Source organism: Polyodon spathula, chromosome 23 (genome assembly GCF_017654505.1).
Source record: "Polyodon spathula isolate WHYD16114869_AA chromosome 23, ASM1765450v1, whole genome shotgun sequence".
NCBI classification, from domain to species: domain Eukaryota; kingdom Metazoa; phylum Chordata; class Actinopteri; order Acipenseriformes; family Polyodontidae; genus Polyodon; species Polyodon spathula.
The window spans coordinates 16,674,420-16,746,508 of NC_054556.1; the positions used below are offsets into that span (position 1 = coordinate 16,674,420).

The 72,089-nt window shown below is 40.8% G+C and overlaps 1 protein-coding gene and 1 pseudogene across 1 annotated transcript; one reads left to right on the forward strand and one right to left on the reverse strand.

Moving 5' to 3' along the window:
* Positions 1-12,075: 12,075 nt before the first annotated feature.
* LOC121298425 lies at positions 12,076-22,616 on the reverse strand (annotated as a pseudogene).
* Positions 22,617-25,061: 2,445 nt separating this feature from the next.
* On the forward strand, positions 25,062-48,606 carry LOC121297915 (gastrula zinc finger protein XlCGF7.1-like). The gene is made up of 2 exons (XM_041224551.1): positions 25,062-25,109; positions 47,285-48,606. Exon 2 carries the CDS (start codon positions 47,320-47,322, stop codon positions 48,220-48,222), a length of 903 nt encoding a protein of 300 aa, XP_041080485.1. The 5' UTR covers positions 25,062-25,109; positions 47,285-47,319; the 3' UTR covers positions 48,223-48,606.
* The last annotated feature ends 23,483 nt before the right edge of the window (positions 48,607-72,089 follow it).

Below are 72,089 nucleotides of genomic sequence, written 5' to 3' on the forward strand. Positions count from 1 at the left end.
CCCCGCTCCGGCGCGGGTCAAGTCGAGCCGCTGGCACTCTACTCAGACATGAACAGTCACCCTACAGGCCTCATCTCAGGCGAGAGGCAGGAACCTCGCTCAGCGTGGTGGACGTGGCCGTAACCAGCCCAAGCAGCAACAACCTCGAAGGCGGTTCCAGGGTTTCCGCCCTAGACAACCGCTACCACTAGCCCCGCCTCAGCCCCAGCCGCCCCAGCAGGGACCCTGAAGGCTGGTGGCCTCAGACCCAATTCATGGCACAACAGCTGCACTACTGGCACGCTTGCACCTCTGATGTGTGGGTGCTTGCAACCATACAATACGGTTACGTGCTTCAGTTTGGCTTGGGACCCCCTCCTTTTCGAGGCATCACGACTATGTACGTGACGGATCCGCTTCAGGTCTTGGTGCTCCAGACCGAAGTGGCAGCCTTGTTGGACAAGCACGCCATTCGTCTCGTAGATCCCAACTCTCTCAGAGAGGGGTTCTACTCAAGACTTTTTGTTACCGAAGAGGGACAGTGGCTTTCGTCCCATCCTGCACCTGCGGTTTCTCAACCGGTTTCCGAAACAGAAAAGGTTCCACATGCTGACTCATTGTTACATACTCCAGTCTGTGCGGCCGGGTGACTGGTTCACCACGGTGAACCTAACGGGACACATATTTTCACGTTCCCATTCGTCCACAGCACAGGAAATATCTCTGCTTCGCCTTTCAGGGCAACGCGTATGAGTTTTCCGTGCTGCCGATCGGCCTCTCCCTAGCTCCCCATATGTTTTTTAAGTGCGTAGACGATGCAAGGAGTCAGAGTGATGAATTACCTCGATGACTGATTGATCTGTTCCGAATGGGAGTGGTTTACACCTGCAGGGTAGTGACGATGGACACCTACGACTCGGGTTGGGCCGCGGTCTGCGAAGGCAGAGGAGTCAGCGGACCCTGGTCAGGTCGTTGGACATACCTGCAAATCAACATGCTGGAGCTGCAGGCAATGTTCCTTGCCCTCCAGCATTTCCTACACATGGTGCTGAACAGACATGTGCTGAATCACACAGACAATACATCAAGGGTGGCGTATGTCAACCACCAGGATGGACTTCGGTTCCCGGGGTTGCATCGTCTAGCCTACAGGCTTCTGATTTGGGCCCAACAGAACCTACTGTCCCTTCAGGCGATGCATGTTCCTGGTGTGGAGAATTCCGTCGGAGTTGCGGCTCCACCCTTAGGTGGTGGAACACATTTGGGAAAGTTTTGGGAAGGCGCAGGTTGATCTCTTCACCTCGGCGGAGATGACACACTGCCCCCTATGGTGCTCCCTCCACCACTGCGGCAGTCCATTCGGCGTTAACGCCCTAGCCTACGTATGGCCCAGAGCACTCCTTTATGCATCCTGCCTCTGCCATTACTCCCTGCCTTTCTCGAAAATGTCCGGTCAGAGAAGATGTCAGTTCTCCTAGTGGCCCCCAGGTTGCCCAGGGGAATCTGGTTTTCATCCCTGTGCCAGCTATTGAATGGCCCACCCTGGGAAATCTTCTCAGTCAGGCAAGAGGCACACTTTGGCACCCGGAGCCAGGCAGGCTCCAGTTGTGGTTCTGGCCCCTGAAAGGGACCCCTGGTCAGTCTTAGGGCTACCAGACGTGTGGTACGCTGCAGAATGCTAGGGCGCATTCCACTAGGTCACTGTATGCCTATAAGTGGAAATATTTTCAAGATTGGTGCCGTACTAACGGTCATGATCCAATCTTCTGTCCCATGCCTGTCATCTTGCAGTTTCTGTAAGATCTGCTTCTACACTTTAGGTTTACCTAGTGGCTATTTCTGCTTGCCATGCCACCGTTGACTCTGTGTCCCCAGGTGTTCATTTTCTAGCTACTCGGTTTCTCCGAGGCACTCGGCTATTGCACCCTCTAGGAGGGCTACTCCCCTGAATGGAGCCTTGAGATTGTACTGGAGGCTCTCATGAAGGCTCCGTTTGAGCCTATATACTCCATTGAGTTGAAGTATCTGTCTATGAAGACAGCCTTCCTCTTGGCTATCACCTCCCCAAATTAGTGAGCTGCAGGCGTTGTCTGTGCATAGCTGCTGCATGTGTATTTGGAATGATGGTAGCAGAGTGTCACAGCATGCAAACCCTGCACCAGGTTCTACAGCTTGAATGTGGTAGATCCCTCATTGCCCTCTGTGGGCACTAGGGTGCTCGAGGTTGCACACTCACGCCTCTGACCTTGGTCAGGCAGGACTTAGCGTCCCTCATATGCTGCTGTTATTTCTTCCATTGCGACAGCTCTGGTACACGTTTCCCATAACAATGTTTGGTGGTCATCTTCGAATTGAAAGGGAACATTAGTTTACCTACTGTAAACCTGGTTCCCTGAAAGAAAATATGGCCACCAACGCGAGGTCGCTTCTAGAACATAAGAACATAAGAAAGTTTACAAACGAGAGGAGGCCATTCGGCCCATCTTGCTCGTTTGGTTGTTAGTAGCTTATTGATCCCAAAATCTCATCAAGCAGCTTCTTGAAGGATCCCAGGGTGTCAGCTTCAACAACATTACTGGGGAGTTGATTCCAGACCCTCACAATTCTCTGTGTAAAAAAGTGTCTCCTATTTTCTGTTCTGAATGCCCCTTTGTCTAAACTCCATTTGTGACCCCTGGTCCTTGTTTCTTTTTTCAGGCTGAAAAAGTCCCTTGGGTCGACACTGTCAATACCTTTTAGAATTTTGAATGCTTGAATTAGGTCGCCACGTAGTCTTCTTTGTTCAAGACTGAACAGATTCAATTCTTTTAGCCTGTCTGCATATGACATGCCTTTTAAGCCCGGAATAATTCTGGTCGCTCTTCTTTGCACTCTTTCTAGAGCAGCAATATCTTTTTTATAGCGAGGTGACCAGAACTGCACACAATATTCAAGATGAGGTCTTACTAGTGCATTGTACAGTTTTAACATTACTTCCCTTGATTTAAATTCAACACTTTTCACAAATGTATCCGAGCATATTGTTAGCCTTTTTTATAGCTTCCCCACATTGTCTAGATGAAGACATTTCTGAGTCAACAAAAACTACTAGGTCTTTTTCATAGATTCTTTCTCCAATTTCAGTATCTCCCATATGATATTTATAATGTACATTTTTATTTCCTGCTTGCAGTACCTTACACTTTTCTCTATTAAATGTCATTTGCCATGTGTCTGCCCAGTTCTGAATCTTGTCTAGATCATTTTGAATGACCTTTGCTGCTGCAACAGTGTTTGCCACTCCTCCTACTTTTGTGTCGTCTGCAAATTTAACAAGTTTGCTTACTATACCAGAATCTAAATCATTAATGTAGATTAGGAATAGCAGAGGACCTAATACTGATCCCTGTGGTACACCACTGGTTACCACATTCCATTCTGAGGTTTTTCCTCTAATCAGTACTTTCTGTTTTCTACATGTTAACCACTCCCTAATCCATGTACATGTGTTTCCTTGAATCCCAACTGCGTTCAGTTTGAGAATTAATCTTTTGTGCGGGACTTTGTCAAAAGCTTTCTGGAAATCTAAATAAACCATGTCATATGCTTTGCAATTATCCATTATCGATGTTGCATCCTCAAAAAAATCAAGCAAGTTAGTTAGACACGATCTCCCTTTCCTAAAACCATGTTGACTGTCTCCCAGGACCCTGTTACCATATAGGTAATTTTCCATTTTGGATCTTATTATAGTTTCCATAAGTTTGCATATAATAGAAGTCAGGCTTACTGGTCTGTAGTTACCTGGTTCAGTTTTGTTTCCCTTTTTGTGGATCGGTATTACGTTTGCAATTTTCCAGTCTGTCGGTACCACCCCTGTGTCAAGAGACTGCTGCATGATCTTGGTTAGCGGTTTGTAAATTACTTCTTTCATTTCTTTGAGTACTACTGGGAGGATCTTCATCCGGCCCAGGGGATTTGTTTATTTTAAGAGCTCCTAGTCCCTTTAACACTTCTGCCTCAGTTATGCTAAAGTTATTTAAAACTGGATAGGAACTGGATGACATGTGGGGCATGTTGTCAGTATCTTCCTTTGTAAAAACTTGTGAAAAGTAATCATTTAATATATTTGCTATTTTTTTCTTCATCTACGATTTTGCCATTTGTATCTCTTAAACATTTAATCTCCTCTTTGAATGTTCTCTTGCTGTTGTAATATTGGAAAAACATTTTGGAATTGGTTTTAGCTCCCTTAGCAATGTTCATTTCTATTTCTCTCTTGGCCTTTCTAACTTCCTTTTTGACTTGCGTTTGCAGTTCCGTGTACTCTTTCTGCATACTTTCTTTTTGGTCCTTTTTTAATGCTCTGTAAAGTGCCTTTTTTCGCTGAATATTTTTTTTAATTGATCTATTAAACCATTTTGGCAATTTAGTTTTACATTTAGATTTGTCTACTTTAGGGATGTAATTGTTTTGCGCCTCTAGTACTACATTTTTGAAGAACAACCATCCTTCTTCTGTGGGTGTTTTCTCTATTTTACTCCAATCTACTTCTGTTAGTCTCTGTTTCATACCTTCATAGTTTGCTTTTCTAAAATTGTAAACCTTAGCTTTAGTCATTACTTTTGGGGTTTTAAAAAACACTTCAAATGAGACCATGTTGTGGTCTGAGTTTGCCAGTGGTTCTCTGACCTCTGTTTTAGTTATTCTGTCTTCGTTATTTGAAAAGACTAAATCAAGGCATGCCTCCCCTCTAGTCGGTGCCTTGACAAATTGTGTTAGGAAGCAGTCATTTGTCATTTCCACCATTTCTATTTCATCCTTCGTGCTACCCACCGGGTTTTCCCATTTTATTTGGGGGAAGTTGAAATCCCCCATTAGTATGGCTTCTCCTTTGCTACACACATTTCTAATGTCATTGTATAACAGATTATTGTGCTCACCGTCTGAATCTGGTGGTCTATAGCATGCTCCTATTATTATGCCCTTTGAATTTTTGTCTGTTATTCTGACCCATATTGATTCAGTTTTATTTTCTTTGTCCAGGTTTAACACCTGGGCTTCAAGACTGTTTCTTATGTATAGCGCTACCCCTCCTCCTCTTCTGTCCTGCCTGTCTTTCCTATAAGTGTATACCCACAAATATTATATTCGTCCCCATCACTCTCAGATAACCAAGTTTCTGTAACACCTATCACATCATAGTTACCTGTTAGTGCAGTAGCTTCAAGTTCTAGAATTTTGTTTCTGATACTTCTAGCATTTAGATAAATACATTTAATGGTTGTCTTACCTGAGTTGTTGTTCTTGTTTTGATGTGGTCTCCCTTCTGTTTTTTTGTTGATTTCTACCCCCTTCCTTTCTAGTTTAAATGCTTCTGAACCTGCTCGAGGATCTTTTCTCCAGTTAGACTGGTTCCCTTGTTATTTAAGTGCAGTCCGTCCCATCTATACAGATAGTCCTCGTTGTAAAATGTGGTCCAATGATCAAGATAGGTGAAGCCTTCCCGTGTGCACCACGTCTTCAGCCATTCGTTTTGATTAATTATTTCCAGCTGTCCATATGGTCCTTTGCAAGGTGCCGGTAGTATACCAGAAAATACCACAGTTTTGGTTTTCTCTTTGTTAATTTCCTTCCTACCTCTCTGAATTTGTTTTGCAGGGATTTTTGGTCTGTCTCTTCCAATATTGTTTGTACTGATGTGGACGACAACTACTGGGTCGTCTCCTGTTCGTTCCAGGAGCCTGTCCACGTTCTCAGTGATGTGCTTGACCGAGGCTCCCGGAAGGCAGCACACTGTTGTAGTAAGGGGGTCCAAACTGCGAATTGAACTTGCTGTGTTTCTCAATATGGAGTCCCCAACAATCATGACCTCCCTTCTTTTTGCTGTCTGGTCACCACTGTCAATGGGGTCCTGGATGTTGTTCCTTTCGTTCTCTTGTTGTTGGTGATGCTCATCAAAATTCTGAAATGACTTAAATTTGTTGGTTGTTTTGATTTCTGGTGGTTGTGTTTGACGAAGTTTCTTTTTTTCCCTGCTTCTGCCTACCTGAACCCAGCTGTTCTGACCTTCTATCTCCCTGGTGACTTTCAGTCTGTTAGGGGTGATGCAGACTTCCATGAATTGTGGGTGTGCCAGTTCCTCAAGATCCTGTTGCTGTCTCACTTCTTCCAGCTCCATTTCTAGCATACTTACTAGTTTATGCAAATCCTGGATCACGCGGCACTTTACGCACACTTGGTTTAGCTCCGCTGGGTTTTCTCGGATTTCCCACATCAAGCAGGTGTCGCAGATTACTGGCTTGAAGACCATGTTGAGGGTTTTTTTTAAGTTTAGTTTCTTCTGCAGCCATCAACCTGCATTCAAACTGCTTCTAAACAGCTCTGTACTTTTCCACGCCTGTCTTCTCCCACTCGCTGTTGCTTCCACTCGTTGTCCCTGGGAAGACTGCCTCGTTTAACATCAACATCCAGGACCCTATTGACAGCGGTGACCAGACAGCAAAAAGAAGGGAGGTCATGATTGTTGGGGACTCCATATTGAGAAACACAGCAAGTTCAATTCGCAGTTTGGACCCCCTTACTACAACAGTGTGCTGCCTTCCGGGAGCCTCGGTCAAGCACATCACTGAGAACGTGGACAGGCTCCTAGAACGAACAGGAGATGACCCGGTAGTAGTCGTCCACATCGGTACAAACAACATTGGAAGAGACAGACCAAAATCCCTGCAAAACAAATTCAGAGAGCTAGGAAGGAAATTAAAAGAGAAAACCAAAACTGTGGTATTTTCTGGTATACTACCCGCACCTTGCAAAGGACCATATGGACAGCTGGAAATAATTAATCAAAACGCATGGCTGAAGACGTGATGCACACGGGAAGGCTTCACCTATCTTGATCATTGGACCACATTCTACAACGAGGACTATCTGTATAGACGGGATGGACTGCATTTAAATAACAAGGGAACTAGTCTACTCGGAGAAAAGATCCTCGAGCAGGTTCGGAAGCATTTAAACTAGAAAGGAAGGGGGGAGAAATCAACAAAAAAACAGAAGGGAGACCGCATCAAAACAAGAACAACAACTCTGGTAAGACAACCATTAAATGTATTTATCTAAATGCTAGAAGTATCAGAAACAAAATTCTAGAACTTGAAGCTACTGCACTAACAGGTAACTATGATGTGATAGGTGTTACAGAAACTTGGTTGTCTGAGAGTGATGGGGACGAATATAATATTTGTGGGTATACACTGTATAGGAAAGACAGGCAGGACAGAAGAGGAGGAGGGGTAGCGCTATACATAAGAAACAGTCTTGAAGCCCAGGTGTTAAACCTGGACAAAGAAAATAAAACTGAATCAATATGGGTCAGAATAACAGACAAAAATTCAAAGGGCATAATAATAGGAGCATGCTATAGACCGCCAGATTCAGACGGTGAGCAAAATAATCTGTTATACAATGACATTAGAAATGTGTGTAGCAAAGGAGAAGCCATACTAATGGGGGATTTCAACTTCCCCCATATAAAATGGGAAAACCCGGTGGGTAGCACGAAGGATGAAATAGAAATGGTGGAAATGACAAATGACTGCTTCCTAACACAATTTGTGAAGGCACCCACTAGAGGGGAGGCATGCCTTGATTTAGTCTTTTCAAATAACGAAGATAGAATAACTAAAACAGAGGTCAGAGAACCACTGGCAAACTCAGACCACAACATGGTCTCATTTGAAGTGTTTTTTAAATCCCCAAAAGTAAAGACTAAAGCTAAGGTTTACAATTTTAGAAAAGCAAACTATGAAGGTATGAAACAGAGACTAACAGAAGTAGATTGGAGTAAAATAGAGAAAACACCCACAGAAGAAGGATGGTTGTTCTTCAAAAATGTAGTACTAGAGGCGCAAAACAATTATATCCCTAAAGTAGACAAATCTAAATGTAAAACTAAATTGCCAAAATGGTTTAATAGATCAATTAAAAAAAAATATTCAGCGAAAAAAGGCACTTTACAGAGCATTAAAAAAGGACCAAAAAGAAAGTACGCAGAAAGAGAACACAGAACTGCAAACGCAAGTCAAAAAGGAAGTTAGAAAGGCCAAGAGAGAAATAGAAATGAACATTGCTAAGGGAGCTAAAACCAATTCCAAAATGTTTTTCCAATATTACAACAGCAAGAGAACATTCAAAGAGGAGATTAAATGTTTAAGAGATACAAATGGCAAAATCGTAGAGGAAGAAAAAAAAATAGCAAATATGTTAAATGATTACTTTTCACAAGTTTTTTACAAAGGAAGATACTGACAACATGCCCCACATGTCATCCAGTTCCTATCCAGTTTTAAATAACTTTAGCATAACTGAGGCAGAAGTGTTAAAGGGACTAGGAGCACTTAAAATAAACAAATCCCCTGGGCCGGATGAGATCCTCCCAGTAGTACTCAAAGAAATGAAAGAAGTAATTTACAAACCGCTAACCAAGATCATGCAGCAGTCTCTTGACACAGGGGTGGTACCGACAGACTGGAAAATTGCAAACGTAATACCGATCCACAAAAAGGGAAACAAAACTGAACCAGGTAACTACAGACCAGTAAGCCTGACTTCTATTATATGCAAACTTATGGAAACTATAATAAGATCCAAAATGGAAAATTACCTATATGGTAACAGGGTCCTGGGAGACAGTCAACATGGTTTTAGGAAAGGGAGATCGTGTCTAACTAACTTGCTTGATTTTTTTGAGGATGCAACATCGATAATGGATAATTGCAAAGCATATGACATGGTTTATTTAGATTTCCAGAAAGCTTTTGACAAAGTCCCGCACAAAAGATTAATTCTCAAACTGAACGCAGTTGGGATTCAAGGAAACACATGTACATGGATTAGGGAGTGGTTAACATGTAGAAAACAGAAAGTACTGATTAGAGGAAAAACCTCAGAATGGAGCGTGGTAACCAGTGGTGTACCACAGGGATCAGTATTAGGTCCTCTGCTATTCCTAATCTACATTAATGATTTAGATTCTGGTATAGTAAGCAAACTTGTTAAATTTGCAGACGACACAAAAGTAGGAGGAGTGGCAAACACTGTTGTAGCAGCAAAGGTCATTCAAAATGATCTAGACAAGATTCAGAACTGGGCAGACACATGGCAAATAGAGAAAAGTGTAAGGTACTGCACGCAGGAAATAAAAATGTACATTATAAATATCATATGGGAGATACTGAAATTGGAGAAGGAATCTATGAAAAAGACCTAGGAGTTTTTGTTGACTCAGAAATGTCTTCATCTAGACAATGTGGGGAAGCTATAAAAAAGGCTAACAAGATGCTCGGATACATTGTGAAAAGTGTTGAATTTAAATCAAGGGAAGTAATGTTAAAACTGTACAATGCACTTGTAAGACCTCATCTTGAATATTGTGTGCAGTTCTGGTCACCTCGCTATAAAAAAGATATTGCTGCTCTAGAAAGAGTGCAAAGAAGAGCGACCAGAATTATTCCGGGCTTAAAAGGCATGTCATATGCAGACAGGCTAAAAGAATTGAATCTGTTCAGTCTTGAACAAAGAAGACTACGTGGCGACCTAATTCAAGCATTCAAAATTCTAAAAGGTATTGACAGTGTCGACCCAAGGGACTTTTTCAACCTGAAAAAAGAAACAAGGACCAGGGGTCACAAATGGAGATTAGACAAAGGGGCATTCAGAACAGAAAATAGGAGGCACCTTTTTACACAGAGAATTGTGAGGGTCTGGAATCAACTCCCCAGTAATGTTGTTGAAGCTGACACCCTGGGATCCTTCAAGAAGCTGCTTGATGAGATTTTGGGATCAATAAGCTACTAACAACCAAACGAGCAAGATGGGCCGAATGGCCTCCTCTCGTTTGTAAACTTTCTTATGTTCTTATGTTCTTATGTTTAACTGCGTTGTTCTGCTGTGCTGTTGGCTCCTCCCCTCGCCCGTGTCTCATAACGGCGCTGAATTTGAATCAGCTGCTCCGAGTTTCAGCTTGTTTGTTATCAGAAAAACACACATAAGAACATAAGAACATAAGAAAGTTTACAAACGAGAGGAGGCCATTCGGCCCATCTTGCTCGTTTGGTTGTTAGTAGCTTATTGATCCCAAAATCTCATCAAGCAGCTTCTTGAAGGATCCCAGGGTGTCAGCTTCAACAACATTACTGGGGAGTTGATTCCAGACCCTCACAATTCTCTGTGTAAAAAAGTGTCTCCTATTTTCTGTTCTGAATGCCCCTTTTTCTAAACTCCATTTGTGACCCCTGGTCCTTGTTTCTTTTTTCAGGCTGAAAAAGTCCCTTGCGTCCACACTGTCAATACCTTTTAGAATTTTGAATGCTTGAATTAGGTCGCCACGTAGTCTTCTTTGTTCAAGACTGAACAGATTCAATTCTTTTAGCCTGTCTGCATATGACATGCCTTTTAAGCCCGGAATAATTCTGGTCGCTCTTCTTTGCACTCTTTCTAGAGCAGCAATATCTTTTTTATAGCGAGGTGACCAGAACTGCACACAATATTCAAGATGAGGTCTTACTAGTGCATTGTACAGTTTTAACATTACTTCCCTTGATTTAAATTCAACACTTTTCACAATGTATCCGAGCATCTTGTTAGCCTTTTTTATAGCTTCCCCACATTGCCTAGATGAAGACATTTCTGAGTCAACAAAAACTCCTAGGTCTTTTTCATAGATTCCTTCTCCAATTTCAGTATCTCCCATATGATATTTATAATGTACATTTTTATTTCCTGCGTGCAGTACCTTACACTTTTCTCTATTAAATGTCATTTGCCATGTGTCTGCCCAGTTCTGAATCTTGTCTAGATCATTTTGAATGACCTTTGCTGCTGCAACAGTGTTTGCCACTCCTCCTACTTTTGTGTCGTCTGCAAATTTAACAAGTTTGCTTACTATACCAGAATCTAAATCATTAATGTAGATTAGGAATAGCAGAGGACCTAATACTGATCCCTGTGGTACACCGCTGGTTACCACACTCCATTCTGAGGTTTTTCCTCTAATCAGTACTTTCTGTTTTCTACATGTTAACCACTCCCTAATCCATGTACATGTGTTTCCTTGAATCCCAACTGCGTTCAGTTTGAGAATTAATCTTTTGTGCGGGACTTTGTCAAAAGCTTTCTGGAAATCTAAATAAACCATGTCATATGCTTTGCAATTATCCATTATCGATGTTGCATCCTCAAAAAAATCAAGCAAGTTAGTTAGGCACGATCTCCCTTTCCTAAAACCATGTTGACTGTCTCCCAGTACTCTGTTACCATATAGGTAATTTTCCATTTTGGCTCTTATTATAGTTTCCATAAGTTTGCATATAATAGAAGTCAGGCTTACTGGTCTGTAGTTACCTGGTTCAGTTTTGTTTCCCTTTTTGTGGATCGGTATTACGTTTGCAATTTTCCAGTCTGTCGGTACCACCCCTGTGTCAAGAGACTGCTGCATGATCTTGGTTAGCGGTTTGTAAATTACTTCTTTCATTTCTTTGAGTACTACTGGGAGGATCTCATCCGGCCCAGGGGATTTGTTTATTTTAAGAGCTCCTAGTCCCTTTAACACTTCTGCCTCAGTTATGCTAAAGTTATTTAAAACTGGATAGGAACTGGATGACATGTGGGGCATGTTGTCAGTATCTTCCTTTGTAAAAACTTGTGAAAAGTAATCATTTAACATATTTGCTATTTTTTTTTCTTCCTCTACGATTTTGCCATTTGTATCTCTTAAACATTTAATCTCCTCTTTGAATGTTCTCTTGCTGTTGTAATATTGGAAAAACATTTTGGAATTGGTTTTAGCTCCCTTAGCAATGTTCATTTCTATTTCTCTCTTGGCCTTTCTAACTTCCTTTTTGACTTGCATTTGCAGTTCTGTGTACTCTTTCTGTGTACTTTCTTTTTGGTCCTTTTTTAATGCTCTGTAAAGCGGCTGTTTGACTTTGAGCTGCTGCTGTGTTTCCCCAATGTCCTCTGTTTTCTGATTAAAGCAATTCAAGATGCAATTTCTTTATTGCTTCTAAACTGCTCTGTACTTTTCCACGCCTGTACTTCTCCCACTCGCTTTCACTTCTACTCGCTGTCGCTGGGAAGACATGAGGCTGTCAAATTAACAGTTAAACATTCATTCAGAAATCAGTAAAGCAAGGCTCTGGTTTGTTTCTTCTTAAGCCTGGTTCATGCCAATACATTACATATTTTATACTGAAGTGTAATTTATAGATAACAATTGTTACCTAAAATGTAGTAAAAGGGAGGGGGGGGGGGGGGGTCTTCATTTAAATTTTAGCGACAGCTTAAATAACTGAAGGAATAGTAACTGCTCTGTTATTGTTCAATATAAAAATAAGGTTACAGCTCGATGGAGGAGGAAGGTCTTTGCCCCTGGGTTCACACAGTGAATCAGTGAAGGGTCCTTGAATAACACACCATATTGAGCATGGCCTGATCAGGAATTGCCAATTGAAGTAAGCAAAACATTCAATGCAGCAGAGAGAATCCCATTAGCAAGGCATTTTGACAAACACTAATATATACATAATAATGTACAATTAGTGAGCATCCACACAAAAAAAAAAATCAAAAACAGCTTTTAAAGAAAGATTTATTATTTATCAATACACACTTTTTGGCATTTTCCAAAAAGATACAACTCCCGCTACAAAAACAGCCACTGAACACACACCCATTGTAACTCCCTGAAGGGACCACACATTGACTCGGGCTGAAAGAGAAGAAAGAAATGTTAGTGGAATACAATACGATTACACCAATGTGAAAACACACCAAGTAGAAAGTTAATTTTACTTGAAATGAAATTATGTTCACATTATGCATATTACCGCTTCTAGGCATAAAGTGAAGGAATCCCTCTCTCTTCAGCTGAATTGGACCGGAAGACACAAATGCTTTCACTGTACCACCCTTCAGCTCTGCAACATACAGGAGGAGTCTAGTGAACAAACTGGACAGAGCTCTTACCAAGTCTCTGTTTTCCTGGAATGCACCGTCTGCTACAGAGGCTGTCTGATGGCCTGTTTGAATCACATATCACAACACTGCAGTGGAAGTAAATCTGAAAGAGTACACCTCGTCAAGCAAAACTTGCATCAGTAGCTCAGGCAGTATTGTTTGTCAATGGGGAACATTTGAGGATTATGAATTGAAAAACACAGTATATCATAGTAAATGTTTCTTGCATTAAAAAGTGCTGTTAGTTGGAATGAAAACATATTTCACTAAAGATTTGGGAAAGGTGAATATTTGCTGCTTGCAAAGCAATCCAAACCATGCATTGTGGTACAAGATCCCCAAACCAACGCTTCACTTTACCTGTCCTTTCAGTGCATCCTGGCCGCTTAAAGGAAAACAGATGGGAAGGGAACAGCACTCTTGCATTGCTGGAGACTGGGTGAAAGATGGTCAAGTAGTCATCTGCAGAGTTCTCACAGCTACAAAAGAGAAAGTAGTCAGGAGCACATCAGCCACAATTCCAGTTCCTGTGTTTTGTAGCAGCAATCTCATATTCCAGCATCTTACCTGTCCACAACAACATCCCACTTTGGAAAGCTAGTCCTGTCAGCAGAATAGGTTGCCCAGCAGTTCTCCAAAAACAATTCAGCCTGTGGATCCCTGCTGTACAGGAGTTCTACCTCAAAATACAAGGGTCTTCGTAAGTACTGCACAACAGGGTAATCCTCCGCTCCATAGAGGTCATTGTAGGTTGAATCTGCAGAGATGCAAGGGAGAATTTATAGAAGGAAACACACTGCTACAGCATCTACACTATTTTAAATTTCCAAGTCATACCCAATGCAAGCCGCATGATGACCGCAAGGTCCTCCAAGCCAGGATGGACTCCAGGTGCAGGATCATTCTGGTACAAGAACTCTACTACCTTGGTGTCATTGACCAGATAGTGACAGGCAACTCTCAGCCTGGAAAGAGGAGATGGGTTAGTAGAGCTTCAGCCTCAATCATAAAGATGCTCAATTTGTGATGCAATCCTTACCGGTAAAATGTGAACAGCACTTCATTCTCATAAGTCAGGAGGTTGTTGTCAAACTGGAAGAGAAATCACAAAGGCTCAGTTGCCATGAACATGCAGATTTAGTATGGAGCTGCATACCAAGTTGCAGGCTACCTAATATGGTACTTAGGATCATCCCCAGCTGCATACTGACTTAATACCAATTTCAAAATACATGTTTTGGTTATGAATATTCAGTTTCATAATTGTTAAAACATTTTGGGATTTTTCATGTTTGTTCCAGTTCGTACGTTTCTGTCTACAGAAACTACTAGACTAACTTAATATTGTTTTAGTAACCTCTAGAGGGGAACAAAGTTTTGGGTATGTTGCAAATAGACAATTTAAATACATAACTGGTGATTTGAGCTGCTTAATCAGTACTAGTTTAGTACCTCTGTACTATCCACGAGATCATCCCCAGTTAGTATGCTCCTTTCAGTTCATTGCAATTGACCAGAAAGGTCTAAGGCAGCACATACAATGCCCTATCATGCGTCACAGCACCTTTGTCAACTGGACATGCAGTTCAATACAATGATGGCATCTTTCAGGTGACAAGTGCCCTCAATTCATACAAGTAATTCAGCCAATGAAAATACAGGTCACCATACCCCCCCCCTTCCCCTCCCCCCTATCCCTTGATTCAGGGTGTTATGGTGAACCTCCTCAAATATGATTTTAAATGTGTCAATACTAACCCTTCTATTTGTTCCACAGGAGTTGACATTGAAGTAGAAAATCGCATTAATAGCATCAGACTGGAGAGGCCCGCAACTAGGATCCCATAGTGTTAGTTAACTTGAAGACAAGCTGGGGATGGATTCAACCTTCACAGCAAGAGCTGCATGATTCCATTGGCAAAGCAATCTGAAACATAGCATTTGGAAACAGGTTAAAGAAACAGATTATACATCTCCAATCTCAAAAGCAGCTATTATACAGAATGATTGGTGTGTAGGAGAGTTACCAATCATCTTTGTAGGGAAATTGCAGCACAGAGATGTTAGCCACCACAACCATAGTCTCAATATCCTTCAAGGTCATGTCAAGCCTGCTTTTGATGCCTGAAGAACTGATCACCTACAGAGACAATATATCAGGTCAGATGTTGAACCCAAAACAGCTAAATTACACATTTTAAAGTTCCATCACTTAATTTATATGTGGCATCAACTGAACTGGATGGCACAGTCATCCAGTTGGATGGCATTATGCTTGTGCAGGGCAAGCAGACTTCCACAAAAGGAATCCAGTTGCGACCCATGTTGCCATATGTTACCATGGTATGAATGCAGCACCATCACAGTAGCCAGTTACTGTAGGTGGAACTGCAAGAGGAAGAACAGTTATCGTTGCAATGGACTGGATTGGTTAGAAAAGGGTAGTTGTAGACTACAAATAGTCACTTACTGATGTCTTGGAGAATGGCTTTGACTACAGCAGGATGAGTAAAGAATGTATTTTCTGGCACTATATTCAGCAAGTAGGTCAGGGGCAGAACTTAGGTTCTGGTGTCTGGATGAGTTACCTGAAAGAAAAGCAAGGGTTTGTAGATTAAACCCAAAGTCTGTCAGCAACCAACACATCCAAAGAAGGCAAGTGTTTTCAAAGGACAACCAGATGGTTGAACAGGTTGGATGGTACCTTTTGCTTCACATTGGGGCCTTCAAATGGCACCTGGAGAGTATAGGTCTTGGAGCCATTGGGAAAGACATGCTCCTGGACATTATAACCTTTTAGGTTGACTTCTGGCACAGTTAAAGTCTCTGGTCCAACTAGAATTTTGACAAGCTCCACATCAGGCAGGAATGTCCCCAGGGTCACATTGAACACTTGGTCTTTAGAAACAGTGTCTGAAAAAACAAAGCATGCAGTTAAATGAAGGATATGAAGTGCAGCACTGCAACAAATCCCTTTGATTTACTGCAGGAGGACAAGTTCTACTGTTTGTAACAACTGGTGGCCGAGGCATGAAAGGAGTGGTTATTGGATGAAATATTGTGTACTTGGTATTCTTAGGCCCATCTTGACAGGTATGCTCCAGCATTGGTTGAATAGAGTAAGAAGCTGACATAGGTGTTGTCCAGTACATGGCTCTGAAAGCACAGAAGCATTTTGGAGGCAAGCTTTAAAAATGAGAAGGATTTAGAAGATGAACTTCTACATACCTTGCAATATCCACCATCAGCTCCCATAGGAATTTTTACACTGATTAGCTGGGGACCAACATCCAGTTTATAATCTCTATTATGAACTGCTGCAGGGTCAAGCTTGCGGCCATCAACTCCCATTTGAACATCAAGGGTAGTAATTTGTGGTGTAGGAACAGAGGTAGAACACAGGGAACATTCCATGTAATCATCTCTTCTGTGAAGGCTGTTCCATCTGACAAAGAAAGGGACACCATAGACTTGGTATAGAAAATATATACTTAGGCTAGAAGAGTTCTTGAGCACCGTTCCCTTCACAGTTTGGATATACTGTACTAAAGAACAATGAAGCCTAGACTACTTACCACCTGAGGCTGGCTTTCTGTGGAGTTGAATGCAGCTCTAACCAGAATTTGAGTTGGTGTAGTGTTTATGCCATAGCCATTTGTCATGGCCTGAGCAACAGTCATAGCCTTCTTTCTATTTGTTGGGAGTTGGAACACAATTTTCCAGATGCTATTGTCAGCAGCAGTTGCCTAGTAGGAGAAAATCTCATTAGAACAGGCAGTTTGAACACAAAGCATCCCCCAGTCTAAAGGATTTATCATAGCAAATGTATTGTTTAATAAACATGAACTAAAACTGAAGACTGAAAGTTTAACAAGGTAGCACTGAAACAGTTATATGTTCACCAGGCATCTCTAATGTAACAGAGTAAATCCTCAAATGTAACTGTGTACAAAAGAGCCCACATGAAAGCATGTGATCTGTATCTGATACAGGCAGAGTTTACAGCCATTCATTTTTACTGGACAGTAGTAAAACTGAATACATCACTGTACCAGACTGTAGGACAACAGCTGAAATTGTACCTATGAAGCAGTCTGCAAAAGGTAAATATCAGAACCCATTTAACATGAAGAGTTTCTAACCCTGCACATATGAAGTCACTACCTCAATGGTTGAAATACAAAGCTTACACACTGGCAGCATTGCAAAAAAAAAAAAAAATGTAAAAAAGCAAGAAAGGATTGACCTCCATGTGACAGGATGGTTGCAGTGCACAGGTGTGTGGTGATGCACGGACCAGGAAGAAGTGAGACAACACACCGAGACGTGGAGTTTTGGTGAAGCTGAGCAGGTGCTCAGCATTTAATAAATGAACAAACAGAAAATAAGAAGGGTGGACTAAACAAACAGAACACAGGACACGGCACTGGCAGCCAAAACAAACAGCCAAACAAAATTGAATTAACACTAAACGAAACAGACCCTAGTGGACGAACAGACAAACACGGTGAGTTTAATTCATTATTTACTTTTACTTCGCTTTTTATTTTCTCCGTCTCTACACCCATTCTCCACTCACCGAACACACAACCCTGAGTGAGTGAAAACATGCTGCTTTTATGCAGCTGTACTGAGACTCGATTGCTAATCAATCATTCAATTGGAGTCTCGGTACAACTGCACGTGAATTAATTAGTGCACTCCCGTGACACACATTATTACATTTTATCTGCACGTGAAGTGTTGTGCAACCCTCCTGCCTAAATACAAATCTACATTTTACATTACTTGTGTTCATGACCCACATTATATCCCTTGCATCTGTACATAGACACCCATATTACACACACAACATATAAACATAAAGACGCACAGGGGCAGGCACACTGCCACACTCCACAATCAAATTTCAAAGGAATCACAGAACACAGCCAATGCCTCAAATGTCACACAATTCTAATAAGGCAGCCATCTTGGGAGACAGGTTAAAGTTAAGGGGACGTTAGATTTTGCTTCCACTAGATGAGACAGTAGAGTAGACCTCAATAGGCAAGACCAAGGGGATGTGAATGAATCAAATACAAAGTCACATTATTTTACCTCAGGGTATGCAAGGGACCAATCAGGATCATCTTGAACAAAGTCTGGCTCAAAAAGTGGCACACCTCTTCTCGCAGAAACCTTGCAGATAATTGAGGTTAGTCAGGAATGAAGCACTTCTGTAGTGAATTTAAAAAAATGTACAAGTTATACTGAAGACCATTAGTCGTGTCCTGACAGCCCTTACCTCCATGTAGTTTGTTTCACACAGAATCTCCCTCTCTGCCCATGGAGAATAGGGGCACATCATGCTCTGAACATAGGAGGAAGCTGAAGTCATAGCACTGTTTGAGAAGACATTAATTTGTACTGTCAGCTTGTATGTCTCATTATTCTGGAAACAATGGCTAAAGTTAGTCTTAGCATGTCGCCATTAGAAACAAGTTTACAAGAAATAAAATGAAGACTTACTGTATTCTGAGCAAAGCAGCTCAGCACAGAAGCAAGTAACTTGGCATTTCCCAAGAAGTCAACGGTTAAGCTATATCCACACTGTGTGGCCAGTCTTGGAGAGAGGGACACAAGCTCCCCCTTATTGTCTATGGAAAGAAATTCAGGTGGGCTTTTAAGAAACTATAAATGTCATCAAGCAAGGTGGAAAGATAACAGCTACTTCTTGCAATTGTGTAAGAAATATTTATATTAATAGAAATACAGCCATTCAGAACACTAAGTTTATGGTGGTTGATGCAATACAGATCAGGTGTACTCTGTACTTAATTCAGATTATTACATTATGAATCAACAGTCTTTGTACATCAAAAGCTTTCCATTCAAGAAACAGTCACTCACCAATAACATTGATGCGAAAATACTTTCCCACAAAAGAATTCTCCAACATCATCATCATAACACTCCCTTGACATTCTGTCCTCACCAAGCCTGCGGAAGACAACAGTACCTAAACACAACCAGCAAATAAATAGGAAGCCAAAAGCACAGCTCTGCCGAAGCGACCTTTATCGCACCTAGAGGGGGGTTCTGCGTCCAAACTTCAGCGGCTAACACTGCCAACAGCAATGTTATTCTGCATTGAAAAAACAGACTAAAGTGAGAAATACACACAATAAAATTAACATTTCAAAACTAGAGAAAAGATCAGCAGTTATCCAAATCTAAGACAACACGGCATCATTAAATCCAAGGCAGACCCGACCGTAAACTACTTTCTTCATTCTAAAGAAATAACAATAAAAACAAAACGGCCAGTAGTTGAGTTTGGTGTTCCTTCTTCTAGTTAAATCTATAAGGTGCATTCCATCTATTATTTTAGATGATTAGCAACCTCTATCTGTAGTCTTTTGTTTGCCTATGTTTTACTTTATTTTTCTGTCATCTTTATTATTTATAACTTCCCTTCTTTTCCTGTTTCCTTTTATATTTCATCAGTATATTTTCTCTTTTCAGTCTCCCTTCCTCTTTCCCTTTTCCCAGTAAGTTCTTTATGTTGACCTCGTACGCCTCCATTTCTCTCAGCCTCCTCTCCATTCTCCTTCTCTGCTCCTCATATTTCCCACATTTTAATAAATAATGTTCTACTGTTTCTGCAACTTTACATTTTTCACACTTTCCATCGTCATGTTTCCCCATTCTTAATAGGTGTTCATTTAAAGAACTATGCCCAATCCTTAACCTATCCAACGCTCTTTCCTCTTTCCTTCCCAATCCTTTATTCACCCAACTATTATTCACCTCTTTCTGGATATTATGATAAAACCTTCCTTTTATGCTTTCATCCCATCTCTCCTGCCATGCTTTTACTATAATTTTTTTCACAGACTCCCATTTCCTGCGACCCCAGAGGAATCACTAAATCAAGCTCCTCTCTTTAACCCATTGTTTGCTGCAAGAGCTACCTTCTCATTACTCAGAATGCCAGAGTGTGTACTTATTGCATGCCATGTGTGTTTACCCACATTAAACACACAACATATAAACATAAAGACACACAGGGGCAGGCACACTGCCACACTCCACAATCAATCAAATGATTCAAAGGAATCACAAAACACAGCCAATGCCTCAAATGTCACAGAGTGACCAGGAATCCAAACTAAAATCACTTCTATCCCCATTATAGTACATTCCTTATAGTGTTGTATTATTTCAAATATGATATGTCTTCTATTAGTAAATTCCCTTTTCAATGCAATAAGTACACTTATTGCATTGAAAAGGGAATTTACTAATAGAATCTGAAAATATGACTGTTTTTTAGGCTTTATTTCAGTTATTTTAACTATTGCCAATAGTATCCCTACCATTTCTGCAGCATACACTGGTACTTGGTCTGATATCCTTGCTATTTTACAGATATCCAATTCTGGGATATAATACGCTATTGCCACCATCCCTGTTTTTGGATCCTTGGATCCATATGCCACCATCTGTATATATATATATATATATATATATATATATATATATATATATATATATATATATACATAGTGTCTCCACACTCTTCTCCTCTACAAAAGCTTGACTCTTTCTTTTCAATTACATTGTTTCCCCTCCTTTCTTCACTTGCTCATTCAATTCTATACAACAATTTGGTTTTTCCACCAACCATCTGGGTAACACATTTATATTAACATGCTCTACCAATTTGTTCAATTCCCAATTCCTTATCTATTTTTGCACCCAATAACCCAATGTGCCCCCATTTGTTTCCCACCTCTCCTTTTTATAATGATTAATCCACCTATGTTACAAGCTTTTCCTAGGAGGAAATTCTATATGCATAGAGTTAGCGTTTATCCATACTTTATACATAAAAATGTTCTCCTTAATTCCAATGGCATCTCATTTATCAAAACCTGCAATATTTCTTGGAGCAGATTCCATGGCTCCTATACATATCCGTATTGCTTTAGCTTGCAAATTATCCAGTTTTTCCATCTTACTTTTACATGTTCCCACTAGAATCTGACTTCCATAACCTATTACTCTCCTAATGAACCCGCTGTATATCATCAACATACTGCTTTTATTTGCTTCCCAACTCGTTCCTGAAATAATTCTTAGGATATTTATCTTTCCTTTAACATTTATCTATTATAGTATTTATTTGTTTTTCCAAGTTAATTTTTTATCAAACCACACTCCCAAGTATCTAAATTCCTCCATCTTTAAGAATCTTATCTTGGTATAATAAATTTATCTTCTCCTGTTCTCTTCTCCGTCGTAAAAATAACAACACCTCTGTTTTTGTTACTGATATTTTAAAACCCCACTTAATTGACCACTTGTCAAGATTAATCATTGCCGCCTGCAGGTCCCTCCTAACTATTTCAATATGTTTATTCATTTTATGCAACATTGATATTGCAAAGCATATGACATGGTTTATTTAGATTTCCAGAAAGCTTTTGACAAAGTCCTGCATAAAAGATGAATTCTCAAACCTAACACAGTAAGGATTCAAGGAAACACACGTACATGGATTAGGGAGTGGTTAACATGTAGAAAACAGAAAGTACTGATTAGAGGAGAAACCTCAGAATGGAGTGTGGTAACCAGTGGAGTACCACAGGGATCAGTATTAGGTCCTCTGCTATTCCTAATCTACATTAATGATTTAGATTCTGGTATAGTAAGCAAACTTGTTAAATTCGCAGATGACACAAAAATAGGAGGAGTGACAAACACTGTTGCAGCAGCAAAGGTCATTCAAAATGATCTAGACAAGATTCAGAACTGGGCAAACACATGGCAAATGACATTTAATAGAGAAAAGTGTAAGGTACTGCACGCAGGAAATAAAAATGTACATTATAAATATCATATGGGAGATACTGAAATTGGAGAAGGAATCTATGAAAAAGACCTAGGAGTTTTTCTTGACTCAGAAATGTGGGGAAGCTATAAAAAAGGCCAACAAGATGCTCAGATACATTGTGAAAAGTATTGAATTTAAATCAAGGGAAGTAATGTTAAAACTGTACAATGCATAAAAGGCATGTCATATGCAGACAGGCTAAAAGAATTGAATCTATTCAGTCTTAAACAAAGAAGACTACGTGGCGACCTAATTCAGTATTCAAAATTCTAAAAGGTATTGACAATGTCGACTCAAGGGACTTTTTCAACCTGAAAAAAGAAACAAAGACCAGGGGTCACAAATGGAGATTAGACAAAGGGGCATTCAGAACAAAAAGTAGGAGGCACTTTTTTACACAGAGAATTGTGAGGGTCTGGAATCAACTCCCCAGTAATGTTGTTGAAGCGGACACCCTGGGATCCTTCAAGAAGTTGCTTGATGAGATTCTGGGATCAATAAGTTACTAACAACCAAACGAGCAAGATGGGCTGAATGGCCTCCTCTCATTTGTAAACTTTCTTATGTTCTTATGTTCTTGTAAATATCCCCATGTGACAAAGAGCAAATGAATCTGGATCAACAATCTCCCTCTCGACCTGTGACAGCACTGCACAGCAGGAATTACGTGTCCCGTACTGAATGGTTGGGCAGTTCATTCCACTGGCAGTCAGAAGCAGGCCATTCAAGAAAGAGAATACGTCACGGTACCAGGAGTCATCGCGCTAGTCCGGTGAGCGAAGTTTCATTAATGAATTGGAGTTGGAAATGAATTGAACTAACTATCGGAGCGGTTGGGGCTATTGGTACTTTAGGGGGACGTGACGTCGTGATGGGTTCCTTTTGTTGAGGTTAATGGGTAAAAGGAGAACAGTGAAATCTGGTCGAATAATTGTGTACGTTTGTCTTTGCCAGACGGCTAATACTAATCCGGGAGCTGCAGCTTCAAATTAGTATTAAACCCGGACGTCACTGCACCTGAGCACAAGCACGGACCCCTGGATCAAGCACCACACCTGCACCCAGAGCACGCACTGTCCAGAGATGTCTGTGTTGTGTTATTATTATTTCGGGACTGTAAACCCTCGTTTTTGCGCTGGCGATACGCATTGTTGGGTAAAGCCAGCTTTATTATTTTTGTACGATGAAAGTGGTTGGAGGAGGATTAAAAACTTGAACCGTGAGTTTTGTGTCTGTCTGTGTTTGGATATTTTACTAAAATATCCTCAGCTAAATCATTGATCATTATATTAAATAGCAGCGGGCTGATAACACTTCCTTGAGGAGTTCCATTTTGCATTTCAAATCTTTCAGAGAACTTCCCCTTGATTTTTACTTCATATTATCTTTCCTTCAGAAACTGTGAGTGATCACAAAGTCCTCCTTTTTATCCAATGACGCTATTTAATATAACAAGCCTTCTTTCCAGACCATATCATACGCTTTCTCTACGTCAATAAAAACTTCTCCTTCTCACTTAATGCCTCCTTCACTTCAGTAGGCAATCTTACCAACTGATCTGTCGTCGATCTATTTTTACGAAAGCCACTTTGACAATCATTATTTTTTTAGTTTCCAAAAAATACCACATTCTTTCACACACCATCCTTTCCATAATTTTACATATAATAGCTGTCAATGCTGTTGGTCAGTTTGGTGTTCCTTAGTGTGCAATGGGTTTATAAAGAGGTTCAGGTGCTAATGGGAGCTAATTACTGCAATTGATGTGGGCACCTTTTTCATATTAGTCCTCTAATTTTCAATCAGTACGCTAATTAAAATAAATAAATGAATACATAAATTAACAAAGAAGAAGAAGAAGAATTAGAATTAGAGCTGGAGCTGGAGCTGGAGCTGGAGCTGGAGTTGGAGTTGCAAGCAACTTTACGGCTTTAAACAATTGGCTTCGTTAAATTGCTGGCATTAGTTCCCTGAGGCCTGAAAAATGTAGTTGCAGCTGTGTTTTTGTTACAGGCCTTACAAACATTTGGACAAAACATCATTATGTCCATTATGTGACTATCAGGAATTCCAAGTTCATGGACATAAGCGGTCTCTTGTGGTGAGATTTTCAAAAACAGTCTTAGTTCACCAAAACTGCATTCTAAAATAACACCACAACAGGGCAAACGTGCAAATCAAAACCAAGAAATGAAAAAATGTGGCAGCGTTGCTCGTTTTATTTACAGTTGTGTTTCTCTTAAACATACAGTTCTAGTGTCAATATCTACAGGACGTGCTGTACATCATTTTCTGTGTGTTTTAATGAAGTCTGCTGTACTTTATCTGTCTGTGAGATTTTGCTTTGCCAGCATACAATGAATGAAACAAAACAGCTCTGTTCTGAGCCTGGCGTGAGATACATATTTATACAACAAAGACTATATATATATATATATATATTCACATTACAATATTTTTCACATAAAGGACATTTCCTGTGCGCATTATTATTATTATTATTATTATTATTATTATTATTATTATTATTATTTAGGGCTGACATGAATCCAGAGCAGCACACTCAGCCTACATCTACTCCAGACACTAATGATGACGAGGGTTGGCTGAAAACCGCAAGGTTGAGAAAAATCATATCATTACAGTACAATGCATTAGATTATGACCCTAAACTGGACCAGCAGTTTTTTTAAAAGAAAATATACGTGATCTATCTGTTTGACCAACTGAAAAAAAAAGACACAAAAGCATCGTTATTGATTTAGATGCAACAATACACAATACTGTTGTGTTTAATTAATGCACAATTATGTAAACCGAGTAGTGATCAAAATAGAAACCACTAGAAGGATTTTAGATGGCGTGCAGATGCGGCACTGACAAGCGGTTGCTGTTTACAATGGATATTATAAGTAGTGTAATTCAGCAATGGCTCTATTAATTATACAATATTAGAACAAATCATACCAACCGGCATAGGGGAGGGGGGTTACCTGAATTCAAATTGTATTCACTGGAAAAATTATAGCTCTGAAAACAGCTCGTTTATGATGTTAAAATTGAAATTAAGATTTATTTTTATATAAAAGATCTCCGATATCACAATTAGATAAATTCTAATTCCATATTACATAAATTGTCAAACTGCACTGAACAGTTTGTATTTTGCGGTTGGTATATTCCTCGTTCCGCAGCCCCTCCCCGTTCTGTAGAAGGCAGACCCGTTCAGACACCGAGGGAGAGCACACAGCAGGTGAGCGAGTATTTATTGAGTGGTATAGTGTGTTTTAAAGCTACAGAAAGCTGTTATGCTGTATCATGTTTAAAGGTCCGGGTTGTTGTGGGGTAGGAGCGCATTGTTTGTATGTGTATGTTGTATTTCTGAAGCGGCGTGGCTGTGCAGCTTGTTTGTTGTTATTCCCCTCCCCCCGTCCCCAGTTGCAGTGTCGTGCCACGAGCTAGTGTTTGGTTTTTTTTGTTTGTTTTTTTATTCGGTCCATCTTGCTCGTTTTGGTTGTTAGTAGCTTATTGATCCCAGAATCTCAGACATTTTCTTGAAGGATCCCAGGGTGTCAGCTTCAACAACATTACAGGAAGTTGATTCCAGACCCTCACGATTCTCTGTGTAAAAAAAGTGCCTCCTATTTTCTGTTCTGAATGCCCCTTTATCTAATCTCCATTTGTGACCCCTGGTCCTTGTTTCTTTTTTCAGGCTGAAAAAGCCCCTTGGGTCAACATTGTCAATACCTTTTAGAATTTTGAATGCTTGAATTAGGTTGCCGCATAGTCTTTTTTGTTCAAGAATGAACAAATTCAATTCTTTTAGACTGCCTGTATATGACATGCCTTTTAAACCTGGAATAATTCTGGTCGCTCTTATTTGCACTCTTTCTAGAGCAGCAATATCTTTTTTTATAGCGAGGTGACCAGAACTGAACACAATATTCAAGATGAGGTCTTACTAGTGCATTGTACAGTTTTAACATTACTTCCCTTGATTTAAATTCAACACTTTTATTTCCTGCGTGCAGTACCTTACACTTTTCTCTATTAAATGTCATTTGCCATGTGTCTGCCCAGTTCTGAATCTTGTTTAGATCATTTTCAATGACCTCTGCTGCTGCAACAGTGTTTGCCACTCCTCCTATTTTTGTGTCGTCTGCAAATAAGTTTACTTATTATACCAGAATCTAAATTGTTAATGTAGATTAGGAATAGCAGAGGACCTAATACTGATCCCTGTGGTGCTCCACTGGTTACCACACTCCATTCTGAGGTTTCTCTTCTAATCAGTACTTTCTGTTTTCTACATGTTAACCACTCCCTAATCCATATACATGTGTTTCCTTGAATCCCAACTGCGTTCAGTTTGAGAATTAATCTTTTGTGCGGGGCTTTCTGGAAATCTAAATAAACCATGTCATATGCTTTGCAATTATCCATTATCGATGTTGCGTCCTCAAAAAAATCAAGCAAGTTAGTTAGACACAATTTCCTTTTCCTAAAACCATGTTGACTGTCTCCCAGGACCCTGTTACCATATAGGTAATTTTCCATTTTGGATCTTATTATAGTTTCCATAAGTTTGCAGATAATAGAAGTCAGGCCTACTGGTCTGTAGTTACCTGGTTCAGTTTTGTTTCCCTTTTTGTGGATCGGTATTACGTTTGCAATTTTCCAGTCTGTCGGTACCACCCCTGTGTCAAGAGACTGCTGCATGATCTTGGTTAGCGGTTTGTAAATAACTTCTTTCATTTCTTTGAGTACTATTGGGAGGATATCATCCGGCCCAGGGGATTTGTTTATTTTAAGAGCTCCTAGTCCCTTTAACACTTCTGCCTCGGTTATGCTAAAGTTATTTAAAACTGGATAGGAACAGGGTGACATGTGGGGCATGTTGTCCGTATCCTCCTTTGTAAAAACTTGTGAAAAGTAATCATTTAATATATTTGCTATTTTTTCCCTTCATGTATGATTTTGTCATTTGTATCTCTTAGACATTTAACCTCCTCTTTGAATGTTCTCTTGCTGTTGTAATATTCTGTTCACTCACTTTGCATTTAGTTAATTGATCAATATAAACTGTTAACATGTCTATTTTTGAAAGCATTCTTACTTTACAGCATTTTCACACCTGCCTAAAACTTTTGCACAGTACTGTATATGTATATATATATATATATATATATATATATATACATTACCTTGCAAAAGTATTCAGACCCCTGACCAATTCTCTCATATTACTGAATTACAAATGGTACATTGAAATTTCGTTCTGTTTGATATTTTATTTTTAAACACTGAAACTCTGAATCAGTTATTGTAAGGTGACATTGGTTTTATGTTGGGAAATATTTTGAAGAAAAATAAAAAACTGAAATGTCTTGCTTGCATAAGTATTCAACCCCTGTGCTGTGGAAGCTCCCAGTTTGCACCGATGAAAGAAATTGCCCTAACAAGGACACAATTACCTAACCATTGGCCTCCACCTGTAAACCATTAAAGTTCCTGTCACATTTTCTGGATAAAAAACCCACTGTTGAAGGATCATTGGTAAGGCTGTGAATCTGAAGGAAAATGAAGACCAAAGAGCATTCTACAGAAGTTAGAGATAATAATCAGGAAGTGGAAGCTGCATCACACCACCCAGGCACTGCCAAGAAAAGAAGTAATGGTGCACCAGTCAGCCATATCAAGAGCTCTGCATAACACTGGCCTGTATGGGAGGGTGGCAAGAAAGAAGCCGTTACTCAAAAATTACCATCTGAAAGCATGTCTGGAGTTACCAGAAAGCATGAGAGTGACCCAGCTGCGATGTGGGAAAAGGTTTTATGGTCAGATGAGACCAAGATACTTTTTGGCGAAAACTCAAAGCGCTGTGTGTGGCGCAAACCTAACACTGCCCATGCCTCAAGACATACCATCCCTACAGTGAAGTATGGTGGTGGCAGCATCATGCTGTGGGGATGCTTCTTATTAGCCGGGACTGGGCATCTTGTTACAATTGAAGGAAGAATGGATGGAGCAAAATACAGGAGAATACTGCAAGAGTCTCTGCTTCAGTCCACTGAAATACTGAAGCTTGGGAGGAAATTCACCTTTCAGCAGGACAATGATCCCAAGCACAAGGCCAAAGCAACATTGAAGTGGCTCAAGAACAAAAAGGTGAATGTCCTACAGTGGCCCAGTCAAAGTCCTGATTTCAATCCCATTGAGAATCTGTGGCACTATTTGAAAATTGCGGTCCACAAGCATCGTCCAACCAACCTGAACAACCTGGAGCGAATCTGCCAAGAAGAATGGGCCAAAATCACTCCGACACTGTGAAGCTGTTACATGCTTACCCCAAAAGACTTAAAGCTGTTATCGCAGCGAAAGGTGGCTCTACCAAATATTAATGTGTGGGGGTTGAATGCTTAGGCAAGCAAGATATTTCAGTTTTTTATTTTTCTTAAATATTTTCCAACATAAAACCAATGTCACCTTACAATAATTGATTTTGAGTTTAAGTGTTTTAAAATAAAATATCAAACAGAACGAAATTTCAATGTACCATGTGTAATTCAGTGATATGAGAGAATTGGTCAGGGGTCTGAATACTTTTGCAAGGCACTGTATATATAGTAACAAGTCTGCACCTCTCACACTGTTCGTTGCCCCTTTACAGGGAGGACCCAGGACACATAAATGGAAGTTTTTAAAGCACTTGCACGCTATTTTTAATAAACACCAAAACACGAAATAAAAAACGAAACACCTAGCTCTTACTAGAGCACTAACTGAATAAACACATGAAACTAACTAAAAATAGGAGAGCTAAGCTGTTCACCTGTAACACAAAAATAAACAACCAAAAACACAGAGTTCCACACATCAAAAGGTTTTTACACCACCTTTCCTTTTTTTGTTTTTTCCTTCACTTGAGCACACCTTCAAGCAGGCTTTTTGACACCAGACTGGCTGCTTCCCTTAAATACCCTGCACCTGGCTCTAATTTACAATAAACACCAGGTGCAGGGGATAACTAATAATCAAACATTTAACAGAAATATACTTAAATTAACCCAATGTGCATTTGCACATGTTTTTAGGCAGGGAGGATATTAACCCCCTCCCTGCCGTATTAATAAATTATATATCTATATATGAACATTTACAAATCAAAACAAGAACATTTTAATAAATAAACAAACATCTGAACAGACATTGGTTTACAACACACATTTATAAAAGTACGAGCTTGTAAATTCGTGGTTTTATTACAAACACAAAAGTACAAATGGAATTGAGAGGTAGCATGGTGCTTCACAAAACACATCAAGAACAGGTTACTAAAGTGTGTACTGTTTAAGAAAACAACTAAATGCAGCCCACAAAAGTGCAAATGCAATTAGTTAATTATTAGACATGAAAGTAAGATTTGTAACACAATCTACACCTGTCTTTTGTGGTGTCTATCCTTTCCCAACTGTGAAACTACACGCTAGCCTTTTACTTAATATTGCTGCTCAAAAACGGTAATCTGCTGACGGATGATGTTCCTGAAGATCGGTTCTACAGTGTAGGACTATGTAGCAATGCTAAAAGCTGCCTCACAAGCAGTACTTGATGCTGAACACACAGAGTCTTTATGCCCAGCTTGGGCATCAGGGGGAATTGTTTTTCATGTGTTCTCCAAAATGACACAATCTCCCTGTCATCACTCAGGCCAACTTTCTGTTCTATGTATGTCAAGACTTTGTCTGCTACCTGTTCTCCCACATCCACATCTTCCCACAGACTGAATTGAAGCTGACCTGCACAGCCTGAGCCTGTTCCATCTGCTCTTGGATTGGAATCTACTTCTGGGACACCACCTTCCTGTGTTCAGTAGTGGTTTCTGCTGCCGAAGTAAACTTTGCCACCTCATCCCTAGCTCTTCTGTAGATTTCATCCCTAGTTCTTCTGTAGGTCTCATCCCTAGCTCTTCTGTAGATCTCATCCCTAGTTTTTCTGTAGCTCTCATCCGTAGCTCTTCTGTAGATGTCTTCCATAACTCTTCTGTAGGTCTCATCCCTAGCTCTTCTGTACATCTCTTCCCTCTCTTGGTTAAACATCCGTAGTTGTTTGAACTTTGGCCACAGAAACACTGCCAGCACAGCTTGATGCCAGAGTGCAGTTTTGTTTGCAGTTAGTGATTTGCAACATTATTTTTCAGGATCTCTAGCACTGTTATGTCGGACAGAGAAGGCTGGCAATGAATTAGCAGAGTTGTCTTCCACAGAGCAATGACGTTGACAATAGGATATTTTGACCCACTCATTTCTTTACTTGCATGTTTAAATGGTTGGATAAAAATGAACAAGTAGCTGAGGCAGGTCCTTACTGATGTTGCTTATTCTGTGCATTTTGCCGTGGCTCAGGTGAAGCGTTTGAACATCTTCAAATGATTCCAGCACTGATTCCACCATCTCAAACTTTGTATTCCATCGAGTTTCACATTCTTGTCTCAAGTTTACTTGCAATCCTGAATGTTCGAAATAGGAAGCCAGTGCCTTGCATTGCTCAAGGCAACTGGTCAAGGGCTGCAATTCTTGTTCTGTTTCTCTTTGCTCTTTTTTAAGTGTGTGCTTCAGAATTGCATTGTGCAATACAGCTGAAATGTGACCATTGGCCTAAAGCTGCTTGAACATTGGCTGCCTGGCCACTGACAAACACAAGAGTGTCTCTTTCTTCAGATGACAATCCAAAGTCTTTACCATTTCTGATTTCATGTTTGCTGCAGTTTTTGATAGGTATGGAAAAGCAGGTGTAAAAATCACACAAAATTGCAGGACTTTACATTTTTAACTACTGGCCCCTCGGCCCACTGAGCTAGTGTTTTTACTGGCCCGGATGCAATTTTATCTGGCCCAATATATTTATATATTTTTTCATGATGGTTGTTATTTTCAGTATGTTTCTAACTGTGTGCGTAGCCGTTTAACATGCACAAATGTGTGTGCTTGTCAGAAAATGAAAATACTGTTAAGATTTGAAAATGTATGTGTGCAGATTTTTCACAAGCAAACATGCAACCGAGCAGTTACCATATATGGTCACAGCAACGCTAAAACTGAACTATAGTAATCCTAAATAGGGATGGGTCAGTAGTCGATTACATGAAAATAATAATAAAAAAAACTGTTTGAATAGCAGTGGCAAAGTGGCTAGTGGAGGGGTACAGGTGTAGCGGTGATGCGATGCAGGAGTGACAGGCAGACAACAGTTTCCAGTGAAAAGGTGCTTTTATTTATAATCCAGGTCTGGTGACCGTAAAATAATAAATCCCCGGCGATAAACAACAATGTGCAAAGTGCGGAGATAACAAAAACAGGGCACAGTCCAGAACAAAAATGAACCCACGGTCACCAGTCCTGGGTGAGTGCAGATGTGAGGGTGCGTGGTGAATACACAGATACGGTGGTGTGCAAGGGTGCTCCGGACAGTGCTGACCCTTTGCGACAGCTCCGGAGTAGTGCTCTAACTGTCTACAGTGAAATAAACACAGACAGTTAATAAACAAACACAACACGTAATTACAAAAACACTGCAAGTTCCACTCTCGCTCCTTCTTCCTCCAAACGTTCTACCCAAACGAAGGAAAAGATCAGCGTTACCCTGGCCCCTATATGTAATCCCGCATGATATCTAGGTAAACGGTTGCAGCTGCCTTATTACTTGCAGCTGCCTCTCGTTTACCTTTCAAATCAATACGGTCTTACAACAGAGTCGCACTTCTTTCCAGGCTGACCCACTTCCCTGACCCGGAAACGAACTGTCAGGCCAGCCCTTCCAGATACTTCTCCTCTCGTTCTTTAGCGCCCTCACAGGTCGGGAGGAAGATTCATCACCAGAACTCATGTTTCCGTCACAATAGCGTATTACATATTCAGGTACACAAAAAAGCCTCATACATTAGCTGCTAGTGAAGCAAACTTATTTATTTTTTAATGCTGACGCTTAACAAGTGTTATGTCAGTCTTAAACCTGTTGTTATTTGCATAGTAAACGTAAGGACCCTAATTAATTATGCAGTGCTTGTAATAGCAACATTCTGCAGTAATCATTCTGTTTGAAAATGTTTCCAATTGTATTGCCTTGTTTTTAGCTAATGTTAACAGATCTCTGATTTCCTCTGTAATGACTGTACACAGGAGCTTCTGCAGCTGTTGCTAGCCAGTCGGCGAACTTTGAATGTGTGAACTGAAATAAAATAATGTATATAGCAAGTGCTAAAAGAAGTAATCCACAGTTAGGTAACATTGAAATTAGAAAGGCAATTTAACGTTATGATGCATGTGACAAGGTGCTCGTGTCATGTATGTGGGTAACCGCTGCTTAAGCAACACAGAGAGACACAATGGAGCTGGAGTTGAAATCGCCAGCACAGGTGCGCAGGATTTATTCACAAAAACAGAAAGTAAACAAAGGGGTCAAGGTGCCACACAGGGCGAGCGCTAGCCTTATAAACGAGGCGTCCCACTCCAGGACCCGGCTACACTACATAACCCTCGCTAATCATTACATGGGATCCCCATCCCCTAAACTAGTGGTCCTAAAAGTGGTGGTTACGGGCAGATTCGTGCCCGCGAGCCAGGCCAAAGTGCCTGTGGCAACTGTTCTTAAGTTATGGGTCGTGAACACTTTTCTAGTGGGTCGTAGCTTGGGAAAATTAATAACGTTTTAAACATGTTTTCCAACAAAAATGTCACAGCAGTTTGTTGACAGTGCTGCTTGTTCATGCTGTGCTTGAACATACTCCACATTTTTTTTTTCCTGAAGGGCCTCTGCAATACGATCAACCAATGGAATGTCTGCATTTTCTCTGCGGTAGTCCAATCATAAGTTTGCTGGGTGGGAAAACTGTGGCTGTTTCAGTTGCAGGTACTGAGTGTAAGTGTAACCAGTAGGAGAGTCAAATATCTGCCAAGTTTTACGCAGCTGTCCATAAGCAAGCAGAGGCTGTTCACGGTTTTCTGCATGAAAATTAAAGGCAAGTGAGTAGCCAATGGGAAAGTGAAAGATCTGACAGCTGATCAGTCATTCGTGAGGCCGAGTAAGCACTGAATTTCGCAGACTGTTATTGAGAAAAATAATACATTTCAGTATTTGGAATTTAATTTTCTTTCTATGTGTTTTTTAATTTCACCAGAAAAGGGAAACGCCGTAGTAGATTTAGTTACAAATCCACCTTCTCTGAATAATTGTGCTGGAGATTTTTAAAACAGAGTAGTGTTGACAAATTTGTCAAATTGTAACAAAGTGAGACACCATCTAACCTCTTGTTTGAGTTTATTCATGGTTATCTGTGTAAACATGCTATTATTTAAAGAATAAGTGCAGCACTCACAAATACTGCCTGAGACTTGGCCTTATCAGAGAGCCAAGAATAACTCCCACTAAATCTTTCTCTCTCTCTCTCTAATATATATATATATATATATATATATATATATATATATATATATATATATATATATATATATATATATATATATATATATATATATATATATATACACACATACACACACAGTACTGTGCAAAAGTTTTAGGCAGGTGTGAAAAAATGCTGTAAAGTAAGAATGCTTTCAAAAATAGACATGTTAATAGATTATATTCATCAATTAACTAAATGCAAAGTGAGTGAACAGAAGAAAAATCTAAATCAAATCCATATTTGGTGTGACCACCCTTTGCCTTCAAAACAGCATCAATTCTTCTAGGTACACTTGCACAAAGTCAGGGATTTTGTAGGCATATAGTCAGGTGTATGATTAAACAGTTATACCAAACAGGTGCTAATTATCATCAATTCAATATGTAGGTTGAAACACAATCATTAACTGAAACAGAAAGAGCTGTGTAGGAGGAACAAAACTGGGTGAGGAACAGCCAAACTCAGCTAACAAGGTGAGGTTGCTGAAGACAGTTTACTGTCAAAAGTCATACACCATGGCAAGACTGAGCACAGCAACAAGACACAAGGTAGTTATACTGCATCTGCAAGGTCTCTCCCAGGCAGAAATTTCAAGGCAGACAGGGGTTTCCAGATGTACTGTCCAAGCTCTTTTGAAGAAGCACAAAGAAACGGGCAACGTTGAGGACCGTAGACGCAGTGGTCGGCCAAGGAAACTTACTGCAGGAGATGAAAGACACATCATGCTTACCTCCCTTTGCAATCGGAAGATGTCCAGCAGTGCCATCAGCTCAGAATTGGCAGAAAACAGTAGGACCCTGGTACACCCATCTACTGTCCGGAGAAGTCTGGTCAGAAGTGGCCTTCATGGAAGACTTGCAGCCAAAAAGCCATACCTCTGACATGGAAACAAGGCCAAGCGACTATGCACAAAAACACAGGAATTGTCGTACAGAAAAATGGCAGCAGGTGCTCTGAACTGATGAGTCAAAATTTGAAATATTTGGCTGTAGCAGAAGGCAGTTTGTTCACTGAAGGGCTGGAGAGCGGTATGCAGGCAACAGTGAAGCATGGTGGAGGTTCCTTGTAAGTTTGGAACTGCATTTCTGCAAATGGAGTTGGGGATTTGGTCAGAATTAATGGTCTCCTCAGTGCTGAGAAGTACAGGCAGATACTTATCCATCATGCAATACCATCAGGGAGGCATCGATTGGCCCCAAATTTATTCTGCAGCATGACAACGACCCCAAACATACAGAGAAAGTCATTAAGAACTATCTTCAGCGTAAAGAAGAACAAGGAGTCCTGGAAGTGATGGTACAGCCCCCACAGGGCCCTGATCTCAACATCATTGAGTCTGTCTGGGATTACATGAAGAGAGAGACGCAACTGAGGCTGCCTAAATCCACAGAAGAACTGTGGTTAGTTCTCCAAGATGATTGGGCCAACCTACCTGCTGAGTTCCTTCAAAAACTGTGTGCAAGTGTACCTAGAAGAATTGATGCTGTTTTGAAGGCAAAGGGTGGTCACACCAAATATTGATTTGATGTAGATTTTTCTTCTGTTCACTCACTTTGCATTTTGTTAATTGATAAATATAATCTATTAACATGTCTATTTTTGAAAGCATTCTTACTTTACAGCATTTTTTCACACCTGCCTAAAACTTTTGCACAGTACTGTGTGTGTGTGTGTGTGTGTGTATATATATATATATATATATATATATATATATATATATATATATATATATATATATATATAAATATATATATATAATATATAATGTCGCAGGAAGGCAGTGTTTAACATAAGAACCTATGCAATAGTCAGAGTTCCCGCAAACAGCCCAGTAACATCAATTCTACTTGTAAAATTTCTTTGAGGACCACTGCCCTAAACTAACCTACTGATGAGCCGGTATTCATTTGACGACTCCTGCTGCTTCATACAGCCTAAGAACATAAGAACATAAGAACATAAGAAAGTTTACAAACGAGAGGAGGCCATTCGGCCCATCTTGCTCGTTTGGTTGTTAGTAGCTTATTGATCCCAAAATCTCATCAAGCAGCTTCTTGAAGGATCCCAGGGTGTCAGCTTCAACAACATTACTGGGGAGTTGATTCCAGACCCTCACAATTCTCTGTGTAAAAAAGTGTCTCCTATTTTCTGTTCTGAATGCCCCTTTTTCTAAACTCCATTTGTGACCCCTGGTCCTTGTTTCTTTTTTCAGGCTGAAAAAGTCCCTTGGGTCGACACTGTCAATACCTTTTAGAATTTTGAATGCTTGAATTAGGTCGCCACGTAGTCTTCTTTGTTCAAGACTGAACAGATTCAATTCTTTTAGCCTGTCTGCATATGACATGCCTTTTAAGCCCGGAATAATTCTGGTTGCTCTTCTTTGCACTCTTTCTAGAGCAGCAATATCTTTTTTATAGCGAGGTGACCAGAACTGCACACAATATTCAAGATGAGGTCTTACTAGTGCATTGTACAGTTTTAACATTACTTCCCTTGATTTAAATTCAGCACTTTTCACAATGTATCCGAGCATCTTGTTAGCCTTTTTTATAGCTTCCCCACATTGTCTAGATGAAGACATTTCTGAGTCAACAAAAACTCCTAGGTCTTTTTCATAGATTCCTTCTCCAATTTCAATATCTCCCATATGATATTTATAATGTACATTTTTATTTCCTGCGTGCAGTACCTTACACTTTTCTCTATTTGCCATGTGTCTGCCCAGTTCTGAATCTTGTCTAGATCATTTTGAATGACCTTTGCTGCTACAACAGTGTTTGCCACTCCTCCTACTTTTGTGTCGTCTGCAAATTTAACAAGTTTGCTTACTATACCAGAATCTAAATCATTAATGTAGATTAGGAATAGCAGAGGACCTAATACTGATCCCTGTGGTACACCGCTGGTTACCACACTCCATTCTGAGGTTTTTCCTCTAATCAGTACTTTCTGTTTTCTACATGTTAACCACTCCCTAATCCATGTACATGTGTTTCCTTGAATTCCAACTGCGTTCAGTTTGAGAATTAATCTTTTGTGCGGGACTTTGTCAAAAGCTTTCTGGAAATCTAAATAAACCATGTCATATGCTTTGCAATTATCCATTATCGATGTTGCATCCTCAAAAAAATCAAGCAAGTTAGTTAGACACGATCTCCCTTTCCTAAAACCATGTTGACTGTCTCCCAGGACCCTGTTACCATATAGGTAATTTTCCATTTTGGATCTTATTATAGTTTCCATAAGTTTGCATATAATAGAAGTCAGGCTTACTGGTCTGTAGTTACCTGGTTCAGTTTTGTTTCCCTTTTTGTGGATCGGTATTATGTTTGCAATTTTCCAGTCTGTCGGTACCACCCCTGTGTCAAGAGACTGCTGCATGATCTTGGTTAGCGGTTTGTAAATAACTTCTTTCATTTCTTTGAGTACTACTGGGAGGATCTCATCCGGCCCAGGGGATTTGTTTATTTTAAGAGCTCCTAGTCCCTTTAACACTTCTGCCTCAGTTATGCTAAAGTTATTTAAAACTGGATAGGAACTGGTTGACATGTGGGGCATGTTGTCAGTATCTTCCTTTGTAAAAACTTGTGAAAAGTAATCATTTAATATATTTGCTATTTTTTTTTCTTCCTCTACGATTTTGCCATTTGTATCTCTTAAACATTTAATCTCCTCTTTGAATGTTCTCTTGCTGTTGTAATATTGGAAAAACATTTTGGAATTGGTTTTAGCTCCCTTAGCAATGTTCATTTCTATTTCTCTCTTGGCCTTTCTAACTTCCTTTTTGACTTGCGTTTGCAGTTCCGTGTACTCTTTCTGCGTACTTTCTTTTTGGTCCTTTTTTAATGCTCTGTAAAGTGCCTTTTTTCGCTGAATATTTTTTTTAATTGATCTATTAAACCATTTTGGCAATTTAGTTTTACATTTAGATTTGTCTACTTTAGGGATGTAATTGTTTTGCGCCTCTAGTACTACATTTTTGAAGAACAACCATCCTTCTTCTGTGGGTGTTTTCTCTATTTTACTCCAATCTACTTCTGTTAGTCTCTGTTTCATACCTTCATAGTTTGCTTTTCTAAAATTGTAAACCTTAGCTTTAGTCATTACTTTTGGGGTTTTAAAAAACACTTCAAATGAGACCATGTTGTGGTCTGAGTTTGCCAGTGGTTCTCTGACCTCTGTTTTAGTTATTCTGTCTTCGTTATTTGAAAAGACTAAATCAAGGCATGCCTCCCCTCTAGTCGGTGCCTTGACAAATTGTGTTAGGAAGCAGTCATTTGTCATTTCCACCATTTCAATTTCATCCTTCGTGCTACCCACCGGGTTTTCCCATTTTATATGGGGGAAGTTGAAATCCCCCATTAGTATGGTTTCTCCTTTGCTACACGCATTTCTAATGTCATTGTATAACAGATTATTTTGCTCACTGTCTGAATCTGGCGGTCTATAGCATGCTCCTATTATTATGCCCTTTGAATTTTTGTCCGTTATTCTGACCCATATTGATTCAGCTTTATTTTCTTTGTCCAGGTTTAACACCTGGGCTTCAAGACTGTTTCTTATGTATAGCGCTACCCCTCCTCCTCTTCTGTCCTGCCTGTCTTTCCTATACAGTGTATACCCACAAATATTATATTCGTCCCCATCACTTTCAGACAACCAAGTTTCAGTAACACCTATCACATCATAGTTACCTGTTAGTGCAGTAGCTTCAAGTTCTAGAATTTTGTTTCTGATACTTCTAGCATTTAGATAAATACATTTAATGGTTGTCTTACCTGAGTTGTTGTTCTTGTTTTGATGCGGTCTCCCTTCTGTTTTTTTGTTGATTTCTCCCCCCTTCCTTTCTAGTTTAAATGCTTCTGAACTTTCTCGAGGATTTTTTCTCCAAGTAGACTGGTTCCCTTGTTATTTAAGTGCAGTCCGTCCTGTCTATACAGATAGTCCTCATTGTAGAATGTGGTCCAATTATCAAGACAGGTGAAGCCTTCCCGTGTACACCACATCTTCAGCCATGCGTTTTGATTAATTATCTCCAGCTGTCCATATGGTCCTTTGCAAGGTGCCGGTAGTATACCAGAAAATACCACAGTTTTGGTTTTCTCTTTTAATTTCCTTCCTAGCTCTCTGAATTTGTTTTGCAGGGATTTTGGTCTGTCTCTTCCAATGTTGTTTGTACTGATGTGGACGACTACTACCGGGTCGTCTCCTGTTCGTTCTAGGAGCCTGTCCACGTTCTCAGTGATGTGCTTGACAGGAGGCTCCCGGACAGCACACTGTTGTAGTAAGGGGGTCCAAACTGCGAATTGAACTTGCTGTGTTTCTCAATATGGAGTCCCCAACAATCATGACCTCCCTTTTTTTTGCTGTCTGGTCACCACTGTCAATAGGGTCCTGGATGTTGTTCCTTTCATTCTCTTGTTGATGGTTCTGCTCAACAAAATTCTGAAGTGAGTCAAATCTGTTGGTGGTTGTGTTTGACGAAATTTCTTTTTTTCCCTGCTTCTGCCTACCTGAACCCAGCTGTTCTGACCTTCTATCTCTCTGGTGGCTTTCAGTCTGTTAGGGGTGATGCAGACTTCCATGAATTGTGGGTGTGCCAGTTCCTCAAGATTCTGTTGCTGTCTCACTTTTTTCAGCTCCATTTCTAGCATACTTACTAGTTTATGCAAATCCTGGATCGCGCTGCACTTTACGAACACTTGGTTTAGCTCCGCTGGGTTTTCTCGGATTTCCCACATCAAGCAGGTGTCACAGATTACTGGCTTGAAGACCATGTTGAGGTTTTTTTTTGAAGTTTAGTTTCTTCTGCAGCCGTCAGCCTGCTTTCAAACTGCTTCTAAACTGCTCTGTACTTTTCCACGCCTGTACTTCTCCCACTCGCTGTCGCTTCCACTCGCTGTCGCTGGGAAGACTGCCTCGTTTAACTGCGTTGTTCTGCTGTGCTGTTGGCTCCTCCCCTCGCCCGTGTCTCAGAACGGCGCTGAATTTGAATCAGCTGCTCCGAGTTTCAGCTTGTTTGTCATCAGAAAAACACACGCGGCTGTTTGACTTTGAGCTGCTGCTGTGTTTCCCTAATGTCCTCTGTTTTCTTCGATTCATCTGATGTCAGTACTTGATGGCTAGTTGTAATTAGTAATGTTAAACTGTTGTAATGTTGGAATGTATTTTTTGTTTTGGCCAGGTTACAATATTTACACTATTAAGATTATTTTATAAATGTTATTTGTTAGAATTAAATATATGTAGGATATTTAGGTTGATATATAAGTGTTATTTTATTCTGAATACACTACAGCCAAAAAAATATTTAGTGGTTTGCGCAATATTATGCTACAGTTGCTTTAAATGTTAGCCAGCGTAGTGCAGGGGGCGTGCAGCAGGGGGCTTCCAGTTTCCTGTCAATTAGTACCTATTTTCTATTTAAGCCCTGATCACTTGCACCTTCGCTGTCTAGCGTTTCGTTTTTGAAGCAAAAGCGCAGACGGCGTCTTTTCGTGCTTCACCGCTAATCTACACTTCGTTGCCTTTCACTGGAGGTCAATTCTCTGTGCAGTGCTCCCAAGATATTATCATACATTTTCCTACCTGCTCCGCTGCTGCTTCTCGTCATTCAGCTTCTCCATTCGGCTGCAGGAGCTCCAGCGTTAGTCTTTCCTGCTCTTTCCAGCCTCCAGCCCAGCAACAGCACCGTCCAAACTGCAGCTTCATTTCTCAACTTGTCCGCATCTTTATTAGACAGACTGGCCCTCCACTAAAACCTCTAAAGCTCCTTCAACAAGATATCAACATTCCCGTCATCAGTGTTTGCCTTGCCATAATTCCTCTTTTAATCCACCACAAAGATCTGTCAGCTGAACATTCCTTTACTCTTCGCTTGCAATCAAGCGCCCCTCCTCCGCTCCCAGAGCCAGCACAAATTACCGTTCCTTCAGAAGATCCTGCCCTGGCTTTCTATTAGCTACATTCAACGTTTTAAAGACCTATCCAGTCAATTTCATACTCCATTTCAACGTGTGGCAGCTTGTGCTTTTGACTGGTCACAACAATCTCCAACAACACTGCTGTTCTGCAACTTTTCCACTGGCGCCTCTCAGTCCGTGGCTACCACGGCAACGCCCTCATTGCGTGACTGCGGTGAGTGGTAAGTAGCCATGGTGACCAGGCAGCTTCATCCGGTACTGCGAGCTCCGTGTCTCAGTACTGCAATCTTCTGGCTTGCTGCTGCTGCGCTTTCACAATCTGCGAGGGCTCGTTCAACTCGCCAAATTGTGACATCTAAATACGGTGTTAACGTATTTATATACATGATTAACTGTCCTAAAACATGTAATGAAGATATTCAAATCTAAAAGAATACGCAATTGTTGTTCTACACCGACAAGGATTTTAATCACAATAACCAAATATATTCTATCCGGCTTCACTCAAGCCAATGGTTAATTCTAATCATACACGCTAGATGGCAGTATAACACCACAAATTTTATGCAGTCTCTAAGCTGGTTTGCTATCACTGTGAAGCTCGCACGCTCCAGCTTTTCTACATTCCTGCAGTTTGTTGTCACTCCGAGAGATTCGCAGGAGTGCCACTCCTCCTCAACGTTTTGTAGCAACTGACGTTCTCCAATTTCAACTCTTCCCCTCTTCAAGGACCTGGTCATGAAGCAACCTTACTCAGCTGTTTTTGAGATGATTATCTACCATCATAGTAACGTCCTGCTTCCATGCATCACGCATCCATTCCTGTGACTTATTCCTGTTCCCAGATTCGTGTTTCCTCATCTGGCGCTGCTCCTCTAATCCGACCAGCTTCATCAAAGTCATCATTTTATCAACGCGAGCCGCTAGTCAGTCATGGAACCATGTCCTACGATTTATCAACGTTCCAGTCAATGTCCTCCTATCCCCAATAGACAATAAATTGCTCCCGACCAATCAATAGGTTTTGCAGACGCCTCAGAGCAACACATTCTTCATCCTCTTGGTTTTGCAGCGGTCTCAGATCGATCGATCCTGTATTAACTAAGACTTAGAAAAGCGGCATCTCATCTCTGCCCTCATTTCTAGAATATGGGGCGCAAAGGCGCCGTGCTTCTCCAGTAGCTGATTCATATGTTCGTTCAGTCCAGCTGCAACCTTAGCCCTCAGTTCCAGCTCTCCTTCTTCCTCTACTTTCGGTATCCAAGTTCAGTCAGTTGGTCCCATTTGCTTCCACAACCCCCATCCAGAATCCTCAGCTTCTCCAGATGCTATTTGACTGAATCCTACTCTCAGTAACCTCCTTCAATCTGCTCAGCATTACATGTCTGCAGCCCTCCACCTTGTTCAAGAGCTCCTATTCTACAGCCTGCTCAGTGTCTTCAACCCTCCGTGCCCAGATTCGAATAATCATAGCCCTTCAATCAAAACCTGGCTCTCACCATCCATGCTAGGGATTCTCTCCATCTTCCTCCAGTCTCTCCATTCCAGCATTCTGCCTGACCCTCTCTGGGATTCTTAAGAGCTTTCCCCCTGCCTCACCTTCCTGTCTGTCTATATCAACATATATTCTCCATTTGCTAATTTCCACTCTTCTGAAAAGCCGCTTCTCCCCCTACAGTGATTTACCCATGGAGATCAGCTTCCTCTCAGCTGCCTTCCATGCTTACTCCATCACTTGGCTGCATACCTCAAGACGGATCAATTCAGCGTGGTTGGTCCACTCACCCGTCAAGTATCAAGTCCCCTATCCCCCTTTTCAAGGTATCTCCCCAGCAGGAACCCCCCCCCCCCGCACCGCCTCCTCAGACCATCTGTTTATTGATTCCTCTCACTCCTATCATCACTCGCCTCGCCTTCGAGCAGACCTCCCTCCATTCCTCCACCCTTGCCTCCGAGCAGGTCTCCCTTCTTGACTCCACCCTCACCTCCGAACAAGCCTCCCTCCTCGACTCCTCCCTCTCCTCCAGAGCAGGCCTCCCTCATCTCCTCCATCCTCGCCTCCGAGCAGACCTCCCTCCTCTCCATCCTCGCCTCCGAGCAGACCTCCCTCCTCTCCACCCTCGCCTCCGAGCAGACCTTTTCCTCTCCACCCTTGCCTCCAAGCAGGTCTCCCTCCTCTCCACCCTCTCCTCCAGAGCAGGCCTTCCTCACCTCCTTGCATGGCTCCCTTCTCTCCACCCTCACCCCCAGAGCAAGCCTCCCTCCTCTCCACCCTCGCCTCCGAGCAGGCCTCCTTCCTCTCCACCATTGCCTCCAGGACAGGCTCCCTCCTCGACTCTCCCCTTCCCCCTAGCCTGATCACAAATGTGGGGGAGCTGGTCCTCCTCTGCAGTGGATTCCTACATTCATTCATCCTTCCCTGATATAGTTGCTGCTCCTTCTAAAAATGCTAGCATGCCCGGAGTGGGGGCTACCTGTCTGCCGGGGCCACTAGAGGTTTTCCCCTAATCAGCCTCAAGGGGTTTTTTCCTCTCCACTGAGCAGCAGGTATACACAGTCACATCCTACTAAATTACTAACCATCCTCCTGTTTGTCCCGTTTGTCCTTCTAGTCTTTTGTTTGTTATGCGCTGGCATGTGCTGTCTTTGTTTGTCTCACGTATGGGAGATTTGGTGAGGAGCCGGGGGTCCATCCTTTTGGGGGCAAGTGATCTCACTTCCCCGACCTCAGAGCAGGCTTCAGCCTCCCTTGACCTTCAGGGGGGTTCTCACCATGTGAGTCAGAGCGGACCCCCGGCCTCACTCTGTTCTTTCGCAGCTCCAGCGCTTATCTTGCCTTACTCAAGGCTCTGTTCTATACTCTGTTCGGGACGTGGCTACTCATGTTCAGTCCCATACTAACCTCTATGCCTTGTTCTTATCTCAGGTCCCAGGCAGCGTGAAGTCTCGGCCAATTGGGGGTCTAATGAGCGCCCCTTTACAGAAGTCTCAGAGGCTGGGTACCTCTCCTTTCGTGTCCCGGTCTTCCGGGACCTTCTTCCTCTGGGGGGGGGGGGGGGCTCCCCAAGTTCATAACCCTCATATGTGTTTTCGGTTGCTGGGTCCTTCGGCCCTGGGTCGTGTCGGCATCGCCGCCCTCAGTCAGTGACCACTTTCTGTATCCTGTCTTCGGTTGCTGGGTCCTTCGCCCCTGGGCTCGTGTTTGCATCGCCACCCTCAGTCAGTGACCACCTTCTATCCTAGCTTCCATGTCTAGCTTCGCTGGTCTGCTACTAGAGTGTGCCTCGCCTGCTCTTCTATCCTAGGTCCGGTCCTTTTTAGCCAGCACTCTGTCCTACTTAATGCTCCCTTCTGCTTCTTCTGCCCTATCCCTACACCCCAGCTCACGCCCTGTGAATTGGAAGAGATATGCGCTGTGACGTTGCTGCTCATTGAGTTCTGAATTTTAATTCAGTAAACAAAAGGAAAAACTTGTGCATAAGGAAATATGGTATTGAGCAAAGAAATATCATCTTGGACATTTGTTTGTACACTTTGTGAACCCGGCTAAACTTTATCGGTTTACACTGTTATGTTGTCTGCTTGTGCACAAAAGTTTAAGGGACCAGAGTTTGGGTAATTGAATATACAGAAGTGTTGCACTCTGTCTATTCAAATAGGAAACTTTGAAATTTGCTTCCCTAATCCTAATAATGAACGCTAGTAAAACAATATTCAGAATACAAACTAATAACAATCCTACTTAGAGCGTTGTCACTTGTGTAGCCTCTCCCAAGTCAGCGCCAATCTTGCTGAGTGATACCAGTGAGTCCTGGAAAGATTTGAATGGCATTTTTGACCTGAACACATTGGATCCCAAATCAGAAAGTTAGGCAATTCAATCGCGTATCTGGATGTCGATGAGACTGGATATAGATGTAAACAAAATGTTGAAATAAAGCTAATGTTTTATCGGCAAATCTGGGAAACTGACACCAAACAAGGCAGAACATTACTTTTTTTTTCACTGTCATAATGGAACCAGATGAAGCTCCACTCTAAATGTTCGTCTTATTTTTTTTTCATAATTACTTTCTTTTATGATTTGTTGATTTCAGCACTTTCCTTTTGGCTTGTTGGTTGCTTAGTTGTAGAAAGCACGATTCGTAAAAGATTTGCAATGTCACAGGAACGAGTACCAACAAAGCACTTCGGTACGCAGTCTCAGATTCTGACTGTACAACAAATATGACGTGCGGCTGGAAAGTTAGGATTAGTTCATAGTTATGTTTTTAAAAAATGGTTTGTAAATTTGTTTTCAGCTTTTCAGCACACTGGCCCATTTTCCTGGATTTATGAAATTGAAACCATGTGCACTATATATATATATATATATATATATGTGTGTGTGTGTGTGTGTGTGTGTGTGTGTGTATATATATATATATATATATATATATATATATATATATATATATATATGTATATATATATATATATATATATATATATATATATATAATATTATATATATATATATATATAATATATATATACACATACACACACATACATATACAGACAGTCCTTGCACTTACGACACAATTGGTTCCTGAAAGTCGTGTTGTAAGTCGAAGCGTCGTAAGTCAAAGCACGTTTTCCCATAGGAACAGTGCTAGAAATTGGGGTTACGCTCCTGACTCTTCAGCCAGATAATATAGTTTTACAAAAATTACCCATTGTATTGTACTCATGCAAATATTTATTAAGTCTTTACACTCAGGCCGGTGATTGCAGGCATATTACTCCAGACACCTACCTGGCTTGTTTAAAAGTACAGACTCGGGGCTTTCCAATGACGTATTCAGTGTGTGTATGTGGTACTCCTAGCAGAAAATAGGATCGCCTGAAGTTAAACCCCTCATCATGTGACAGAGTTCACAGCTTAGGTTTCATTTTGAGTCAATTGCTCTTATCATACATTGTTAATGGCAAATAAATAAAATTTTAAAAACCAAACGGTTACATGCATAAATGTTTTTTTTTTTAAAAACCTGCTAGATTGAGGTCAGGGCGACCACGACAGGTACTGCAGTTCGGACACCAAGCATGTGCACATGTCGCATCGGGTCTCGCTGTGTCGTAAATGCCGTATGTCGAATCAGGGTTGTAATGCAAAAGAGTCGTAAGTGCCGTGCACCGTAAGTTGAAGTGTCGTAAGTCGAAGATCATCTGTATATATGTGTATATATATATATATATATATATATATATATATATATATATATATATATATATATATATATATATATATACACATACAGGTCTGGAAAAAATTAAGAGACCACTGCAAAATTATCAGTTTCTCTGGTTTTACTATTTATAGGTATGTGTTTGGATAAAATGAACATTTTTGTTTTATTCTATAAACTACTGACAACATTTCTCCCAAATTCCAAATAAAAATATTGTCATTTAGAGCATTTATTTGCAGAAAATGACAACTGGTCAAAATAACAAAAAAGATGCAGTGTTGTCAGATCTTGAATAATGCAAAGAAAACAAGTTCATATTCATTTTTAAACAACACAATACTAATGTTTTAACTTAGGAAGAGTTCAGAAATCAATATTTGGTGGAATAACCCTGATTTTCAATCACAGCTTTCATGCGTCTTGGCGTGCTCTTCACCAGTCTTTCACATTGATGTTGGGTGACTTCATGCCACTCCTGGCGCAAAAATTCAAGCAGCTCAGCTTTGTTTGATGGCTTGTGACCATCCATCTTCCTCTTGATCACATTCCAGAGGTTGTCAATGGGGTTCAGGTCTGGATATTGGGCTGGCCATGACAGGGTCTTGATCTGGTGGTCCTCCATCCACACCTTGATTGACCTGGCTGTGTGGCATGGAGCATTGTCCTGCTGGAAAAACCAATCCTCAGAGTTGGGGAACATTGTCAGAGCAGAAGGAAGCAAGTTTTCTTCCAGGACAACCTTGTACTTGGCTTGATTCATGCCAAAGCTGTCCGATTCCAGCCTTGCTGAAGCACCCCCAGATCATCACCGATCATCCACCACATTTCACAGTGAGTGCGAGACACTGTGGCTTGTAGGCATCTCCAGGTTTCCGTCTAACCATTAGACGACCAGGTGTTGGGCAAAGCTGAAAATTTGACTCATCTGGGGGTGCTTCAGCAAGGCTGGAATCGGGTAGATTTGTCTTTGTGAAGGACACATGAATCAATATATATATATACACTTGTTAAATGTAACCGGCCCAGTTGCTGTGGTGCTTCATAACGACAAGCCAAACTGCAATCTCTACCGGCCCCAGGCTGCAGAGCCATCTTTAATATCCGACCCTGCTGTGTTTAATCCATTTTCTCTGGACAGAGTTTCCACTGGATGTTATCCTGCTATGAGAAACCCAAAGAATAGGAGAGCGTCAGTCCCTTCTGCCCAAGACCAGCCCCTCAACCAGTTGAAGAGGTCCGAGCAAAACACCCTCAGTCTAACTCTTTGTGTCAATGCCATAATTGATAGGCGAGTCTAAACAAGCTTCTGACCACATCCACCCCCCCACCCCCCACCCCCGCAGGATCACGCATGTGTCCGATAGCCAACACAGATCTCTCCCTGTCACAGTAGACAATAACACATGTTTCTTTAAATGTCTGATATGCACATTTTCAAGCTCCACTCCATTTCTAATGGCAAAATGAAATCTTAATTGGCTCAGAACGACTACCTTGAAGTAGAAACACACAAATGACAGGCTTGTTGTTGATTTAAACATCTGTTTTGGGAGGGGGAATGTCTTCACACAAGGGGTGGTTGAAATGACGTGATCGGGCACACACTGGAGTTCATGGGCTATGCGCGCGCATACTGGGCCAAAGCCAGCCTAGGTCTGTGATCAAGTGTAAACGATGGGTTGGGGTGGCTTACATGATTTGAATCTTTGAATGTGATTGAACCTAAGCCAGTTCAGGTCTGAGTTGTAAGTGTAAACATACCAACAGAGAACAGATTGTAACACTTTATTTCATTTTCTGTTTTCAGGACTGCCTTGTCTTAGTGAAAGCCAAGGAACAAAGATGGAGTCTGTTTACATTAAACAGGAGGAGGTTCTGGAATTGGTACCTATCTGCATTAAACAGGAGATGTCTGAACTGGAGCCTGTCTACATTAAAGAAGAGGAGACTGAACTGCAACATGTCCACATTAAAGAAGAGATTGAACCGGAACCTGTTGACATTAAAGAAGAGACTGAACTGCAGCCTGTCCACATTAAAGAGGAGTCTATTGACTTGTTTAAGGATTCAGGAAACATATCCCAGCCAGTGATATCGCATCAGTATACTGAATGTGGGAAGAGCTTCAGTCAGTCAGAAAACCTAAAAACACACCAAAGAATTCATACAAGACAGAAGACGTATCGCTGTACTGAATGTGGGGAGAGGTTCAGTGCATCAAGAAGCCTAGAACAACACCAGCGAATTCACACGGGAGAGAAGCCGTATTACTGTACGGAATGTGGGGAGAGCTTCAGGCAGATAGGACACCTAAAGAGACACCAGCGAATTCACACTGGAGAGAAGCCGTATCACTGTACTGATTGTGGGGAGAGCTTTGTTGAGTCAGGAAACCTACAGAAACACCAGCGAATTCACACAGGAGAGAAACCGTATCACTGTACTGAATGTGGAGAGAGCTTCAGGCAGTTAGGACACTTAAAAAGACACCAGAGAATTCACACTGGAGAGAAGCCGTATCACTGTTCTGAATGTGGGGAGAGCTTCAGGCAGTTGGTACACCTAAAAAAACACCAGCGAGTTCACACTGGAGAGAAGCCATATCACTGTTCTGAATGTTGGAAGAGCTTCAGTCAATCAGGCACCCTAAAAAGACACCAGCGAATTCACACTAAAGCCAGTCTCCCTCCCTCCCAGTCCCTACTTCTCCACCCTGCTTGTTTGAGTGTGTGGAGAGCTGTCTGATTCGTTGTCTCTCTCTCTCACCCTGCAGTAGGTGAAGGGGGTCCTCAGGAGTGAGAGCCAGCCAGAGACATTGAGAAGGGTAGCATGTCAAACTGAAGGAGTAGAGCCATTCTTTCAGAATAAACTGGAGAGCCCTGGGATTGAGCTCCACTCCTGCCCCTGAATTGGAAGTGAATCTTGCTCATCATGCTGTGACGATTGAGGGCAGAGTTACAGGTAATTTTACTTAGAAGGGACACCTTGGAAATACATACCAAGTTTTTTCTCTGAACACTCACAGTGCCTATTGAAAGTCTACACCCCCTTTCAAAATTTTCACCTTCTGTTGCCTTATTGCCTGGAGTTAAAATGCTTTTTTTTTTTTCATTTATCTGCACATCCTACCCCACAACTTCCAAGTGAAAAAAAAATATTCTATATATTTGTAGAAAATGAATTAAAAATAAAAACTGAAATAGCTTGGTTGGATAAGTGTCCACCCCCCTTGTAATAGAAATCCTAAATTAGCTCAGGTGTAACCAATCGCCTTCAAAATCACACACCAAGTTAAGTGGCCTCCACCTGTGTTAAATTGTAGTGATTCACATGATTTCAGGATAAATTCAGCAGTTCCTGTAGGTTCCCTCTGCTGGGTAGTGCATTTCAAAGCAAAGACTCAACCATGAGCACCAAGGCGCTTTCAAAAGAACTCCGGGACAAAGTTGTTGAAAGGCATAGATCAGGGGATGAGTATAAAAAAATATCAGAGGTCTTGAATATCCCTGGAGCACAGTCAAGATGATTATTAAGAAGTGGAAGGTGTATGGCACCACCAAGACCCTGCCTAGATTAGGCCGTCCCTCCAAACTGGATGACCAAGCAAGAAGGAGACTGATCAGAAAGGCTACGAAGAGGCCAATGGCAACTTTGCAAGAGCTACAGGCTTTATGACCAAGACTTGTCAAAGTGGGCATATGACAACAATATCCCAAGCACTCCACGGATCTGGCCTAGGGTGGCAAGAAAGACGCCATCAAGAAAGCCCACCTTGAATCCCGTTTGAAGTATACAAAAAAAACACTCGAGCGATTCTGTAGCCATGTGGCAAAAAGTTTTTCTTGTCTGATGAAACTAAAATGGAACTTTTTGGCCTAATGCAAAGCGTTATGTTTGGCGCAAACCAAACACAGCACATCACCCAAAGAACACCATCTGTACTGTGAAGCATGGTGATGGCAGCATCATGTTATTGGGATGTTTCCCATCGGCAGGGACTGGGGTAATTGTCAGGATAGAAGGAAAAATGAATAGAGGAAAGTATAAAGAAGTCCTTGAGGAAAACCTGCTGCCCTCTGCAAGAAAGCTGAAACTGGGATGGAAGTTTACCTTTCAGCATGACAACGACCCAAAGCTACGTTGGAGTGGCTAAGGAACAAAAAGGTCAATATCCTTGAGTGGCCCAGTCAATGCTCTGACTTAAATCCAATCAAAAATTTGTGACATGACTTGAAGATTGCTGTCATTCAACACTCCCCAAGGAACTTGACAGAGCTTGAACAGTTTTGTAAAGAAGAATGGTCAAATACTGCCAAATCTAGGTGTGCAAAGTTGGTAGAGACCTATCCCAACAGACTCACAGCTGTAATTGCTGCCTAAGGTGCTTCCACCAAGTATTAACTCAGGGGGGGTGGAGACTTATCCAATTATGATCTTTCAGTTTTGTATTTTTAATATATAATTTTTTTTCTCAATAAAAACTTGTTTCCCCTTAACAGTGTGGAATATGGTGTGTAGATAAGTGGAAAAAAATCCTAATCCTTTAAATGCATGAAACTCTGAGGCACTGACACAACAAAATGTGAAAAAAGTTCAAGGGGGGTATAGACTTTCTATAGGCATTGTATATGTGTGATACAAACCCAACACATTAAACTGCCAGTAACATACATGACATTTTAAATGTAATTTGAGCTGTAAATGGCATTACTATACCAATGTCAGTGAGTAGAAGATAAATATTGTTGAAATGAATTGTTTAAAATAACTAAGATTGTCTTCATGGGTGTGGTAGCAATGTGTGCTTCATTGCACTAGAATGGCCTCTAAGCTATTGCACCAGGGCAAACACAAGCTGAAACAACCTTCTGTTTTTTGAATTGTTTCTGTTTTAAGTGGTGCAAACTTTGCTCTGTAGGAAGTGCTGTTTTGGTTTTGTATCCATTTGAATGAATGGATCTGCTTTGCTGAGTGTTTAAATACTGAGAAACTCCAAGCTTGTTGTATACTGGAGCCCTGCTTCAGTGCAGTGGGATTTAAATATAATTCCTATAGTTTATTGCTGTATGTCCAATCTATAACAAAAACCATGTACAATGTTGTTAATGTAAAAAAAAAAAAAAGTTAGAAAAACGCAACAATTGGGGCAACCTTGTCAGCATCCAGCAAAAAGGTACAATTGTAAGGGTGCTGGGGCCCAAGATTCACACAGTTGTTGCTTCTGACTTGGCTTTTTTTTTTTTTGATCGCTCCACTTTATTTTGAAATGCTCTTTGTACAACTTCAAGTGGATTATGATCAGGAGAGGATTTATCAGTATGCATGTCTATAAAGCGGTACAGTGCCGTGAAAAAGTATTTGCCTCTGTCTGATTTTCTGCATTTTTGCATACTTCTGACACAGAATGTTATCAGATGGTGGAGTCATGAACATTGACCTTGGCCGAGGTGAGAGAGGCCTGCAGATCCCTGGATGTTGTTTTAGGGTTTTTTGTGACTTCCTGGACGATTTTACCCTTTGCTCTTAGAGAGACTTTGGCAGGACGGCCACTCCTGTGAATATTCACTGCTGTACCAAACTTTCTTAATTTGGACAATGTGGCTCTGACTGTGGTTTGGTGGAGCCCCAGAGCCTTAGAAATGACTTTGTAACCCTTTACAGACTGATAGACATCAGCAACTTTTTTCCTGAGGTCTTCAGGAATTTCTTTTAATCGTGGCATAATGTGCCTCTAGAACCTGTGTGCTGGCAACTTCACTCTAATGGTAAGGTCCAAAGTTAGACAGATTTATATTGGGCAGGGCTGGCCCAAATCAGGCTTGATTGTTAACCAAAGTATTCAAATAGCTGACCCTAATTATCCCTTTAATTGGGTTGAATTAACTAGGGGGGCAATAACTTTTTCACACCTTGAAGATTGCATGTTTGATTACCTTTCACATCAAAAAAATGAAAGAAGCACCAAACTTTGGTGTCATCTTTTCTCTCAGACTCCCTCTATATACTACTACAACCCACAAAAAGATCTGACCAAATTCAATGTGAAAAATGCAGAAAATCGGACAGGGCAAATACTTTTTCACTGCACTGTATGAAAAATACAGTGAACAAAGGGTGGGGTTTGGTTGGAGACAGTACTGAGTTTCCTTTTGTGATTCAGTTCCTTTTAAACCTGTTTTACTCTGAAAACAAAAATTAAACTGCGTGTGTGACAGGATGTGGTGTGTGGTGATGTCAGGCCAGATGCAGGAACCAAAACACACACGAATTACTGCAGGTAGGCTGCAAAAGGCACTTGCGCCGGTGTGAACTCCCCGTCTATATGAATGTGTTTGGAACTGGCAGGGAGGGGGGTTACATTTCTCCCTGCCAGAAAAACATGTAAGAATGTGGCTGGAGCACTAATTGAATAATTATTGATTAATTGGGCTCCAGCCACAGGGGATAAAAGCCAGGGGAGAGGCCTTGGCTGGGTAGTGTGTTCCTTTGTTTGGGAGTTTGCTTTTATGTTGGAGAGTTTTTGTTTAGAATTAAAGGAAGACCTGGACCTGACTGTTTGTTTATTTTGTAAGTTAATTTTGATTACTTCTGTTTGAATCTCTTTTTGTTGGCCCTTTTGCCTGTTTATTTGATTATTTTATTTAATAAAGAACTTTATTTTTGCCTTTACTCTGTCTCTGAGCCTCAATCCACTCGCAAGCCTGTCACCGCCCCTGCCGGTTTAAATTAACATTTTGTTTATTTATAAACGTCTGTTTGTGTTACTGTTTATGACTATACTGTTAAGGGTTCGACAACTCCAGCTGATTTATATAGTCTCCCCCCTCCACTGGGGGGTGGGGGGGGGGTGGGACTCAACTACACACGTGTGCATTTTTTAATTTTTATTCAATTATTGTTTAATTTTCATTGAGCTGCGAGGCAAATGCCTTAACATTAGCATCCTTGTGGCAATAATGACTAGCTAGCTAATTTATACAATCCACTTAACTAAACGATTTACTTTTCCCACGTTTTCAAACCACACTCAACATATATACTACCGGTCTACGTTAAATCAAATCGGAAACATACCTGTGCGTTCGAGTTCCAGTGAATAAAAAATAAATAGCCTATATAGGCAATAGCATTCTATGTATGTAGCTAGCTTAATAATATTAATAAACAAATTGATGAACAAAAAGCAAAAAAAAAATCCTAACAAAAACTTTTGGAATAATTAGGCTAATAGGCTATCAATGTCCATTATTATTAGCATGTTCATTTATTCTTGTTTAAAAAAATCAGCATGTCCACATGATCCGGAAGAAGACGAGAGTGCAGTCTGCTGCCTATCAGGCCTGCAGCCAAGAAAACTCAACTGGTACTGAAGTTGCTGGGATGCACAGGTAGGCTTTCGCAAGCCTGATTTCCTGTACCTGCTTTCATTCACCTTCCACCATGCCAGAGGTTCTTCATAGGGAGGAATGTACTCGTCTTGTGTGTAGAGGTTGTGGCGTCTGTGTAATACTCATCTCCGAATAAAGTAGCCACAGCAGAATCCTTGTCAGAGTGGTGTTGCGTTGCGGGTGGTCCACTTGCCTCAGATGTACCTGGTTCCTTTTCTGCTATATTAGTGTTCTCCGGGAGAATTGAAAGTAATTCCCCAACTTTATCTTTGACTGCATTCCTGACCCCATCCTCTGTAAACTTCAGGTGTTTGTATCTGGGGTCTAGACAATGAGCTCCATCTTCTGCGCTGTTTCTGTGTCTAGGGGACCGAAGTGGCACTAAAGTGACTCAGATATACTTGTTTTAAACCTTGAGATTTTTGTGGACTCTTCTGTGGTAGAAATCAGATGCTTGGACAGCAGAGTGGACTTGACAGGGTACATCATAGAGATCGATACCTCCGACTCACCACACAAAGCAGTTGTAGTGCATTTCAAGGAGCGTAATACTGCACCAGATGGTGCTCAGGCAGAGGTTTTTGTTTCAACTTCAGAGCAGCTACTGTTCTGTGATGAAAATGCGCCACAAGATGGCTGGCCACACCGACTACATTATGTATGGCACCAAGTTTAAAGGTGATGGCGAGCTGCAGAGTGTGTGCAAAGCACAAATTTGAGTCCCTGTTTGATGTTGCTGGCAGTGTCGTGAAAACAGGCAGTGATTTTCCCCCATAAACCCCCATGGTCTACAGCGGTGTTCACATTTGTGAGATTCTCTACTGTATGCCTCTCTGGCATTGCGCAAGTCTGTAGAACTACGCTTTTCATTTCCCAATCCACTATGAAATGAGGTTATCGTGACATACGACTCGGTAGTCAGTGCAGTCCCTGCATCTGTAGTAATCGCCACCTTCTCAGCCTTTGACAAGTTTCTGTGGATAGAAGATGCTGAATGCGCATGTATTTTTTCGAGTCGAGTGGTAATTGTTTTTCGTGCAGGGACTGTATTCAGGTTCCACAAATTTCATCAATTCCCTAAATCCCTCACCTTCAACAAAACTTATGGGAAGCATGTCCTTTGCCACCATATTAGCAATAAGGGCTGATGTTTTTTCAGCACGTACGTTGTCACACTGACAAAACCTCACCGCAAAGGATGCAATGGTGGTTTGTTGCGGTCCTCTTTCCTTTTCTGTCGTTGCTAGCGTCGCAGAAGGGTGTTTGGCTTTTAGGTGGGTTAACGTACCAGTTGTAGATTTGTGGTAGTTTAATTGCACTGCATATATTTCACACTTAACAATGTTTTCATTTGCTTTGTCAAAGTATTTCCATGCAGAACTTTTCTGTGAGGAAGCCATCATTAGCTGAGATACGTTCTAGTTTAGCCAATCACAGACAAGAAATAACAAATCCCACTCTCCAGTCAATCTTCATTACTGCTACATAGAGATCCAATCAGCAGTACAGGCTTTAACCCTTTGCGGACGTAAAGCACAGGTCTCTAGTCGTTTTTTCTCCGGAAAAAGCAGAGAAAACCTTTCAATGGCCGAGTGAAACTGGTAGGAGCCGAATTAAACCAAAAAAAGGGCGTTTCTCATAGCCCCATGCATTACAGAGATAACACGGATATAACAATGGCGCTAGCTGCTTCTGCATCTAGGGCTCAAAGAAAATCATGGATATTTGCAGAGCTTTTTGAGATGTTATAGCAATACAATCATGACTTGGAGTTTGATGATAAAACGAGTGATCAGGAGAGGAGAGGATTTATCAGTATGCACATCTATGGTATGTGAAAAATACGGCTAACCAGGGGTGGGGCTTGGCTGTATACAGTGCTGAATGTTTTTTTGCGATTCAATGCTTTTGAACCTGTTTTACTCTTAAAAAAGTATTTTAAACAGCAGGTGTGAAAATAAATTGGACCTCACGTGCCTGATGAGCGGTGAATAAATGGACCGCTAAGGATTAAAATAAAATCAATATATACATTTTTTTTTTTAACTTTCGAATGTTGGATTCACTTGTCGATAGGTGCCATTGTTATCGAATAGTCGAATGTTCGACTATTCAGTCTTACTCCTAATATTTACACAGCATGGCTTTGCCCTGTCCCCTTTTTATGGTCAGGGCTTTCCTACCACCCTGCTACAGCGTGTAAAATAAACAGCGCGTGTGAAAAGAAATTGGACCTGACACGCCTGATAAGCGAATAAATGGAGGGTTAATGTACTGTGCAAATTCTGAGCTGGGGGAAACTCCACTCAAAGAAGCATGTGGAAGTTCTGCCTTCCACGACCCTGGTACTCTCTGTGCCAAAAGTAATGTGTAACTTTCCACAAAGTGCCATTTGGGGATGTGATAAAATTCAAGATTGCAAGAAACTTGTTGTGCATGAACCAAGATGCACTGACAGGATCTTGTGCGACAAGTTCACTGATGGGCATGTTTGCAAACCCTGGTCCATTTACCTTTATGTATTGTCCCAGGTCAGTCCATATCCATTCTGCAGGATTCAGTGTGACAAACCATGTTGCTGCTCCATATGCTTGAGTCATACATCCACATCATTTCTTGGTTTACGCAGGTATTGTGGAGCGTTCTTTAGACGGGAGAAAATGGTGGTAAGATCAGATGCAAGGTCATCATTTGACACCTGTTGCAACCACCATGCAACGTTCCTGGGGATGCATGCCAGCTGTTACAACACATTCTCTTCTGTGTCACAGCTTGTCACAAGTGTGTTTTGATGTGTCAGCTGAGTGTTGTGTGTAAGTCAAATTGTGCATGATACTTTGTGTGAATGGATGCGTCACTCAGTAAGAGCCCCAGATGTTCCTGGGGATGCATGCCCGGTGTGTTGAAATAAGGTTTGCACAGTTCTGTCATAGTGTGCTTATCACCACCTTCCAAGGCTTTTTGTAAAGATTTTATTTGGCAGGTCACTGTAACCATAGAATAAATGTTATGTACAAGTTTTCTTGCACAAGCTTGTACTGTTCTGTTTTAACACTAGAAGACCCGGAGCTATAGTCATACCTAGAAGCCCCGCAACTGTCTTTCTTCGGCTGTATTCAAAACATTGCAAATAGTGTAACGAAAGGAGAAACAGTCAAATGTAATTTGTTTTTTTCATTTTATTGAGTATGTCACATAAACATCTGAACAACCGAAGTTTGTGTGTGTGTGTGTGTGTGTGTATATATATATATATATATTATATACTTGCATATATATATATATATCCATATATATATAAGCAGATATATATATATACTATATATTAGTTTATATATCATCCAAAAGCAGAGCTCGCAACAGCAGTCTTGTACATCAGTTGGCATGGGAATAATGGAAACACACGCTGATGTCTCAGTTCAAACAGGGCAAGGCCTGGTTCTTTATTCTCTCCCTGTTTCCAGATAGAGGGATCATCAGTTTAAATAGCAAAGTTCGGTACACAATATGGGTTTTCATATAACAACAGGGTCTTACAGCCGGCAGGGTAGTCGAAACGTTCCAAGTTTCCAAGCATTGGTGTCTCTTGCGGCCCTTAGTGAGGTTGCCAGCTTCAGCTGTGGATACACGCTTGGCAGTTTCCCTCTGTTCCAAGTGTTTCTTGTAAAGTTCCTGTGCTAACTAAAATGTATCCTCGCCTTGGTAAAATTCTTCTCCGTGCATTCTTTGTAAAGTACCCAGGAGTTGATGGCTGCTAGGTCCAATACATTGTAAAACACTTGAACAGACCCATCAGGAGCCAGTTTTCATGGAATACTTCTGTGCCATCTGATCCAAAACATCAATTCCATATTTTGTTGCGTTGTAAAACTTCATGGTCTCTGGTATTTATTTTCACTAGTCCTGATTGCTAATTGACTGACCAAAGCAGCGCAGCTGGCAAGGCTTCTTGAAAAACAGTAGACTGTTAGTCATTCACTCAGGCAGAGAGTAGAGACTATAATCTAATTACAACTAAACACATTGCAGACTGGTAAATAAAAATAATAAAGGAGAATACCGTTCTGTGTAATCATAATACAATTGTTTTCTCTGTGGCCGTCAATGTGACTGCTCCCGGGGCTTTTAGGTATAATGTGCGTTTCATGCTTTGTGAGAATATTTAATAGATATGAACAGAAAGGTACACGTACACACAGCCCCATATGTGTTACACGACTGGAGAAAATCACATTTTAAAACCAAAAAACGTCAAAATGACTGCCCAGGGCTTCTAGTGTTAAACAATGATGCATGGTTGGTATGGTGCTGTAATTGAAATTTCTGTGGCTCTGGTTCTTGATAAAGTCATAATTTGTGCTGTTGTGTTTTGTGCCGTGTCTCCAAGTAATGCAAATCTGTCTGTTTGTGTATAAAAACAGGTCGTTTTCCTGTTGTTGAGTTTGTTTGTTTAGCTGTTGGTACCAATGATGTTGTTCCTGCTGCTGTTGGGGTCTGGCCTGTGGCTCATTGCAATGCTGATTCTGCTGGTTTGTGTTACAGACAGTTGTGAGGCGGTATTCCTCAGTGTGCTGTGTTCGGTCTGGAGATGTTACTTGGACAGTTGCATAATGGTATTCCTCAATGTGCAGATTTAGTGCTGAATATTTTACATTGACAGTTGCACGATAATAACTCTCAACAGGCTGTTGTTAGCCAGGAAATGCTAAATGGACAGTTGCTCTTGGACATGTTTATGACTTTTTAAACATTCATATGCGTTTATAACAGGGCTGGTGTTTAAAATCTAAATGTTAAAGTATAGAAAAAATATAATAACAATTATTTAGAGTTCCAAATGACTAAACACCAGTGCTATACAAATCTACACATAAACACTGCTGTTTAGGAATAGAGCACTTCGATTTTTATATTTCTATTTTTTTTTTTTTTTAATACACACATGCCATTTAGATATTACACGTTTCACACGTTGTAGTTTTACAGTGTAAATGTATGAAAAGAAGACAGGTGTAGCCATAATACAGATACATTTAATGTCACTTCTATTAATGTCACACTCTGGTTATTAATATCAAATTGAAATGTCCCGGCCCCAGTACAATGCATGCTGTGACTGATGTTTTTTTTTTTTTTTAAATGTATTAATGATCAATAACCGCAACTGTTATGCATGTTTTCCTGTTTAAACATATTTAAATAATTTATATCAGGGGTTTCAAACTCATGGCCCGCGGGCCGTATGCGGCATGCACAGTGCTGCAAAATATTTATACAAAAGTAATTTAATCTGGCCCGCATGGAGCTGCATGCGTAAAACTTGAGTATAGATGTAAAACGTGTGTAGGCGATGTTGTGCATTGTTAACGGTTAGTTCTGTTGTAATACGTTGCTACCACTTTACGAACTGTCGCATTAGCTACCATAGCATTTAAACTAGAAAGGAAAGGGGGAGAAATCAACAAAAAAACAGAAGGGAGACCTCATCAAAACAAGGACAACAACTCAGGTAAGACAACCATTAAATGTATTTATCTAAATGCTAGAAGTATCAGAAACAAAATTCTAGAACTTGAAGCTACTGCACTAAGAAGTAATTATGATGTGATAGGTGTTACAGAAACTTGGTTGTCTGAGAGTGATGGGGACGAATATAATATTTGTGGGTATACACTGTATAGGAAAGACAGGCAGAACAGAAGAGGAGGAGGGGTAGAGCTATACATAAGAAACAGTCTTGAAGCCCAGGTGTTAAACCTGGACAAAGAAATCAAAACCGAATCAATATGGGTCAGAATAACGGACAAAAATTCAAAGGGCATAATAATAGGAGCATGCTATAGACCGCCAGATTCAGACAGTGAGCAAAATAATCTGTTATACAATGACATTAGAAATGCGTGTAGCAAAGGAGAAGCCATACTAATGGGGGATTTTAACTTCCCCCATATAAAATGGGAAAACCCGGTGGGTAGCACGACGGATGAAATAGAAATGGTGGAAATGACAAATGACTGCTTCCTAACACAATTTGTCAAGGCACGACTAGAGGGGAGGCATGCCTTGATTTAGTCTTTTCAAATAACGAAGACAGAATAACTAAAACAGAGGTCAGAGAACCACTAGCAAACTCAGACCACAACATGGTCTCATTTGAAGTGTTTTTTAAATCCCCAAAAGTAATGACTAAAGCTAAGGTTTACCATTTTAGAAAAGCAAACTGTGAAGGTATGAAACAGAGACTAACAGAAGTTGATTGGAGTAAAATAGAGAAATCACCCACAGAAGAAGGATGGTTGTTCTTCAAAAATGTAGTACTAGAGGCGCAAAACAATTACATCCCTAAAGTAGACAAATCTAAATGTAAAACTAAATTGCCAAAATGGTTTAATAGATCCATTTTTTTTTTAAAAATCTGCGAGAAAATACATACAGAGCATTAAAAAAGGACCAAAAAGAAAGTACACAGAAAGAGTACACCGAACTGCAAACTCAAGTCCAAAAGGAAGTTAGAAAGGCCAAGAGAGATGTAGGTTCTATAGGCATTGTCATCACAGATATATTGCAAAGGTCATGAACTTTCCTATTTTATGTTTTTATGATGTTACAGTATCAGGAATCTACATGGAATGAACCTTAATCTACTTCGTCTAGCTTTGCCTAGAGATAACTATCAACCTCACACCTTGAATGCACCAGGCACTCAGGAGACAAATGGCTAATCAAACCCGTCTCCGTGATTTAATTAACCCGTCTAGAGAGAGAGAGAGGTGATTTAACATAGGAGTCTGAAAAAGAGAGAAAAATGTCTTAAAAGATTTAATACTACTGAGTACAAGATGCAAGTGCTTTTATTCTTAAATTGCCTAAAAAGTATAGAATAACCCAAGTAATAAATCCCTAAGGGAATTAAACTGTTTGCAAGCCAAGCCATAACCAAAATCGCAACCAGACATGTTTGGTGTCTAAAGAAATGTAATTTCTTATGGTAAAAATAACAGGAATTCCGAATAAAATCTGAATTATTTAGCAAAATTTATGCATTTTTAAAGTTTCCCCTTTCCGGATTATAATAATCAGACAGAGGAAGGGGGGTGTACAATCAATCAAGATTGCAATCCCATGTGCAACAAAATAGCCAGTTGGAGCATGCAGTGGGAAATTCAAACAATCTCTTTGCTTGAAAAGTATAAAACCCCTGCTTTAGCCCAGCTCCTTGCTCCCTCCGGACCTGCTGGCTCCCTCCGACCCGCTAGCTCCCCGGACCTGCTGGCCGCCCCAAACCTTTGATGCTCCCTCGGACCCGCTAGCCGCCCCAAACCTTTGAAGCTGACTCAGACTTAAGACTAAGAAATTAAAGACTGCACCTGGAGCCTCAGATCTAAGTATTTATCCATCAAGGTTGGGAGCCCTGACATTTGGAGAAACGCAGGAGACTACTTTTCAGGCTAGGTAACAATACTCTTAAAATATCTATTCAGGTATTGTGACCCCTTGTGTCAGTATGTACTAGACAACTGAATTGTTGTCTTAAACCTTAGTTCTCATTGTAATGCTTTTAATGTGACATTTAATTGTGTAACTGTTTTGTGTGATTTTCAAACTTATTTCATTGCATGCTTAATAAATACCATCTTTCTAAGAAGAGATTCAGTATTAAATCATTTGCTCATGTTGAACAAACACGATTCATGAACTTTGAACAATCTGGAATGTGGTCTATTTTTGGCTTGTTGTAACTTGTAAATCCGCTATCGTTTTCAGAGAGCGATATTAAAAACAGGTTTGTACATTACAATAGGTTAGAATAGTTTTTGGAGGTCCTTTGATGTATTGCTCTTAAGAATGTATTAACTGCCCACAATAGTACCCACAGCTACAGAGAAATAGAAATGAACATTGCTAACGGGGCTAAAACCAATTCCAAAATGTTTTTTTTTTTCCAATATTACAACAGCAAGAGAACATTCAAAGAGGAGATTAAATGTTTAAGAGATACAAATGGCAAAATCGTAGAGGAAGAAAAAAAATAGCAAATATATTAAATGATTACTTTTCACAAGTTTTTACAAAGGAAGATACGGACAACATGCCCCACATGTCATCCAGTTCCCATCCAGTTTTAAATAACTTTAGCATAACTGAGGCAGAAGTGTTAAAGGGACTAGGAGCTCTTAAAATAAACAAATCCCCTGGGCCGGATGAGATCCTCCCAGTAGTACTCAAAGAAATGAAAGAAGTAATTTACAAGCCGCTAACCAAGATCATGCAGCAGTCTCTTGTTTGTAAGCTTTCTTATGTTCTTACACACTGTGAAAGTAGAGGTTGCACAAAGACAATGTGAAAACACAGGTTACACATGGGAAACGTGAAAGTACAGGTTACACATAGTCAATGTGAAAATACAGGTTACACACAGGCATTGTGAAAGTATTGTGAAAGGTGTGGCAAAGTGGCTAGTGGAGGGGAACAGGTGTAGCGGTGATGCGATGCAGGAGTGACAGGAAGACAACAGTATCCAGTGAAAAGATGCTTTTATTTATAATCCAGGTCTGGTGACCGTAAAATACTAAATCCCCGGCGATAAACAACAATGTGCAAAGTGCGGAGATAACAAAACGGCACAATACAGAACAAAAACGAACCCACGGTCACCAGTCCTGGGTAAGTGCAGACGTGAGGGTGCGTGGTGAATACACAGATACGATGGTGTGCAGGGGTGCTCCAGACAGTGCTTACCCTTTGCGACAGCTCCGGAGTAGTGCTCTAACTGTCTACAGTGAAACAAACACAGTTAATAAACAAACACAACACGTATATCACAAAAACACTACGAGTTCCACTCTCCCTCCTTCTTCAGGTTTACACACAGTACTTTGAAAGTACAGGTTCCACAGACAATGTGAACGTTCAGATATCATGGGGTCTGTGAAAGTAAATGGTGCACTCCGGCAATTTGGAAGTACAGGTTACAGAGATAATGTGATATTAAACTGTAAACACAAGGAGTGTGAAAGTACAGGTTTAGTCACTGCCACTGAAAGTATGGGTTACACAGGCACTGTGAAAGTACAGGTTCCACAGGCAATGTGAAAGTACATGTATACACAGGAAATGTGAAAGCACAGGTTAGACGCACAGGATCAGGTACTGCTTTCAGACAGGCACTGTGAAAGTATCGTTCACGAACGAACATGTTACATAGACAATGTGAACGGACAGGGTAGTCAAATGTATAAGTAATTTACAGGCACTGTGAAAGTACAGGTTACTCAGAAAATCGGTTACAGTACAAGATACACACAGGCACTGTGAAATTACTTGCATACACAGGCAATGTAAAAGCACACGTTACACAGACAAGGATAAAGTACTGGTTTACACACAGTACTTTGAAAGTACAGGTTCCACAGACAATGTGAACGTTCAGGTAACATGGGGTCTGTGAAAGTAAATGGTGCACTCCGGCAATTTGGAAGTACAGGTTACAGAGATAATGTGATATTAAACTGTAAACACAAGGAGTTTGAAAGTACAGGTTTAGTCACTGTCACTGTAAGTATGGGTTACACAGGCACTGTGAAAGTTCAGGTTCCACAGGCAATGTGAACGTACATGTATACACAGGAAATGTGAAAGCACAGGTTAGACGCACAGGATCAGGTACTGCTTTCAGACAGGCACTGTGAAAGTATCGTTCACGAACGTACATGTTACAAAGACAATGTGAACGGACAGGTTACTCAAATGTACAAGTAATATAGAGGCACTGTGAAAGTACAGGTTACACAGAAAATCAGTTACAGTACAAGATACACACAGGCACTGTGAAATTACTTGCATACACAGGCAATGTAAAAGCACACGTTACACAGACAAGGATAAAGTACTGGTTTACACACAGTACTTTGAAAGTACAGGTTCCACAGACAATGTGAACGTTCAGATAACATGGGGTCTGTGAAAGTAAATGGTGCACTCCGGCAATTTGGAAGTACAGGTTACAGAGATAATGTGATATTAAACTGTAAACACAAGGAGTTTGAAAGTACAGGTTTAGTCACTGTCACTGAAAGTATGGGTTACACAGGCACTGTGAAAGTACAGGTTCCACAGACAATGTGAAAGTACATGTATACACAGGAAATGTGAAAGCACAGGTTAGACGCACAGGATCAAGTACTGCTTTCAGACAGGCACTGTGAAAGTATCGTTCACGAACGTACATGTGACAAAGACAATGTGAACGGACAGGATACTCAAATGTACAAGTAATATAGAGGCACTGTGAAAGTACAGGTTACACAGAAAATCAGTTACAGTACAAGATACACACAGGCACTGTGAAATTACTTGCATACACAGGCATTGTAAAAGTGCACGTTGCACAGACAAGAATAAAGTACAGGTTTACACACAGTATTTTGAAAGTACAGGTTCCACAGACAATGTGAACGTTCAGATAACATGGGGTCTGTGAAAGTAAATGGTGCACTCCGGCAATTTGGAAGTACAGGTTACAGAGATAATGTGATATTAAACTGTAAACACAAGGAGTTTGAAAGTACAGGTTTAGTCACTGTCACTGTAAGTATGGGTTACACAGGCACTGTGAAAGTTCAGGTTCCACAGGCAATGTGAACGTACATGTATACACAGGAAATGTGAAAGCACAGGTTAGACGCACAGGATCAGGTACTGCTTTCAGACAGGCACTGTGAAAGTATCGTTCACGAACGAACATGTTACATAGACAATGTGAACGGACAGGGTAGTCAAATGTATAAGTAATTTACAGGCACTGTGAAAGTACAGCTTACTCACAAAATCGGTTACAGTACAAGATTCACACAGGCACTGTGAAATTACTTGCATACACAGGCATTGTAAAAGTGCACGTTGCACAGACAAGAATAAAGTACAGGTTTACACACAGTATTTTGAAAGTACAGGTTCCACAGACAATGTGAACGTTCAGATAACATGGGGTCTGTGAAAGTAAATGGTGCACTCCGGCAATTTGGAAGTACAGGTTACAGAGATAATGTGATATTAAACTGTAAACACAAGGAGTTTGAAAGTACAGGTTTAGTCACTGTCACTGTAAGTATGGGTTACACAGAAACTGTGAAAGTTCAGGTTCCACAGGCAATGTCCACAGGAAATGTGAGCACAGGTTAGACGCACAGGTAGTTGTATACACTGTGAAATGTGAAAGCACAGGTTAGACAGGCACACAGTTACAGATCAGGTACTGCTTTCAGACAGGCAGAATGTGAAAGTATCGTTCACGAACGTAACATGTTACACATACAGTGATAATGTGATCAGATAACATGGGGTCACGACACTGTAATTCAGAAGTACAGGTTACAGTACAAGAGATAATGTGATATTGAAAAGTTTTTACAAAAGGAGTTTGAAAGTACAGGTTTAGTCACTGTCACTGTAAGTATGGGTTACACAGAAACTGTGAAAGTTCAGGTTCCACAGGCAATGTGAACGTACATGTATACACAGGAAATGTGAAAGCACAGGTTAGACGCACAGGATCAGGTACTGCTTTCAGACAGGCACTGTGAAAGTATCGTTCACGAACGAACATGTTACATAGACAATGTGAACGGACAGGGTACTCAAATGTATAAGTAATTTACAGGCACTGTGAAAGTACAGGTTACTCAGAAAATCGGTTACAGTACAAGATACACACACAGGCACTGTGAAATTACTTGCATACACAGGCATTGTAAAAGTGCACGTTGCACAGACAAGAATAAAGTACAGGTTTACACACAGTATTTTGAAAGTACAGGTTCCACAGACAATGTGAACGTTCAGATAACATGGGGTCTGTGAAAGTAAATGGTGCACTCCGGCAATTTGGAAGTACAGGTTACAGAGATAATGTGATATTAAACTGTAAACACAAGGAGTTTGAAAGTACAGGTTTAGGTTTAGTCACTGTCACTGTAAGTATGGGTTACACAGAAACTGTGAAAGTTCAGGTTCCACAGGCAATGTGAACGTACATGTATACACAGGAAATGTGAAAGCACAGGTTAGACGCACTGGATCAGGTACTGCTTTCAGACAGGCACTGTGAAAGTATCGTTCACGAACGTACATGTTACAAAGATAATGTGAACGGACAGGGTACTCAAATGGAAGTAACATACAGGCACTGTGAAAGTACAGGTTACACAGAAAATCAGTTACAGTACAAGATACAAACAGGCACTGTGAAATTACTTGCATACACAGGCAATGTAAAAGTGCACGTTGCACAGACAAGAATAAAGTACAGGTTTACACACAGTATTTTGAAAGTACAGGTTCCACAGACAATGTGAACGTTCAGATAACATGGGGTCTGTGAAAGTAAATGGTGCACTCCGGCAATTTGGAAGTACAGGTTACAGAGATAATGTGATATTAAACTGTAAACACAAGGAGTTTGAAAGTACAGGTTTAGTCACTGTCACTGTAAGTATGGGTTACATAGGCACTGTGAAAGTTCAGGTTCCACAGGCAATGTGAACGTACATGTATACACAGGAAATGTGAAAGCACACCTTAGACGCACAGGATCATGTACTGTCTTCAGACAGGCACTGTGAAAGTATGTTACATAGACAATGTGAACGGACAGGGTACTCAAATGTATAAGTAATTTACAGGCACTGTGAAAGTACAGCTTACTCACAAAATCGGTTACAGTACAAGATACACTCAGGCACTTTGAAATTACTTCCATACACAGGCATTGTAAAAGCGCACGTTGCACAGACAAGAATAAAGTACAGGTTTACACACAGTATTTTGAAAGTACAGGTTCCACAGACAATGTGAACGTTCAGATAACATGGGGTCTGTGAAACTAAAGGGTGCACTCCGGCAATTTGGAAGTACAGGTTATAGAGATAATGTGATATTAAAGTTTTTACAAAAGGAGTGTGAAAGTACAAGTTTAGTCACTCTCACTGGAAGGATGGGTGGCACAGAAACTGTGAAAGTAAAGGGTCCAGAGGAATGTGAAAGTAGTTGTATACACTGGAAATGTGAAAGCACAGGTTAGAAGCACAGGTTCAGGTACTGCTTTCAGACAGGCAGTGTGAAAGTATCGTTCACGAACGTACATGTTACAAAGACAATGTGAACGGACAGGGTACTCAAATGTACAAGTAATATACAGGCACTGTGAAAGTACAGGTTACACAGAAAATCGGTTAGAGTACAAGATACACACAGGCACTGTGAAATTACTTGCATACACAGGCATTGTAAAAGTGCACGTTGCACAGACAAGGATAAAGTACAGGTTTACACACAGTATTTTGAAAGTACAGGTTCCACAGACAATTTTGAAAGTACAGGTTACACAGACAATGTGAACGTTCAGATAACATGGGGTCTGTGAAAGTAAATGGTGCACTCCGGCAATTTTGGAAGTACAGGTTACAGAGATAATGTGATATTAAACTGTAAACACAAGGAGTTTGAAAGTACAGGTTTAGTCACTGTCACTGTAAGTATGGGTTACACAGGCACTGTGAAAGTTCAGGTTCCACAGGCAATGTGAACGTACATGTATACACAGGAAATGTGAAAGCACAGGTTAGACGCACTGGATCAGGTACTGTTTCAGACAGGCACTGTGAAAGTATCGTTCACGAACGTACATGTTACAAAGACAATGTGAACGGACAGGGTAGTCAAATGTATAAGTAATTTACAGGCACTGTGAAAGTACAGGTTACTCAGAAAATCGGTTACAGTACAAGATACACACAGGCACTGTGAAATTACTTGCATACACAGGCATTGTAAAAGTGCACGTTACACAGACAAGAATAAAGTACAGGTTTACACACAGTATTTTGAAAGTACAGGTTCCACAGACAATGTGAACGTTCAGATAACATGGGGTCTGTGAAAGTAAACAGGTGCACTCCGGCAATTTGGAAGTACAGGTTACAGAGATAATGTGATATTAAATTAAGGAGTTTGAAAGTACAGGTTTAGTCACTGTCACTGTAAGTATGGGTTACACAGGCACTGTGAAAGTTCAGTGTGAAAGTACACAGGTTTAGTCACTGTCACTGCAAGGATCATGGGTGAAAGTACACGAACGAACATGTGAAAGTTCAGGGTCTCAAATGTATAAGGCAACTGTGAAAGTACAGGTCAGAAAATGTTAGTACAAGATACACACAGGCACTGTGGACAGGCATTGTAAAAGTGAAAGACAAGAATAAAGTACAGGTTTACACACAGTATTTTGAAAGTACAGGTTCCACAGACAATGTGAACGTTCAGATAACATGGGGTCTGTGAAAGTAAATGGTGCACTCCGGCAATTTGGAAGTACAGGTTACAGAGATAATGTGATATTAAACTGTAAACACAAGGAGTTTGAAAGTACAGGTTTAGTCACTGTCACTGTAAGTATGGGTTACATAGGCACTGTGAAAGTTCAGGTTCCACAGGCAATGTGAACGTACATGTATACACAGGAAATGTGAAAGCACAGGTTAGACGCACAGGATCAGGTACTGCTTTCAGACAGGCACTGTGAAAGTATCGTTCACGAACGTACATGTTACAAAGACAATGTGAACGGACAGGGTACTCAAAAATATACAGGCACTGTGAAAGTACAGGTTACTCACAAATGTACAAGATACACACAGGCACTGTGAAATTACTTGCATACACAGGCATTGTAAAACACGTTGCACAGACAAGAATAAAGTACAGGTTTACACACAGTATTTTGAAAGTACAGGTTCCACAGACAATGTGAATCAGATTGAACGATACACACAGGGTTTAGTCACTGTCACTGTAAGAATGGGTTACAAGGCACTGTGAAAGTAAGGTTACACAGGCAATGTGAAAGTATACATGTGAAAGTTACAGGATCACTGCTTTCACACAGGCACTGTGAAAGTATCGTTCACAGTACATGTGAAGGACAGGGTACTGAAATGTACAGGTTACAGGCACTGTGAAAGTACAGGTTGTGAAAATCGGTTACAGTACAAGATTCACACAGGCACTGTGAAATTACTTGCATACACAGGCAATGTAAAAGTGCACGTTGCAAAGACAAGAATAAAGTACAGGTTTACACACAGTATTTTGAAAGTACAGGTTCCACAGACAATATGAACTTTCAGATATCATGGGGTCTGTGAAAGTAAATGGTGCACTCCGGCAATTTGGAAGTACAGGTTACAGAGATAATGTGATATTAAACTGTAAACACAAGGAGTTTGAAAGTACAGGTTTAGTCACTGTCACTGTAAGTATGGGTTACACAGAAACTGTGAAAGTTCAGGGTCCACAGGCAATGTGAACGTACATGTATACACAGGAAATGTGAAAGCACAGGTTAGACGCACAGGATCAGGTACTGCTTTCAGACAGGCACTGTGAAAGTATCGTTCACGAACGAACATGTTACATAGACAATGTGAACGGACAGGGTACTCAAATGTATAAGTAATATACAGGCACTGTGTACAGGTTACTCACAAAATCGGTTACAGTACAAGATACACACAGGCACTGTGAAATTACTTGCATACACAGGCATTGTAAAAGCGCACGTTGCACAGACAAGAATAAAGTACAGGTTTACACACAGTATTTTGAAAGTACAGGTTCCACAGACAATGTGAACGTTCAGATAACATGGGGTCTGTGAAAGTACATGGTGCACTGGAAGTACCGGCAATTTGGAAAGTACAGGTTACTGTCAGAGATAATGTGATATTAAACATGTATTGTTACAGGTACTGCTTTCAGACAAAGGAGTGTGAAAGTACACAGGTTTAGTCACTACACACAGTCACTGAAATTACTTGCATACAAGGTATGGGTTGCACAGACAAGAATAAAGTACTGTGAAAGTACAGGTTCCACAGACAATGTGAAAGTAACATGGGGTCTGTGAAATAAATGGTGCACTCCGGCAATTTGTTGTAGTACATGTATACAATGGAAATGTGAAAGCACAGGCACAGGATCAGGTACTGCTTTCAGACAGGCAGTGTGAAAGTATCGTTCACGAACGAACATGTCACATAGACAATGTGAACGGACAGGGTAAGGCACTGTGAAAGTACAGGTTACTCAGAAAATCGGTTACAGTACAAGATACACACAGGCACTGTGAAATTACTTGCATACACAGGCATTGTAAAAGTGCACGTTGCACAGACAAGAATAAAGTACAGGTTTACACACAGTATATTGAAAGTACAGGTACCACAGACAATGTGAACGTTCAGATAACTTGGGGTCTGTGAACCTAAAGGGTGCACACCGGCAATTTGGGAGCACAGGTTACAGAGATAATGTGAATTAAACTGTAAACACAAGGAGTTTGAAAGTACAGGTTTAGTCACTGTCACTGTAAGTATGGGTTACACAGGCACTGTGAAAGTTCAGGTTCCACAGGCAATGTGAACGTACATGTATACACAGGAAATGTGAAAGCACAGGTTAGACGCACAGGATCAGGTACTGCTTTCAGACAGGCACTGTGAAAGTATCGTTCACGAACGAACATGTTACATAGACAATGTGAACGGAAAGGGTACTCAAATGTATAAGTAATATAGAGGCACTGTGAAAGAACAGGTTACTCAGAAAATCGGTTAGAGTACAAGATTCACACAGGCACTGTGAAATTACTTGCATACACAGGCATTGTAAAAGTGCACGTTGCACAGACAAGGATAAAGTACAGGTGTACACACAGTATATTGAAAGTACAGGTACCACAGACAATGTGAACGTTCAGATAACATGGGGTCTGTGAACCTAAATGGTGCACACCGGCAATTTGGAAGCACAGGTTACAGAGATAATGTGATATTAAACAGGTTACAGAGATAATGTGATATTAAACTGTGAACACAAGGAGTTTGAAAGTACAGGTTTAGTCACTGTCACTGTAAGTATGGGTTACATAGGCACTGTGAAAGTTCAGGTTCCACAGGCAATCTGAACGTACATGTATACACAGGAAATGTGAAAGCACACCTTAGACGCACAGGATCATGTACTGCCTTCAGACAGGCACTGTGAAAGTATCGTTCACGAACGCACATGTTACATAGACAATGTGAACAGACAGTTTAGTCAAATGTATAAGTAATTTACAGGCACTGTGAAAGTACAGCTTACTCACAAAATCGGTTACAGTACAAGATACACTCAGGCACTTTGAAATTACTTGCATACACAGGCATTGTAAAAGCGCACGTTGCACAGACAAGAATAAAGTACAGGTTTACACACAGTATTTTGAAAGTACAGGTTCCACAGACAATGTGAACGTTCAGATAACATGGGGTCTGTGAAACTAAAGGGTGCACTCCGGCAATTTGGAAGTACAGGTTACAGAGATAATGTGATATTAAACTGTAAACACAAGGAGTTTGAAAGTACAGGTTTAGTCACTGTCACTGTAAGTATGGGTTACACAGGCACTGTGAAAGTTCAGGTTCCACAGGCAATGTGAACGTACATGTATACACAGGAAATGTGAAAGCACAGGTTAGACGCACTGGATCAGGTACTGCTTTCAGACAGGCACTGTGAAAGTATCGTTCACGAACGTAAATGTTACAAAGATAGTGTGAACGGACAGGGTTCTCAAATGTACAAGTAATATACAGGCACTGCGAAAGTACAGGTTACACAGAAAATCGGTTACAGTACAAGATACACACAGGCACTGTGAAATTACTTGCATACACAGGCATTGTAAAAGTGCACGTTGCACAGACAAGGATAAAGTACAGGTTTACACACAGTATTTTGAAAGTACAGGTTCCACAGACAATGTGAACGTTCAGATAACATGGGGTCTGTGAAAGTAAATGGTGCACTCCGGCAATTTGGAAGTACAGGTTACAGAGATAATGTGATATTAAACTGTAAACACAAGGAGTTTGAAAGTACAGGTTTAGTCACTGTCACTGTAAGTATGGGTTACATAGGCACTGTGAAAGTTCAGGTTCCACAGGCAATGTGAACGTACATGTATACACAGGAAATGTGAAAGCACAGGTTAGACGCACAGGATCAGGTACTGCTTTCAGACAGGCACTGTGAAAGTATCGTTCACGAACGAACATGTTACATAGACAATGTGAACGGACAGGGTAGTCAAATGTATAAGTAATTTACAGGCACTGTGAAAGTACAGCTTACTCACAAAATCGGTTACAGTACAAGATACACACAGGCACTGTGAAATTACTTGCATACACAGGCATTGTAAAAGCGCACGTTGCACAGACAAGAATAAAGTACAGGTTTACACACAGTATTTTGAAAGTACAGGTTCCACAGACAATGTGAACGTTCAGATAACATGGGGTCTGTGAAACTAAATGGTGCACTAACGGTCTGTGAAACTAATTTGGAAGTACAGGTTACAGAGATAATGTGATATTAAAGTTTTTACAAAAGGAGTGTGAAAGTACAAGTTTAGTCACTCTCACTGCAAGTATGGGTGGCACAGAAACTGTGAAAGTAAAGGGTCCACAGGAATGTGAAAGTAGTTGTATACACTGGAAATGTGAAAGCACAGGTTAGAAGCACAGGATCAGGTACTGCTTTCAGACAGGCAGTGTGAAAGTATCGTTCACGAACGTACATGTTACAAAGACAATGTGAACGGACAGGGTACTCAAATGTATAAGTAATATACAGGCACTGTGAAAGTACAGGTTACACAGAAAATCGGTTACAGTACAAGATACACACAGGCACTGTGAAATTACTTGCATACACAGGCATTGTAAAAGTGCACGTTGCACAGACAAGGATAAAGTACAGGTTTACACACAGTATTTTGAAAGTACAGGTTCCACAGACAATGTGAACGTTCAGATAACATGGGGTCTGTGAAAGTAAATGGTGCACTCCGGCAATTTGGAAGTACAGGTTACAGAGATAATGTGATATTAAACTGTAAACACAAGGAGTTTGAAAGTACAGGTTTAGTCACTGTCACTGTAAGTATGGGTTACATAGGCACTGTGAAAGTTCAGGTTCCACAGGCAATGTGAACGTACATGTATACACAGGAAATGTGAAAGCACACCTTAGACGCACAGGATCATGTACTGTTTCAGACAGGCACTGTGAAAGTATCGTTCACGAACGAACATGTTACATAGACAATGTGAACGGACAGGG

Excerpts from the sequence above, each read along its gene's own strand:
- LOC121297915 (XM_041224551.1), top strand. The coding sequence starts at position 47,320 with ATGGAGTCTGTTTACATTAAACAGGAGGAGGTTCTGGAATTGGTACCT.